A 72,089-nucleotide genomic window follows, 5' to 3' on the forward strand; every position below is an offset into this window, starting at 1 on the left:
TTTATTGTGCGACTTGAATAGCTAGCAGTTCCTGGAACCCTCTTCAGTATAGTTTCTGTTGAAATGTTTGCGTTCTAGTTTTCTTTTATGACGAATTAAATAGCACTGCATATAATTAAATGTGCCTGGTTCTGAGGAAATTGGTATGCAGCTATGGTGTGAGAAGACTGCGATGCTATGTAGTAAGGAGACAGCAATGAGAACGCTTGAAGCATACAGGTCAGAAGGTGACAGTAAACTGAGGCAGCATGACCCTTCAAATCAAAGGAATGCAGTCGTTCATAACGGAGGACGAGAATGCATGCCTTTCTGCGCTGAGGCCATAGTATTTTGCTCGATCTCTACCAGTAGCGGTGCCGGTCTCCCGCATCGTCCCCTACGTTCCTCGGAGTATGGGCCCTCATCATCTACCAGTAGCTCAAAGGCCTCTGGCTGGATCAGTTATACATAACCAGATCATTCTCCGTAATATTCTTCAAGTTACGATTGATGATCATCTCTCAGTACTTAGAAATGATTACCTTAGCCAGTTTTTAAATATTTATAGGTTCATCAAGAGTTTGTTAACAACTTTTAGGAAACAGATATTGCTGACATGTCCTCCTGCTCTTTCTCTGTCCATCCTCTTCTCCCCCTCTCTGTCCACATCCTCATCTCTCCTCTCTCTACCCATCTACTCCTCCTTTTCCCTCCATCCATTACCTCTTCCCACATATCTGTTTGCCGAAGTCCTCCTCCCTGATCTTCCTATCGGTCTCATCCTCCCCCCTCTCTCTCTCTGTATATGCCTTTCTACCCCATCCTCTCTCTATCCTCCCCCTAAGACACTTAGTGCCTAAAAGGCATGCCGATTTTAGCCACACAACAAACCTTTGAAGCATGGCAGCTTCACGTCAGTGGTAGGAAACTCTGTTTTGGCCAGACCGTATCTCTGCTTGTGTGGGATACAGGAGGCTCTGAACGCCTCCCCCCCCCCTCCCCCTCTCCTCTACAGATTCTAACAAGGCATGAAGAATGTGAGCAAACCTGGACCCAGTAGTTGCGACTAGATGCTGGACATGGGTAGATGCTGGACATGGGCAGATTATCCTGTTTCCATGTTAGGTATGTATAAGTATAGAAACTCTCCATGGAAAGGTCTCAGTGATGGTGGCAGATAAAACAGGCCACTACTATTCCCATGCAACATGCCTTTTGTTTCAGGAAGTCTCTATGGGAGGGGTTGAAGAAACACAATTTTGACCGGTCTCCAGTCCTAATTGAGATAGGAGGCTATAATCCCCACAGTGCTGACTCCTGAAGTTTGTGTGAAAAATTTTGTTGAAATCGATTCAGGGCTGTGGGAGGAGATCTCAGACTTACATAGATACACACAGGCTGTTTTATATCTTTCACCTCACACTCTTACTCCCTTCCACCTATGTTCCGAACCACACAACCTTTTCATGGGCTGACTGCCTCCATCCATACTCCACATGCTTCCTGAACATCACTCTCCTCCCTCCTCTCCCTTTGTATCTCCTCCTTTCTAATCTCTCTGTCAATCTCTTCCTGCAACTCTCTCTTCGTCTGTATCCCGCACTCCCTCTTTCAGTCTGTCTCCTCCACTGCACTCTCTCTCTCTTCTTCTCTTACTCCCCCCCCCCCCCCGCCCACCCTTCCTCCTATCAAACTCTCTCTGTCTTCTCCTGCTACCTCTCAGTCTGTCCATCTCTTCCTCCTTGTCATTCTCACTGTTTGTCTGTCTCATCCTGCGCCCCATTCTCTCATTGTCCATTTTCTACTCTCACATCTCTTTTCTGTTTATTTCCTCCCGGTCCACTACCCTGTGAATCTCATCCTGTCAACCTCTCCTTTCCTATCTCCGCCTGCCCCCACTCTCTGTCTCTCCATCCCACCTCTCCCAATTCAATACCTCCTGTCCCCACTCCCTATCCATCTAATCTTGCTCCCTCTCCCTATTATTTTCCTCTCCCTCCTAGCTCTTTACCCATATTCTCCTGCTCCTAGCTCTGTCAGCCTCATCCTCATCCTCATCCTCCTCCTCCTCCCCTTGCTCCTCCTATTCCCTCTCTACATATTTCTCCTCCATTCACTATCTCTTCCAGCCCCTCTGTCTGCACCTTGACTTTTCTCTCTAAAGCCATTCCTTCCCGCTCCCCTCCCCCTCTATCACTATCCACCTAATCTTTCCAGTTCTGTTCATTTGACCTCCCACTCTCACTGTCTGTTGACCACCTGTTCCCCCCTTCTCTTCCCATCTTTCCTCACCCCTCTCTACCCATCTCCTCCTTCTGTTTCTCCAAATCCATCCTCTTCTACTTATCTCAATGTCAATCGTTTCATCTATCCATCTCAACCTTCTCGACAACGATGCCCAACCACATGCACTGCCCCTGCAAAACAGGTTGATAAACGAGGTTTCTACTGCTGTAACAAAACAGCCCAGTTGTGCATCTCTGCATGTGCCTGTCTGTTGTGCTGTGCATTCTATTTGGTACAAACTGAAAAAAAACATCTTAGTTCATAACTCTGATTGTACTGCAGCTAGGAGGTTATCGATCCAACAGTGCTAATGCTCATGTGGTGTGTGGTTTGGTTAAAATCGATCCAGAGGTTAGCATACAAGGTGTCAGGGGTATAAGTGCAGATATTCTGATCATTCGTACCTTAATACAGGTATGTACCCACTTCAGTATGTTAGTTCTTTCCTTTCTTCATCTAACAGTTTTTACTCAAAAGCTTCACATAATTTGCTATGCATGTTTTTTGCGCGATTGTAACTGTGCCGATAAGTTGACTTTGGCTGATAGTATAAACTAACCATTTTGCGTCCATGTGTCCACATTTCAACACCTGACGTACTGCCGCGACGCGACGCGACGCGAAAGTAAGCGTTAATGGCTTGCTCCTGCCACATGTGTTTGGAGGTAAGAACCAAGCTAAAAACGTTTTACTCCAACAGCTGTAGTTATTGTTCTGCATATGAGGTAAATGCTGATGTAATGCTGTTCAGTACAGTGCCCTTAGTCAGCAATATAAGTGTGGGACTGGGATATGCTACTTCAGTTTACATCGAGTCATTTTAAGAAAGAGCTTGGCAATACCTGTCCACTGATCAGTATGTCGTTCATTCCCTCTGGCCTCAATACATGGCCAGATTTGGTTGGGAAGAGTGTCATAAAAACTTTCATTTCCCTCCCTGAGGGAAGCTGGTCCATAACGCATGTATCCATGATCTCCCTGATTGGACACAATCTGGTTCCATAGACATTCTAACTAGGACATATCTCGGTTTCGTCTTAGGCGTGAGAGCGTTTCAGCGTCGTGCACATGGCTCATACAGATACTTGTCACTTGTGGACCACCATCGTCATGTTGAAAAATGGCACCAGACAATTATAGCACGTGAGTTAACACATGAGGATGCAGGATGTCCACGACATACCGTTGTGGCATCAGAGTTATCTCAACCAATACCAGTTTTGACTTGAAGTAACTTTATGGCTTCTTACACTGTGGCGCTAAACTTAACACCGCTGTGCCCCTCCAAAACATTCGAAGAACGGAACCTCTCTCCAATCGCCGACATACTCACTGAGAATGGGCGTCTGACATACTAAACACAGTGCGACGCCATTCATCATCAGTCTTTGCCTCCCTGCCACGAAGCTGTTAACTGGCAGCCTACACCTGGACGGTAAGGCCTATTTCACGTGCTACTGGACCCCAGCTAGTGGCGCGGGATTATACAGAATGTGGCACGGGTCCACAGCATTTTCTCGAATGGCAAGCATAGATCTGAAGGGGTCTCGATCTGCTTGGTGCACAATATCGAGCGCGTCGACAACGAACTTGCCTGTCCGTAATTTTTCTTTCACTCTTATTTCCAGTCACTGTAACATCAGAATGCCCTACATAGCTGGATGTTGTAAGATTAGATCAAAGAGTCAAATGGAGACCTACAATAAGGCAAGACCCTTTTCAACGTCTGCCAGGCTGTGAAGACGCTGCATTGCACATGTGTGCTGCACCTCTGTGTCCTTCCCAGTGATAAATCAACATATGACGCCGTTCACTCCCTTCATGTGCATTAACAGGCCAGGTAACGACACCGAACCAGCCTGTTGCCCATTATACCGGTCAAGGACAATTACAACTCTAATCATTTACATACCCACAAATGATGTTTAAGTGTATGAAGCTACATTTACACGTATTCCAGCCGCTTCAGTTTTTTTTTTCAAGCAGTGTTTATGCACACTAAATTTGTGACACTCCGGGAGTGTTGAGAAATAACTGTCAAATTGGCATGATTGTAGAACTTGCTTGGATACACAACTGCATATCAGCACTACCACACGATGTAGGTAGCAGTATTGCGGTCTACATTCCATTTATGGAGAAGTACTGAGCAGCAGGTTCCTCATTCAGAAATCACATTTCAATTATGGTTGACTGTGAGTAGTTGTGAAAACTTCATCATTTCAGAAGTGTAAGGGTTCTGCGTACAGCGTCATGATCGGTGTACTCATGTGTAGACAGTCGCAAGAAAACGAACGTCGGCAGACTTTATTCGTCATTATCGAATGTGCCAAGGGTCCGGCATGATAGGATGGGCGTCGTTGAGTACACAACACGATTATTTTTCGACTGGTTTAATATTGGCTTCTATTATTTTTCCAGTCCTGTAACATTATGTCCACCTTCGTAAGTGTGCAGTCATCAAGGCAGGCTGGCATGCGGAGGATCTATGTTCGATTTCCGATACCGCCATTAATTTTTCCTTCGTGGTAGGACTGGAAATCAGTGGAATCAACCTCGTGGGGCCAATTGAGGAGCTATATGACTAACAAGTGGCGGCCGCAGGTCGCGAAAACTGACAACGGCCAGGAGAGCGGTGTGTTGACCCACGCTCCTCCATACTGCGTCCAGTGATACCACTGGAAGATTCCACTGCAACGAAACACGCCTTTGTTTTAAGGGTGTCTATCCCATATTCTATATCGTGTCCGTGACACTCTCTCCCCTATATCGCGATAATACAAAGCATGCTGCTCTTCTTTGAACATAGACATGATATGGTACAGGCTATGGGATAGACGCCATTAAAACAAAGGCGTTTCTCGTTGCAGCGGAATCTTCTCACGAAATTTCAATCACCATCTTTCTGCTCTTAATGCGAAAGTATTTTGTTGACGCCGAACTACATAGGGAGGAACGATAATCATAATGATATAATGGAAAGCAGAACTCTTACGGAAGATATAGGCGTTCGATTTTCCCACTCGGTGTTCGAGATTGGAGTGATAAAGCAAGACATGTTTCAGCACTTTTTGTACTATCTTCCGTGGGTTATTTTTTATTTTCTTACTTACATGATGCTATTGCACATTTATGTTGGTTGCTAGTCTGCTACCCTGTCGATCAACCCTCTGCCAGGCACTTAAGTATGATTAGCAGAGTATCCATGTGGATGTATATTTAGATAACATGGAAGTCGGTGGTACCGATGTACCCGTCGAGTTCTGTGGACGAAGTTACTTCCATGTTGTTATTTCATTTCACCGTAACAATTAAACCCAACACCTTCTACACTGAAGCGCCGAAAAAACTGGTGTAGGCATGCGTATTCAAATACAGAGTCATGTAAACAGGCGGAATACAGCGCTGCAGTCGGCAACGCCTATATAAGAGAACAAGTGTCAGGCGAAGTTGTTAGATCTGTTACTACTGCTACAAGGGCACGTTATCAAGATTTAAGCGAGTTTGAAAGTGATGTTACAGTCGGCGCACGAGCGATGGAACACAGCGTCTCTGAGGTAGCGATGAAGTGGGGATTTTCACATACGACCATTTCACGTGTGTACCGTGTAGATCAGGAATCGGGAAAAACATCAAAATTCGGACATCGCTGATGCTGAAAAAGATCCTGCAGGAGCGGGACTAATGACGACTGAAGAGAATAGTTCAACGTGACGGAAACGTAACTCTTCCGCAAATAGCTGCAGGTTTCAATGCTAGGCCATCAACAAGTGTCAGCGTGCCAATCATTATACGAAACATCATCAATGTGGGACTACTATTGTCCTTTACTGATCCTTAAGATGCCACGTTAACTTTTCCAACATGCCGTACCAGATGTGTCACAAACCTGCCCTTTTGCTTATCAATGTTTATAAAGAATAACTTACTCCATTTTAATCTTTCGTAAACAGTGATTTCATTTCGAAATGTAATACTAGGTATTACTGACTATAATTGCAGCATCGTGTTCGAAATATACGGAGAAAAATAATTTTACGTGACGTCACACTGCTTGCTAACGTTCGTAATTTTTGAAGATATTTTTATTTATACTGTCCAGACACATGTTTATAGCATGGTCAATGATACGATTCGCTGATGACATTGCTATCCTGAGTGAAAGTGAAGAAGAATTAAATGATCTGCTGAACGGAATGAACAGTCTAATGAGTTCACAGTATGGTTTGAGAGTAAATCGGAGAAAGACGAAGGTAATGAGAAGTAGTAGAAATGAGAACAGCGAGAAACTTAACATCAGGATTGATGGTCACGAAGTCAATGAAGTTAAGGAATTCTGCTACCTAGGCAGTAAAATAACCAATGACGGACGGAGCAAGGAGGACATCAAAAGCAGACTCGCTATGGCAAAAAAGGCATTTCTGGCCAAGAGAAGTCTACTAATATCAAATACCGGCCTTAATTTGAGGAAGAAATTTCTGAGGATGTACGTCTGGAGTACAGCATTGTTTGGTAGTGAAACATGGACTGTGGGAAACCCGGAACAGAAGGAATCGAAGCATTTGAGATGTGGTGCTATAGACGAATGTTGAAAATTAGGTGGACTGATAAGGTAACGAATGAGGAGGTTCTACGCAGAATCAGAGAGGAAAGGATTATGTGGAAAACACTGATAAGGAGAAGGGACAGGATGATAGGACATCTGATCAGACATGAGGGAATGACTTCCATGGTACTAGAGGGAGCTGTAGAGGGCAAAAACTGTAGAGGAAGACAGAGATTGGAAAACGTCAAGCAAATAATTGAGGACGTGGGTTGCAAGTGCTACTCTGAGATGAAGAGATTAGCACAGGAAAGGAATTCGTGGCGGGCCGCATCAAAGCAGTCAGTAGACTGATGACAAAAAAAAAGATAGTTTCCTTTAATATGCACTTCTCACGAGAAATGCATTGTATTTGGACACTGTATCTTTAATCCGCAAACAATCATATTTCGTATTGTGGAGGGTTATTGCTATTTGGTGCTGTTCATAATCCGGTTGTGAGCAGTTTGCTAAATGTGTTCTTTGCAATACTGTATTATCGCTCCGTTATATTCGAATCGGTAGGAAGCACGTATATGAGAATTTAACTTTGGAATACGCCTAATGTACGGTCACGTCACGATTGCCAACGCGACCGAAAAATCGGCCATTGTCATTACTTCAGTCCCGAATTCTTACAGTCAGAATGGTAAAGTACAGAACGTCTTCATCAGCAGTTTAAATGGATAGATTTTCTGAAAACACTTGCTGACTTTCTACATTACGCCCTCTACACGTACTTTCACTACTGAAGTTTAATGTCTGAGTCACGGACTGGTCAAAAGCTTATGTGGATACACTGAAATTCATTTAAATAACAAACCGATCCTGTCTATGAACCTGTGTGCTTTTCACGTAAGTAAAATTCATAAACATAGACTGACCCTTTGGCCAGGGTGTGTTTTTGTATTCGAAAAGTAGTTTACGCTCTGCTAGTGCGTATTCCGCCTACTCGGCACGATAAAAATTTGGATGATGAGCAAATCCCCTAGTGAAAACATCGTTGTAGAACAGCGAGATAGTGTAGATATTTTCTAATAATCCAGGCAGCCTTTTGACCATCAGATGCTACCGTATGTGGTAATCAATAATGAAAACGATGAAAAGTAGTATTACATTATTAGTAGTCCGTTCAACAATATAATTGTGCATTGGTGTATCGTAGTTAGTTCTCATAGAACAAATTAGAGGATGTTGCATTTAAATGGTGGTATTAAATCACATGGCAACGCTTACTAAGGTATTGGGATCCAATGGGATCTGAGCAGCATAATAGTAACATCGACACGGAGTTGAATGAAATAAAGTTAGATCAAGGAAGAAGGAGTCGTAAACGAACCGAAGAGTTAAATTGTTTCAAATTACATGGAGAAGGAACAACATTGTGTTAATCTAGGACCTCCAGGCACAATGACAACGTTCTGTCAGCCTTGGAAGATGTTGATCGCCCAGCCATGGACCACTATAAACTTCATTTAGCATTTCGCACCAGCGATTCTCCAATTTCTTGTTGGTGTAATTTCCTTTCAACAGAGCACTATGTCTCGAACGCGATTAAACTGTCAATTAGCGCTAGTTGCCCATTTCATGTTCAAATGGCTCTGAGCACTATGGGACTTATCTTCTGAAGTCATCATTCGCCTAGAACGTAGAACTACGTAAACATAACCAACCTAAAGACATCACACACATCCATGCACGAGGAAGGATTCGAACCTGTGACCGTAGCGGTCGCGCGCTTTCAAACTGTAACACTTAGAGCCGCTCAGCCACCCCGGCCGGCTCCAGTCTCGGAAAGACCCCTGTAATCATGAGGGAATTTCTGAAGAAGTCTTCAGTTCGTGTGCGCATTTATCCAAACCTTCCTCAAATTATTGTGCCTGGAAACTAATACTGGGACCTTACAAACGATCCCTGCCTTTGCGCAGTGTGACTGAGATGTTCTCTACTTTGGAATACTCTTTCAAACATCCTAACTACTTCGTATTTTTCTAGTGCAGAGGAAGTAGGTTGCGTTAACTCTTCCATCCTTTGCATCCTATTTTAGAAAATGACAATTTGTCTGATACAGACGCATGCAGTGAACCGTCTTGATGACAGTGTCATACTCGTAGTATGATTTCTTGTGTCTATGGAACAGTATTTCTTTTTGTATTCGTCGTGAGTGGTCTTATACGCGGTTTGCGCTTCCCTGGTTTTGCTATTAAAGTCTCATTATACGTATAGGCTCTACCGCAGGATAATTCACCAGGGTGTTTAATTGAAAATCTTCTCATAAATTGGCGTGATTTTACTTTAATGTCTTACATTACATCCACATTTTCGAAGGATGATTGTGATCTTGACTATTGAGTTACTTCCTTCAGAGGATTAATATGGCCGGTCGGGGTGGCCGAGAGGTTCTAGGTGCTACAGTCTGGAACCGCGCGACCGCTACGGTCGCAGGTTCGAATCCTACATGGTTTATTATAGTTTTAAAATCTTATGCCTTCCGAGCCCAGTCATCGGAAATACTAGGCTGTACATTTCCACTTTGTTGTCCCTAGCACCAGCCCTCAATGGTTAAAGCACCACCCTGGTATTCCATACACTACACCTTTATATACATAGGAAATGCTTGCCCATTATGTGCTAATAGTGTGAGAGCATATTCCCTGGGAGACAAAGTTACGGTTTTTTGGAAGTTAGACAAAACGGAAGGTGCTGACTTAAACTGTGTTATTAAACGGTAAACAGGAAACCACTTGCATAAAGTAACGAAAATTGACTTTCAGGTAGACGTCCAGAATGCATGTCACCAAACAACATGTCTTTAAGGCGGCTACAGTTCTTCAAGTATAAGAGCAATTCCTAATCACTTCTAACACTGGACTTGAAACACATATACATGACGTGCTTTGAAGCAGTATACAAAAAATGAAATAGATCCCTCTATTTAGAGAACACTGAACCTCACCGTTAACGCAGAAGTGGTGTTTTCTTCTTTTAAAGCGGAAGGGCGCTTTACTCGGAGATAGGCAACCCATAGCACTGTCGTGCTTGTTAATGAGAACTGATATCCTGGCTGATTGCTCGTCTGTATGACCGATTACTGACTTGGTAACCAACAGAAAACCACGATCACATTTTGATTCAAATGTGCATAAGTAATAATTTATTAACTAGTTGATAGTGAAGAGGACATCAAAAAACTAAACACGTTTCAAATATTAGCATTTTCTTTGCCCACATAGAGCACAGAGATCGCACTGGTACGTTGAAAAGTGGGTAATGCCACCAAAATTATCATTAGGTGTTACTGTGTCACTGATTACTGCATATCATGTGCTATTACGCTACAAGATAAATAAGAAGGTTTGCGCGTGTGTTTAATGAAAAGGTAAAGAAACAAATCGTTGGGTTTGAGTCGAAAACGTAACTTGTTACATCTATGGTAAAAGTACACAGAACTCATAAAACTGTGAAGATGTTATCGTCCATTGAAAGATGCCGAGGAAATTATCTAATGATGCCATACAATATAGCACTTCGGTGGTGTTCTCTCTTTCAGCGAAAAGTTAAATATTCGGATGGAAAATGTGGAATGAAATCAAATTATCCTACGGTATTATTAGCAGAGCCACTCTGGATGGAAAATGTGGAATGAAATCAAATTATCCTACGGTATTATTAGCAGAGCCACTCTGGATTTGTTTCATCATCTGACGCTAGTCTTTCAAACTGACGTCACTTCGGCGATTTGCACGTCTTTGTGATGAAACAATTAGGATAACACAAACGCACAATCCCCTAGCAAAGCAAATCTGCTATCCGGCCTGGAATGGAACTCAGGATCACGAGATCCAGAGGCAGTGATGCTAAACACTAAACAACGAGATGCGGGAACTGAAGCGTGAGATAGCCTGTTATCTAACGCTGAAAATGTATGAACTTCTGCTGGAGTGTTGCATACCCATAAGGTTCATCAATTTTGTATGACAGTAGCAAAAAAAAGGGGGAGTGCAAAGTGTACGAGATATTGCAGAGAGACTGGAATTCAAACAGAGGTAAAATAAAAAAGGGAAAATTGTAAATACCATTCCCTGCAGTGTTTTATGGACGCAAATACGTGCAATCCATTGTAAATCATGCATTATGATTCCGACTATCCCGAATATGAGGCAGTTAAATATTAGTTCACAAACTGACCTCAAAATTAAGAACATGTTCTGTTTTCTGAAAACTAATCTTCTACTACTTTGTAACCTTAGATTGAGAACCTGCATTAAATAAACGTCAGATTCTGAGAAGAGTTTTTTTCAGATCTGAGCAGACAATTGCGCATTGAACTTAATATATTTAGTGAATTTGATTTTCTCCTCAAAGTCAATGGTTACCAGAATTTTAAATCTCGTACCAATTGATTTTTGCAGTACTGATGGTCCGAGATTTCTTTAGGTTCAGGCAATACCTGCAAAATACCGTGTTTCCATACATCAAGTTTCCGTCTGAAACTGTTTCTTCTATTTTTTACGTATACGCTACCCAAATACCTCGAAAACTGATGTTGCAGTCATAGGGGCGTCGATCCATGTCACCTCTTTGTATAACTTTCATCAAAATCAGTTGAGATGTATTTGGTACTAAAATTCATCCCCAACGTAAGAACCAAGTAATGAAATTGGTTGGCTTTTTGAATTGCTTGGTCGATACTCAGAACGTCCTATTTGTGAGTGTAATAGTAATGCGTTTGTTCTTATTGATGTATCAAGGCAGTCCACTCTATTACGCACACTACCCGGTTCATGTGTTTCTATCTTCCAGTTTGGTAGCTACAATGAACACGATAAAAGAAATGGAGGCAAGTCAGAGTTTAAAATGTTTTGGACTCTGGGGCCATTAAACAAGACGGAGTGCAACACTGGAATGATAGGCGGATGAGAAATAAAATCCACTGTGTCCTTGTAAAGGAGCCATAACTTTATTCTCCCTAAGCGATTTATTGAACCTAGGCAAATACATATGTTGATGGATGGAGTAAGATTAAACTGCCGTTGTCCTGAATTGAGGTCCAGAGTCTTAACACTGGGGCACCCCGTTCAGTAAGGACCATAGAGACGCAAACCAAGATGTACTGTGGAACTGATAAAGATTAATTTACACAACTACTTAAAATGTGGAAATCAGTTTGTCTTGTATCCATGGCTACGACAGCCAAGTCCTCATAGTTAGTAACAGGGGAAGACATCGCGAGCATAAGAAGGGAAAAGATATGAGGCAATTATCCAGTACTGAGCACCAGAGCATTACAACTGGTTTATATAAAATTTCAGATGCTTCCAGACACGTAGATGTAAATACTTTCCACCGGTGGCGCCACAGATACGCCAGCCCGCTTAAGAAATAGCATGTAAGCCATAAATACCATTTCACAGCGAGAGCAAGAGAGGGATGACAGAGAGAGACTCTGGAAGTGGCACACATACGTCATGAAGAGCTGGTCGCAGGTCCAGGACATGAGTTTACAACAGACGCCTCTCCCACTACAGTCAGCTTCTGAAAAACAGTACATTGTTAAAGGCGAAGACTTCCGCCACAAGAAGTCATCCACATTCTGCCAACGGCCTTGTCAAAGAGGACGGAGGAGTGGACAGAGGTTCAGGGCATTCTCTTGTCCTTGCGGTTTGAAACTGCTCCTGAAGTCAGAAGATCTAGCAATGATCAATGGCATGGGGATGCAGAAGGCAATGGAAGCCACTGCATTAAATGCACTCAACATGTATCCACAGGACGTGTGACCTGCAATTGAAGAAAGTATCGTGATGATCTCTCCATTGGCAAAAGATTTCATAATAGAAGCCATTCGGATCTCCGGGAGGTGACTGCCAAAGGGGACGTAAAAACGAGAAACAGACTGAATAACCAACAGAAGGCCAACGTTCTACGAGACGGGGTGTAGAACGTCAGTAGCTTGAACATGGTATGGAAGCTAAAAAAATATGAAAGCGGAAACGCAAAGGCCCAATCTACACATAGTAGGGGTCGGTGAACTGAAATGGGAGGATGACAAGGACTTCTGGTCAGATGAGGACAGGATAACTTCAACAGCAGCTGAAAATGGTGTAACGGGAGTAAGATTCGTTGTGAATAGGAAGGTAGAGAAGAGAGTGTCTTACCGTGAACACTTCAGTGATACGGTTGTTCTTATCAGAACTGACAGCAAACCAACACCAACAACCATCGTTCAGGCATACATACCGACGTGGCAAGCTGAATATTAAAATATACAGAAAGAATATGAGGACATTGTAAAACTAAACAGTTCATAATTGAAGATGAAAATCTAATAGCCATGGGGGACTGAAATGCAGTTGTAGGGGAAGGAGTAGAAGGAAAAGTTAGAAGAGAATATTGGCTTGGAACAAGTACTGAGAGAGGAGAAAGACTAATTGAGTTTTGTAATAAATTTCAGCTCGTAATAGCGAATACTCTGTTCAGAAATCACAAGAGGAGGAGGTATATTAGGAAAACGTCTGGTGATACTGGAAGATTTCTGTTAGATTACATCATGGCCAGAGATTCTGCAATCAGATACTGGATTGTAAGGCGTACCCAGGAGCAGATATAGGCTCAGATCAATGAAGAGTAGGCTGAAGTTCTAGAGATTAGTCAGCAAAAGTCAATAAGCAAAGAATTGGGATACGGAAGTACTAAAGAATGACGAGATGCGCTTGAGGTTCTCTAAGGCCGTAGATACAGCAATAATAAATACCTCAATAGGCAGTACAGTTGAAGAGGAAAAGAGGAATGGCCATTTTTAAAGGGCAATCACAGATGTTGGAAAGAAAAACATAGGCATAAAGAAGGTAACTGCAAATAAACCATGGGTAACAGAAGTAATAATTCAGTCGATCGATGAAGGATGGAGGACAAAAATGTTTAGGGAAATTCAGGAATACAGAAATGCAAGTCACTGAGGAATGAAATAAATAGGTACTACAGGAAATGTAAGACGAAAATGCTGCTTGATAAATGTGAAGAAATCGAAAAAGAAATGATCATCGGAAGGACTTAGCACATAGGAAAGTCAAAATAACCTTTTTTGAAATTAAAAGCAAGTATGGTGGTATTAAGAGTGCAACGGGAATCTCACTGTTAAATGTAGAGTAGATAGCGGATAGGTGGAAACAGTACACTGAAGGCCTTTATGAAGGGGAAGATTTGTCTGATGTGATAGAAGAAGAAGAAGCAGGAGTCGATTTAGAAGAGTTTGGTGATCCAGTATTGGAATCAGAATTTAAAACATCTTTGGAGGACTTAAGATCGAGTAAGGCAGAAGGGATAAATAACATTCCATCAGAGTTACTAAAATCAATAGGAGTAGTGACAACAAAATCACTATTCACGTTGGTGTGTAAAGTACATACCGTCAGACATTGGGAAAAACATCATCCACAAAATTCCGATGACTGCAAGAGCTGACAAGTGCAATAGTAATCGCATAATCGCACAATAAGCGTAACAGCTAATGCTTGCAAGTTGCTGACAAGAATAATATACAGGAAGGTGGAACACAAAATTGATAATGTGTTAGTTGGCGATCAGGCTGATTCCGGGAAGCTACAGGCATTAGAGGTGCAATTCTGACTTGGGGTTGATGGTGGAAGTAAAACTAAAGTAATATTAAGACACATTCATAAGAACTGTTGACCTGGAAAAAGCGTTCGACAATATCAAATGGTGCAAGATGTTCGAAATCCCTAGAAAAATAAGGGTAAGCTATACGGAGAGACGGGTAACGTATGGTACGTACGAGTACAATAGCGAAGAAAGAATAATACGAGATGACGACGAAAACCGAACACCTGGGATTAAAAGGGTGTAAGACAGGGATATAGTCATTCACCCCTACTGTTCAATCTGTACTTCGAAGAAGCAATGATGTAGATAAAAGAGAGGTTCAAGTGTGGGTTTAAAATTCAAGGTGAAAGGATATCAATGATACGATCCGCTGACGACATTGCCATCTTGAGTGAAAGTAGAGAAGAAGTAAATGATATGCTGAATCGAATGAATAGTCTAATGAGTACAGAACATGGATTGAGAGTAAATCGAAGAGAACCGAAAGTAACGAAAAATAGTAGAAATGTTAACAGCGAAAACTTACCGTCAGGATTGATGGTCACGAAGCCGATGAAGTTCTGGAATTCTGCTACCTACCTAGCAAAATATCCGATGACGGACGGCGCAGGGAGGACATCAAAAGCAGACTAGCACTGGCGAAAAGGGGATTCCTGGCCAGGAGAAATCTACTAGTTCCAAACGTACGCCTTGATTTGAGGAAGAAATTTGTAAGAATGTACGTCTGGAGCACAGCATTGTACGGTAGTGAAACATGGATTGTAGGAAAATAGGAGAATCGAAGCTTTTGTGGTGTAGTGCTACAGACGAATGTTGAAAATTAGGTGGACTGATAAGGTAAGCAATAAGGAGGTTCTGCGCAGAATCGGAGAGGATAGGAATATGTGGGGAAACCCTAACAAGAGGAAGGGATAGGATTAAAGAACATCTGTTAAGACAGCAGCGATTTACTTCTGTGGTACTGGAGGGAGCTGTAGAGGGCAAATACCGTCAAAGATGACAGAGATTGGAATACATCCAGCAAATAACTGAGGACGTGGGTTGCAAGTGCTACTCTGAGGTGAAGAGTTTGGCACAGGAGAGGAATTCATGGCCGGTCGCAACAGACCATTTACAAGACTAATGACTCAAAAAAATTTGAGTCAATGAGATGGCGAGGCCCCTTAAACAACACACCAAGTCGGGCCCTGATGAGGACGAAGGGGGTTTCATTATAATGCGGATGCAGGCGCTCCATAGGGAGAGTAACGGCAGTTAGAGCAGACAGGTGCAGAGAACAGATCGGACAGGCTGGTCTTAGTGAGACTGGAAAGAGAGCGTTACTGGCAGATGCGGAAGTTATTAGTCGAGCAGGGCTGAGCAGAGCTACCAGTAGCAGTTAGCAACAGCAGATGGAGTCTTAGGCTGCGTTCACACTGCCGGCCGGGCCGGGCCGGGCTGACGCGTACTGGCTCGGCTCGTGCCTAGCCAGCTCAGGCCGACGTGTAGGGCATTCACACTGCGCGCCGCGCCGAGCCGGGTCGGCGGAATGGGGGAAAATCCACTTCTCCGATTTTCATGTTCTAAAAATTCTTAGAGGTATATAAGACTGCGCCACATCGTTTTATGAACTCATTTTTTCCTTAAAAGCGTTACTTACGTCGTGAAAAAAGAAAAAGTCTACTTTTCGTTTCGCGTGATTTCTTAGTTTCGTAACGCTTCCCAGCCGATTTTGAAGAAATTATGCGGCTAAAAAATCTGATTTTTGTACACGTGCTAGTGTAACATCTTAGCTTCGTATTGAATCATTTATCTTTTCATATTTCTTAACAGTCATTGTTAAATGATGCTATTTGTCAACGTTGTGCACTTGATTTACAAATCTTGTAGTGAAAAAGTTATATAGCGGGTAGCTTACTGTTAGATCCGTTTTAGACCATACATTGTTGCGAATGAAATGTAGCTAAAAGTACCAAAAAGTTTTTGAAATGATAATGACACTGATATCTGTCTCTGGTCACAAGTAATGCGAGATATTCAGTGGCGTCAGTGCCGCGTCCGCAAGCCACGGAGTTCGAGCGGTTACAGCTTGGTTTAATGTAGTCATATAATGCAGGACAGAAAAAAACTAATTACTAGTGATCAGTGGTGTAAAACTAATCACAAAAACAAACTGTAGATTTGTGATACGTTTACTGCAGAAACTGAAGCGCAATTCTGTAGTCTCGTTGTCTACTTTGACAGAAAAAAAAATAATGGAGAGTTAATGAAACTACTGTAGATCGACACAGATGTGCGTTTCATTGTTCTTCATTATTTTTTTTCCTTCCTTGGCGGGCTGCGCTGCACCGTCAAGGTAATCCCTACTCTTTGGCTAAATGGCTGCTAGTTGCCGAAGGCCAAATAAATAAATTAAAAAAATCCCCACCCTTCGACAGCTGACAAGCAAGTCACTAGAAAACGCAGCTGCAGTCAACAGTTGCTCGCCTTTGGCTAGTCTGTGCTGTCGTGTAGAACAATGTCTTCACTCTGTTATTGGTATTGTTTTGACTCTGCAGTAACTCGTCGAGTTTTGAAGTACAGAAGAACTAGGAGGTTATGGATTCATCCCATAAATAGCGACAGACATTTAGGAGAGTTTTTTTCTTTACATAAAGAACTTAAAAACTATCCTGAAAAATTTTATTCATATTACAGAATGAATCATAATACATTTCAGTATGTGCTGCAGAACATTCAAGACAAAATTTCGAAACAGAACACAAATTTTCGCAGAAGTATAACAGCAGAAGAAAAATTGTGTATAACGATAAGGTAAGATTCGTTAGTACACACTTTTTGGTTTGCAGTAGAACTTTGTGCAGCATTCACTACCTCCAATTAATTGTAGTCATGCTTTTGTATTTTAAATTTCACAAACGCTTACCTCTGAGGGGAAGAGAGTTTATGGGACTCCTGAGAATCATCAGTAAGTAATTAGCTTCGTCATTTTGGGTAATGTCTTGCTGTGCCTTCAACGAAGAATCGCAGATACACTCCTTCAGAATTTTCCAACTTTTTCTTCGTTTTTCTTCATGATGCAGCGCTTGGCAGTGGTGATGGTTCATCATGTGGAGCCACTGATGACCTCACAGAATTCTTTTCATTACCTTGTAAGATAGACAGACTGATATGCCCTTTGACTCAGTGGTTCTATTTCCACTGGTAAGGAACTGTGCATAGCTCTTGGAACTTAGGAAAATCATATGACAGAACAAAGCCCGAGTGGAATTGCATTTTAATATACTATTCCCTGGATCACATGACCTTATTTTGCCAAGTTATACAAGTTATTCTCTGTAACTGTCTCTCAGGTCTTTGCATTTCGATTTCATTATTTTAATTGAAAGAATATAGAAGGATGCAAGAAAATGTCTCTTTAATTATTTATTGTTGTATAACTATGAAATGACATGGACTAAGTAAATATCTAATGTGCAAACAAAACTAAAAACTTCGCCCGACACCACACTTGAGTAACACATTTTACGATTTTTTTTCTCAGGTATCTGTCCACTGGCATCTCCTTTCATGCACTAGCATCGTCATTCCGATTAGGAGTGTCCACCGTATCAGTGTTGGTGAAAGACGTTTGTATGGCCATATGGGAGTCACTTGCTCCCATTCATTTACCAACGCCAACTGTTTCTCGATTTAAAGAAATTGCCAGTGAAATGCATACGAGATGGGGATTTCCAAACTGTGTTGGATGTATAGACGGGAAGCACATACGTGTCCAATGTCCTAAACTTTCTGGCAGCATGTTTTACAATTACAAACAGTATTATTCGATTGTACTCCAAGCAGTTGCTGATGCAAATTACAAATTTATAGCTGTGGATGTTGGTGCCTACGGTAAACAGTCTGATGCAGGCGTGTTTAAAGAAAGTATGTTATATAAGAAACTTACAAATGGGGAGCTGTTATTACCGCCACCAACAAGACTTGAAGGAATGTGTCAGGAACTACCGTACGTCATTTTGGGAGATGAAGCTTACCCCTTATTAGAGAATTTGATGAGACCTTTTCCTCGCAGAAATTTGGACAACGAGAAGATTCTATACAATGATATGCATTCCAGAGCAAGAAACGTTGTTGAATGTGCATTTGGTATAATGACCAATAAATGGAGACTACTGAGGAAGGAAATTGAAACATCCGTTGACGTAGCTGATCACATAGTCAAGTGCATTTGTCTACTTCATAATATTGTCATTGACAGAGAAGGATGCAATGTTGAAGCTGAAAAGTTTTGTAACAATGCTGATATGCAGACAGCTGGTGCCACATTCAACAGAAATTCCACATTACGTTCGAAAACTGTCAGGAACACTTTTGTTGAATATTTCGTTAAAAATGCAACTTAAAATAATTAAAAAACCTCTCAAATAAATTTTGGAATTGAAAGTACTTTGCTATTTACTGTATTTTTTTGTATCTCATTTCACTGTAAATAAAACAAATAAAATTATAAAGGAAATAATTTATATTTGTGCGTACTATCTGAAACACACTCCTTGGTTACTTCGTTCCATAATCTGGAAACTGCATCATTACTGTCATACTAGCCGAAATTCTGATACCAAATTGATGGACACAAGTTAATGTCATGTATATGTTATTCTGCATCCATTAAAGTAAGAACATCGCAAAAAGATGTCACAGACAACTGGTTATAGTAACGTGCCACAACATGACTTTACAATGCATTGTCAACTGTTAGGGACACATTTCCGTCCCTCAGTGACACTCATATCTGCCTCCGTTTACAAGTAAATGCGAACTATTCAGTGGCGGCAATGCCGCGAACGCTGGCAAGCTATTGTTGTAAATGCATGTAGATTAAATAAATGAAATAAAAGTAATTTCGCATGTATCATTATAATAAACGTAATTTTTCCTCACTGATTGTGAAATGTGAGGTAACATCTTAAAATAAAAGACGTGTGCAGTCACACTTGTGAAGAAAGCAGAAGGGAGACGTGTGATGCGTGTACTGCAGAAGCTGTAGTGCTGCGCCACAGGCTCGCGCCTGCGGTCGGCTCGCGCCGGCAATATTAAACACTCTGAATGTCGTCGGCTCGGCTCCGGGAGGCTCACGCCGTGTCGGCGCGGCCCGGCCGCCAGTGTGAACACCGCAATTCAAAACCATGTGTTAGATATCGAAGCGGGCGGCGGCCCGGCCAGGCTCGGCTCGGCCCGGCCGGCAGTGTGAACGCAGCCTTAGCTGGGTAGCCGAAGACTCCTGCGTGTCATGTCATAGGTGTATACCCAGTTAGTACAGACAGGTTCTTTTAATAGACGAAAAAGTGCTAGTTAGTCACCGTCTTTGTGAGAAGGTATGGTATTTTGTGTATACAGCTCGTTTAGAGCAAATGGATACTATTGTGGAGGTACTTTCTAAATAAAATCCAAGCCGTAAAACACTCAAAGCATTCGTCATTCAGCAGTAATTCCAATCATTATGTTTTCCGATGGGGTAATTTTAACAATACAGTCAGGTGAATACACTCTCTCTTACTTAGGCCAACGGACTATTTCCCTTGCTACCCAAATCCTGTCATCCAATCCCAAGCAATAGCCTCGTTTGGGATGCTCGAATATGTTGATTGCCGGCCGGTGTGGACGAGCGGTTCTAGGCGCTTCAGTTTGGAACCGCGCGACCGCTACGGTCGCAGGTTCGAATGCTGCCTAGGGCACGGATGTGTGTGATGTCCTTAGGTTAGTTGGGTTTCAGTAATTCTAAGTTCTAGGGGACTGATGACCTCCGATGTTAAGTCCCATAGTGCTCAGAGCCATTTGAACCAATATGTTGATTCCCGGAACAGCAATATTAGTCGAAAATTAAACTCTGTATCTCTAATTCTTTGAACATCCACACTAGAATAACTTCATCTGACTATATCAACATGTTTGTGAGACTGTTTCAAACGTAATGAAGGCCGTAAATCAACAGCGCATTAGCAGTAGGGTGTGCTTTTGGCATCCGCCGTGGCTGCCCATTTCTTACGAAGGTTACACACCCTGCAGCACACGTGGCGGTACTAACGCCACTGAGAGAGTCCAAATTCCAGACTCCAGCGTCACACACAAATTGAAGAGAAAAAGAATTTCTGGACTTGCGTACCAGCGTCCTGCCATGAACGGTGGCTGTCGTAATAACTCTCGGTGTGTGTCATAAAAGTTTTATGTGGCGCGACTCTGCGGCGTACTGGGGGAGCTTCCAGAATCCGGGAGAATATTCTGGTCCACCCGGGAAGTACAGAGCGGAAACGTAAAGAGAATAATAAGGTGGGACACTTTATTCCGTATAAATGTCTCATCAGCTGTGGCTCATATTTTTGTTTGACAATCATTTAAGCAAGTATATCTGTTTTGTCTGTGGTGAACATTTATTTTGATAGCAGGGACAAAATAAAGCAATTTTCCGTGTCAGTTTGACAACCACAACGGTTTTCGATAGGTGTTAGGCACATCTTTAAATTGGTTCGGTTATGCATGTATCACCAGTACTTCATGCATTTATATTTCAGCGGAAACCAGTACCACAATGCATGTTGTGTTACACCCATCGAAAATTTGAGAGATTTTTGTTGAATGGTGAAATCTATGCTCGTTTATTTGTATCTTTGGACGGTTAGACACTGCTTCTTTTCTAGTTACACTACCTCTGTACTAATTCCCTTTTACTGTCCCATTCCGTAGTGAAACTGTCTGTGCGTGACAAGTGCTTATAATTGACAGCTTACTGGACAGTCGACTCAGATTCATTCTTGATCTGACATTGTCATGAAGCAGCACCTCACATTCCTGTCAAAGTAGGTTAACTCAAAAGTGAATCTACTCCACAAAATAACAGGAAGCAATTAGTGAGTAAATGCATATAAGCTACCCCATGCTTCAATTTCTGCTACTGCATATTATGCCCCTGCATTAAGACACAGCGATGAATCACTCTGTTTTCGATGGGGATCTGATAGACATTTTTGGTTTTGGTGAATGCCTAAGGCGGTACCTCTCATCACTTGCAATGGCAACAGTGGAGTACAGAGGAGGTGGTGTTACGGAAGGCCGGCCGAAGTGGCCGAGCGGTTCTAGGAGCTACAGGCTGAGGTTAGCCGGCCGCGGTGGTCTCGCGGTTCTAGGCGCGCAGTCCGGAACCGTGCGACTGCTACGGTCGCAGATTCGAATCCTGCCTCGGGCATGGATGTGTGTGATGTCCTTAGGTTAGTTAGGTTTAAGTAGTTCTAAGTTCTAGGGGACTGATGACCAAAGCAGTTGAGTCCCATAGTGCTCAGAGCCATTTGAACCATTTTTTTTTTTTTTTCATGAGGTTAGCTTGTTATTGAGGAGCCTCCATAACGGCACGAGGCACATCTGTCTGTGTCACTGTTCCAGAGTAACTAAACTGGTGTATTCAGGTGTCTCGTTGTCGACCGTTGTGCAGCAGTTTTGTCCAGGAGTGTCGAATCCTTTATATGGTCATTGATCATTAGCATTTGAAGTTCCATGTGTAGATTCGTTATTTGGGTCAATCATGAAGCACCCAGAAAGAACAATATGCATCTATTTTGAATAATGTGAAGTGGTTTAAGGTTAGTGGGGTTAGTGATTGCTAATTTGGAGCAACCATGCAGTAATACAGGTAGGGCTGTTGCTTTCTATAAATGAAGTTTTTTACTACCATTCATCTGTCCACTGGCCATTGTGGGGTTAGAGGTGGAACAGAACTTGGAGGAGTGGTATTCCCGTTGCATGAAAGAGCAGTGAACCCCAAATATTTCATCCTGTAGGGCCATGCTAGTTCAAGGTTCTGGAGGCCAAGTTTATCTCTCAGCTTGGAATGCTGGTGAGTGAACATGATAGCTGTAGGCTTGTCCACATTGAGGCATACATGATTTGCTGCAGCCCATTGCTCCTTTATTGTTAGATGACGTTGTAATATTCTGATGGCCGTAGTGATCCTCCTGCCACTAATAAACAGGGCACTAACGTTCGCAATATGGACAAGGATAACTTGAGGCAGCATCGGTTGCTCGTTGATGTAGATGATGAAGAGACTCGGCAACAAGACTGATCGTTGCAGGAGACATTCTGTCAGTTCGCTGGTACCTGACTGCTGTCTGTCAAGTTTTACCATGATCTGTTGATTCTGGAGAAAGCTCCTAACCAATATACAATAGCTCAGTATTTGTTAGAGATCTTGAAGCTTCAGCAGCAGCTTATCCCTCCAAATTCTGTCATAAGCCTTTTCTATGTCCAAGAGTATGGCAGCTGTATATTTGGAGACATATTTTAGGCTATGTATTCAGTGACTCGTAGAAGTGGGTGTTCACCCGACAGCAAACGCTGAAAAGCAAAGTGGTCAATGATGAAAGGTCTCAGACGGTTTACTATTAGTCTCTCCAGAATTTTCGATAATGTAGACAAGAGATTGATCGGTCTGTAGCTGGCAGAGTAGCACAGATAGTTCTCTGGTTTAGGGAGCGGGACGAGAGAGCTATCTTCCATGGATCTGGGAAATATCCGATCCTCAGGAAATTGTTGTCTATCCTCGTAAGTGACAACAGGGGTTTTCGTGGTATATGCTTAGGATGTACATTGGTAATACTGTCTGGTCCAGGGGCAGAGTGATTTCCCCGTCTCTAATAATCTTCGAAAATCTGTAGATGTTGTTAGTGGCAGGTCACTACTACGTTCTTCTCTCATTTCCCGAGAGCTACGGCGAATCTTCTCGGCATCTGCGTCGTTCTCCAGAACTTCAATTGTATTTTGGTCTTAATAAGTAGAAGAAAAATTTCTGCGTTCCCCAACGACTCATATATAAGACATGTCGGTCTCTGGAGTCGCCATGTAGACTATTTCGGAATATGGAGGTTTCGGACTCAGAACCGCTGATCGCGTAATTGAAGCACTAGGGAGGCCATTTTGTCTTCCCAGATTTCCTCCCTGTGTCCTGCCGCCTTTCTTGGAGCACCCTCGAGAGCCTCTTAGTCTGTCTACAGTCTTCTGAACAGCGGAAACGTTGCTAGCATCACCTCGCACTGCTTATGAATGCTTTGAGCTCCTGCAGTAGTGAGGAATAGGTGTTAAGATACGGTTTATGGCGCTATACCATGATTGAAGCGCGTTGAAAAGCTCATTTGAATTTACTGGTAAGAACGGAGAGAGACTAATCAATCCAAACTGCAGCCGACGCACCTTCTGTAGGGCTGAAATTGTTATTGAGCCACTGCTAGAACTGTTCCCAGTTGATAGTCGTTGTTGATGGCTTAGGTAGGTGTGCAAGAGCCTCTGATATAACTCCAAGTACAGAGTAATGGTCCTTTGTGAGATCGTTTAGAGTTTGTAACTGAAGGTCCAGCCTTACGTTCTTTAGCAATGCGATGTACAAGACGGCTGGGCCGTGAGTAGGCTTTGACGGCCAAAAGTCATTGCCTCCAGTTGTTCCTGCAGTTGGCGCAGGCGGCGCCTATGGATTGTTGCGCTGCGTATTGGCATTTAGGTCACCGCGCAACAGCACCCTGCAGTAATGGGCGGAAATCGCTTGGAAGTTCTCCTTCTCAAATGGTGCCTGCGGACTCAGGTAGGTCGCCACCAGAGTAATAACACTGTGGGAAGACGAGATGGTGAACGCGTCAATAATGACGGTAGGGCGACTGAGGTATTAGCGGCACATTTGTTGATGAAAATTGCATTGCCGCCCACACGACCATTTGCGCTGTCCATTCTATGGTCTACCACGACCTTCAGTTTAAAATTTTCGGTCGGACGAAGGTGTGTTTCAGTAATAATAAGAAAATCTCTCGTGTCGAACAATGAAGTCTTCTAATTACTGTTTCTTTTTGAGTAGCCCATTCTCATCAAATAGGCAGAGTACGAAATCCTTAAATCTGACAGGTCTATGGCCCATGGCTAGAGGAAAAAATAGAGATGACGCTCCCGAACAGACCATCAACTTCAGTGGGGCGTTTGGCGCGTCCTTAAACTCTCGTAAAGTGTCACTGATGATCGATATCCCTCAGCTGTAAGGTAGCGATGAAGTCCTTGAAGCTACTGAAATTACCCTGAGTTCGGATAAAGCTAACGAAGCTTGTTCTGTTGATATGGGAGTCGGTGGTTTTTCGTCTCTAGCTGGTTTGGCAGGCGTCGAAGTGGAGCCGGCTTCCCCAACGATGGAAACTCGTTCGAGGGTTTCAGTGGTTCTGCAGCTTTGAATGTTCGTTGTTCTCTTGCTTTCAGAGCTTTGCCTTGTGCAGCATAGGTCCCAAGGGCCTGATGGAAAGTAATACATCCTCCAAAGTTTTCCGGGTGGTCGACACCGCAGCTTGTGCTCTTTTCTTTCTGAGTGAGAGGTTTCTCACAGTTCTGTGTGTAGCGCATTCTACCACACCTAATGCATGTGGCAGGCAAGGCGCAGTAATTGGTAGTGTGAAAGAACATCAGGCACCGTTACCATTGTGGCGAGCCCTCTCTTGCTCGTTGCGTTACGACTTTGGTCCTGGTGTCCAAAAGATGCATAACTCGTAAACAGAGACGCTAATAGGCCCTGCTGGGAGAAAGACGCATTACATAATAGGCTGTGCCACTTGTCGATAGGTTTTGTTATCGCTGCATTTGAAAAAAAAATGTTCAAATGTGTGCGAAATCTTATGGGGCTTAACTGCTAATGTCATCAGTCCCTAAGCTTACACGATACTTAACTTAAATTATCCTAAGGACAAACACACACACCCATGCCCGAGGGAGGACTCGAGCCTCCGCCGGGACCAGCTGCGCTGCATTTGAACTGCTGTACGTTCTCCTGTGGGAAACACCTGGGGTGCAGTTTCTCTTCCACCTTAGTGGTGTGATTTCTACGGATAATGACTTGATGTCCAGTTTGAGCGCTTTCTCGACTGTCGGCTGGTGCATAAAGAAGGGGAACGTGGCCTGTTGGAAGAAGTGCAGCTGTTACCGTCAGTCAGTCAAAGACTCAAACCAATATTTTACCGCGTCACTTTTCAATATTGCTTTTATGCGGCCGGTTACGTGTTTCTTAAGTTCCACATGCAGTGACAAATATTTTCAGGTATACTGATTTGTAATAGGCAGGATCTTCACTGACGGAAGATTAGGAGAGTGTGGTGAGCCCAGTTGAGCTGTCTGAGAAGCGTCTTCTGTTGCAGATTGGGTCGTCACCTCCATCTACTCGCTCTCTACAGGTAGAGGTTCGAATTTGTTGGATATTAGTAGTGGTAGTTGTCTCCTGGAGGTGTCATCGGACTGTGTTAACTTTTTTCCCTTCAAGTTCATTTTCGGCGGACAGTTTGAAATTGTTGGTCCTCATTGTTCTCAGTGGACTGAAAGGTTCCTGCATAGGTCGCTGGTACCGGACCGCACCTGCTGTCGTCTTCATTGTCGAGATAGGTCTCCTTCATGGCATGCCTGGCAGCCATGTCCCGTGCTTGTTGGTCTCTTCTCTTCCTATCTTCATCGGTGACTTTTTTTTTATATGGACCGACCGGATGAGGTCTAATGTTGATGGAGGATGGTTTGTAATCAGCGTGTTACTGTGGTCCTACGTGAAGAACAGTGTCGCGTCCATGATCTGGACCTCTGCCTTGGAGGACGAGGGCTGATCACCCTCGGATGGGGACCTGGCCCTCCGTTGTCTAATCTTCTAGCCACGCTTACGTGTATCGAGTGTGTTGCCTGGTTCCTACTGGCATAGCTATGTCGGTCTTAAGCGGGGTGGGCGATGGAGCATGCCTCACCGGACAGCGATCTGGCGACTCCTGCGCGGCCAAGATGGCTTCCTCGGCCGTACTCGTCTGTGCCCGCTCCATTCTTTCAGAGGAGGTCTGAATGACTTGCGAGAAGTGACATCGATTGCTGCCATCTGACTGTCAAATTTGAACACTAAGCTGTAAATGCATTGTGTACGTATGTCGGTGTGTGTTCCGTAATGTCATACGATACCATTAATAATTTTATGAGTACTCGTAAAATGTTACTTCAGTACCACATTATGAAAAACCTGTGATACCCATTCCACGTCTTCGTAAAATAGAGCTCATGGCATTGGAAAAAGAAGACTTGTACAGAGAACAAGTTACGCAGAAACACTGTATTCACCTGAGGAGGTCAGTGGAAACCAGTGTGTTGTTCCACTAGTATTTTATTTTATTTTTATTTTTTATTTTCCTTGGCATAAATACTTTTCAGAGATATTTCATTGCAACCAAAGATTTATCGAACGTGAGCATCCCCCTTATTATTTTCATGTTAACATTTACAGCTATGCGCTGTTCTATTGAAGGGGAGTTTTCTTCATAAATGGTCATGAAAGTGACCGCACTAAAAATTCAACCTCCTTTAATAAGTCATAACATTAATTATAGAGAGAATGTGTCAGGTTGCAGCAAACAGTGCCTATCTACGACCATATTGCGGCTTTCGAATCGTTTGTAGATCACTGCACTGTACTTTTACAATTTATACTGAATGGTAAACCACTCCATTATGTAACGTGGAATGGGGCATGTCATGCATTTTATGGTGTATTTGAAAATTTAGCCTCCTTCCTGTTATTCTGGATTAGAATTTTGCATACATTGTTCGATGACGTGTCTCCCTTTCTATCCACTCTCTTCCACAGCGATATAAACACAAGATTACACTACACAAACACCTATGACCACCAACTACACTATACAGTTAAACATCTGACGCTTCAAAATTGATTGGACGAAGGTAACGGAAAACAGTTTTAACGAAGACAGGCATGTTTAGCTCCCGATTACAGCTATACATTCATTGATGTAATTAGGAATGACTGTTTTCACTTTATTTCAGTTCGATGGAATTTTAATGGCTGTTCTCTGTCGTTTTCCATCATTAATATTATTTTCTTATCACTCAGATTAATTAATATCGTGACACACTATAAGATGGATTCAGCTAGTACTCAGATTAAGAAGTTCACCAGCAAACTCTGAGCATCGTACTGCAGATGTGACTCTGTCATTTCACCTGGGGTGTCACATGTGAGATATCCGTAAATTAATATTAATAGTGTATTTTAATTTTATATCTAATAATACACCGACTTCACAGGGTGGATGTTGATTATATAAAATTCGGTTGACTCTTCCCCACGTTGTGTTCTCCTTTCTTCTCCCCATATTGTTCTTGATAGGAAACCTAAATTTGTATGTTATTCTTCTTATGATTCTTTCTGTTATTTTAGTCTTCGATGTTGTTTGTTTCTGATTTTTTTTTTGTTTCTATAATGTGTGGTAATCACAAATGTTGGACTCTCAGACGTAAGTACAAAGAAAGTAACGCCGAGAAAACAGTGAGTAACAGAAGAAATACTTCAGTTGACTGAGGAAAGGGGGGAAGTTCAAAAATGATTAGGGAGAGACCGGAAAACATCGATATAAACCACTTAGGAACGAAATAAGTAGGAAGTGCAGGCAGCCAAGGTGACATGGCTGCAGGAAAAAAAAAATGTGAAGAAATCGAGAAGGGAATGACCATCGGAAGAACTGACTCAGCGTATAAAAAAGTCTAAATAACCTTAGATGAAATTGAAAGAAAAGATGGTAACACTAAGGGTGCCATTGGAATTCCATAGCTAAACGCAGAGGAGAGAGCGATTATGTAGAAGAATACGTTGACAGCCTCTATGGACGGGGAACTTGTCTGATGACTGGACTGAAGAAGAGAACAGGGTCGATACGGAAGACACAGGGGATGCTGTAATAGAGTCAGAATTTAAATGAGTCCTGGCAACCTCGAGATGAAATCCAAGAGAACAGACAGGTAATATTCCAACGGAATTTAAAAAATCTTCGAATGAAACGTAACCAAAAGACTACTTAAGTTGGCTTGTAGAAAATATAAGACTGGCAACGTACCATCAAACTTTCGGAAAAATATCAGCCATCCAATTCCGAAGATAGCAAGGGTAGAAAGAAGCGAAAATTATGGCACAATCAGCTTAACATTTCATGCATCCAATTTGCTGATACGAATAATATACAGAAGAATGGAAAAGAAAACTGAGGATGTGTTAGATGGCGATCAGTTTGGCTTAGGAAAAGTGAAGTAACCACAGGGGCAGTTCTCACTCTGCTGTTGATAATGGAAGCAAGAATGAAGAAAAATCGAGATGCTGTCATAGGACTAGTCGATATAGAAAAAGAGTTCGAGAATATGAAATGGTGCAAGATCTTCGAAATTCTGAGAAACACAGGAGTAAGCTACAGGAAGAGACTGGTGATATACAACATGCACAACCACCAAGAGGAAACGATAAGACTCGTAGATCAACACCATAGATCTCGAATCAAAAAGGATATAGCACAAGGACGCAGTCTTTTGCTCCTACAGGCTATACCTACACATCGAAGAAGCACTGAAGAATGTAACAGGATCGTAAAAGATTGTGATTTAATTAATGGTAGAGAATTTAAATGATAAGACACGCTGATGACATTGCAATCCTCTGTGAAACAGAAGAAGAAATAGCGGATCTGTTGAATGAAACGAATAGTCCAATGACGACATGGTATGAGTGGAGAGTAAAAAGGGAAAACGCAAAGGTAATGAGAAGTAGCAGAAATACGAATAGCGAAAACTTTACACCAAAATTGGTGGTCATGAAGTAGACGAAGTTAAGGAATTCTGCTACGTTGGAAGCAAAATAACCCGTCACGGGCGAAGGAAGGAGGACATAAAATGCAGTCTAGCACAGGCAAAGGTGGGATTTCCGGCAAACAGAATGGTACTGATATCGAACACTGGCCTTAATCTGGGGGAAGAAATTTCTGAGTATGTACGTTTGGAGCACATCGTTGTATGGTAGTGAATCGTGGACAATGGGAAAACAAGACCGGAAGAGAATCGAAGCGTTTGGGATGTGGTGCTACGGTAGAACTTTGAAGAACATATGGACTGATAAGATAAGGAATGAGGAGGTTCTATGTAGAATCAGCGAAAAAAGGGAGATACGGAAAACAATGACAAGAGCAAGAGACATGATGATAGCACATATGTTAAGGCATCAGGGGATAACCTTAATGGTACTAAAGGGAACTGAGAGTAAGAACCGTAAGGGAAGAAAGAGATTGGAATACATCCAGCACATAACTGAATATGCGAGGTGCGAGTGCTACTCTGAATTGAAGGGGGTTTCACGTGTGAAGAATTCGTGGCGGGCCGCTAACAGTCAGGGGACTGATGACTCAAAAAGTATGGCATTGTTCACTTCTTTGTCAGTCTTTTCTGATAAGACTAGCCTTCCCTTTGCCATTACTTATGATCTTAACTATATATTACGGTAGACTCATCATTTTTCATTTTCCAACCATCTGTAGTCTGCCTTGTACCAGTTACTTCAGCTGAATCCATTTTTAAGTCTGCATGTTCTGTCCAACTTAGATCACCGTTAAGCATTCAAACTCTATTTAACATTCAGGTCCTATCTACGTTGTATTGTACTTCAGTTTTGTGTTTCTAGAGATGCAATACTTTTTGTTAAAAATTTTACTTAGTAGTATTTTCATCTTGGTAATCTCACTTGGAGAGGCTAAAACACGATATATTCAGCACAAAGTTTTTAGCATAAAATAAGATTTTTATGTTTCACTTTTATTGCAGACAGCTGAAGCGCTATCGTGGAAGTTTTATTCAGTATTAATTTTTTTAGTCTTTGGAACTACAATTAGAAAATAATTTTGTTTACGATAGATCTTGTTGAACTACGGTTTTAGTATTCAATTAATGATTGTTGACGCTGTACGCAGACAGTCACAAATACTTATAAGCATTTGTGGTTATTATTGCTCTCCATGAATAATTCTTGATGTACGAGGGTTGGACATTTAATTGTGGCAACTACTTATTTACAACTCGTACAAAATAGATACGTGTTTCAAAGTTTTACTGACCTTCAAAGTAGTCACCAGCATTGTGTATAACCCGTTGCCAGCGATGTGGAAGCCGTAGGATACTCTTAGCAGTGCCAGTTGTGTTGACAGTTCGAGCGGCGCGGTCTATTGGTCGACGAATTTGTAGCAGTTCTGAAGCGAATGCTTGTAGTGTTTCCTTTAGTTAAGAAATCGAGTTGACCTCATGAGGGCTTACGTCAGGGTAGCGCAGTAGGTGGCATAGCACTTAGCAGCCACATAAGTGAAACAGATCAGTAACAGCTAGCACTTTACGTGCTTGAGCATTGTCCTGCAAAATGATGGTCAGGTCCTGCAAAATGTGTCATCACTTCTGTCTCTAAGTTGGTCGTACATTGTGTTCCAAAAATGAACAGCATAGAGACAGAAGTGATAACTCTTTCTGCAGGAACTGACCATCATTTTGTAGGGCAGTGTTCAAGCAGGTATAGTGCAAGCTCTTACTGATTTGTTTGACTCATGGGGCCGTTAAGTGCTATGGCACCTACTGCACTCCCCTGACGTAAGCCCTCATGAGGTCAACTCGATTTCTTAACTAAAGGAAACACTACAAGCAATCGCTTCAGAAATGCTACAAATTCGTCGGCCAATAGACCGCGCCGCTCGAACTGTCAACACAGCTGGGACTGCTAAGAGTATCCTACGACTTCCACATCGCTGGCCACGGGTTTATACACAAGGCTGGTGACTACTTTGAAGGTCAGTAAAACTTTGAAACACGTATCTATTTTGTAAGACCTGTAAATAAATAGTTGCCACTACTAATGTTCCAACCCTCGTAATTAAAGCGAAATACGTTTTTTTTTATAATCGTACGTTCTGTCAAATAATAATGTACGGTAAGATTTCGTGATTCCACCTCAATTTACTGATAAAGGCAGACCACTCACTAGCACTCCAACATCTGCATCAATCGGACGCCTTGATTTCACTGGCATCGATGATTCTCCACTCGGTCCCGACTCAACCTCATACGATTTTCTTCTGTTTACAAAACTTGAAGAACACCATGAAAATGTTTCAAATAGCTCTAAGCACTATGAGACCTAACAGCTGATGTCTTCAGTCCCCTAGACTTAGAACTACCTAAATCTAACTAACCGAAAGACACCATACACATCCATGCTCGTGGCAGGATTCGAACCTGTGACCGTAGCAGCAGCTTGGTTCCGGACTGAAGCGCCTACAATCGCTCGGCCACAGCAGTCGGCGAAGAAAACTATCAAGGACATCACTTTCATATTGATTCAAGCAGAGGTGATGTTGTGGTTTGGACAACAAAGTCTAACATTCATCAGTATCGTCAGCAACAAACTTTTCTCTCGTTGAGAGAAATGTTGTCGTCGCCAGGGTGACTGTTGAGAAATCAGTATGTAGGCGCGAAGAATAAAAATGTGGATTTTTAATACCATTTGCTTTACTTAAAAAAAAACTTTAAAAGTTTTCACATAAAAATTCGGAGGTTTTACTTTTCAGCACTCCCTCGTAGTTTAAAATTCTTGCGTCTGCCCCACCTCCTGTTCAATCTATTACGCTTTCGGTCCTTATTAACAGTGGACTGCAGCTTGCTTTTTCAGGTATCCGCCAGAGGAAAAAAAAAAAAAAAAAAACCTGCCGATGAATCAGTAATCGGGAAGGGATTCGGTAAAGGAATGGCTATTCAGCCTTGCTGCCGTTCGGTAATGGATCTTTTCTGTTGTCGCCTTTTAGCAGCAGAGAGCGCTTTACAAAGCGGGATCTTTGAAAATACTGGTCACGTAGCTCCTTGGCTCTGGAGCAACTTCGGATGCTTCTAGAAGTAGTAAACGTCCATTAGTAAACCTCTGCCAGTCACTGACACACAGGAAACATGAACAGAACGGCTCTTATAATTTGCTCCTAATGAATTTTACCTCAGGTCGACGTCCTTATTGCAGTGTAAAATGTTGTCTATTCCTCATTACTTTTGATAAATCACCATGATTTCTGTTGACTCACTTGAAAGTGAGCCTTCACAATGGGTCGTCATCAGTTTTTACATTGAAGCCAAACGATAATTAAATTTCATTGAACCACGTTTCCGTCATTTTTGCTAAGTTTCTATGAAATGCAATGGACGAAGACATCTTTTCATGTAAGAACAAAAGAGTGACCCTCTGTGTCGTATGACCTTGTTTCATTAAACATGATGCGTTTTATTACTTGATTATTTGCCATAGGCAGATACACTGCACTTTACAACGTAGATACAAATAATTTTATATAGTCGTTTACAGCAAATATGTAAAATTGTGTCATGGACTATCGATATAATAACTATATTTCAAAATAAAAGCTCAGGAAGAGGAAGGGAACAAGAGAATCAAAAAGTAAAGGAGCGGAAGAAAGATGAAGCAGCATTATGTAACGTTCTTGGAATCTTTCATTCCGGTGCAAAGAACCGAGTGAGCACTAAAGACCAGCATACAGTTAATTCACGAAATTAAGGACGTAGAAATACACACCTTCTCTAATATTATTTGACAGTACTATGTTACATTGTTAGTAACACAGGAATAGGATTTCATGTAATCGTTTGCGTTGTGAGAAGGGACCAAATCTAATCAAGAAAGTACATATTCAGTTTCTTCTGTGTGTTGTCGATACTATATTTTCTAACTGATAGCTTGTGACTACTAAGGAGATTTTGGATCTAATTTAGTGTGCAGTGTGTTTTAACAGGACGGCGTTAATTTATCGTACGATTGAGTGGCAGTCATATATCTAACGAAGGAATTGAGAAGATCCAACGAAGAATGATCTGATTCGTCTTGGAATTGTTCAATTGGCCTTGGCAGATGCAACAGGAGAAGTGTTTGGCATTGCAGAGATGTTTACTGTTGAAATTTCGAGAGTTTATGTCCGAAGAAGAGTCGTTCAACATAATTCTCTCCCCAAGTATCATTCATGAATGGAATGGGGCAAGGGGCTGAAGGTAGTGCTAACAGAAGTACCCTCCACCACACACTGTAAAGCGGCGTGATAAGTATGGATGTAGATGCAGGAGTTTTGAATGAAGTTAATAAGCCGATAATATTCATTATTTGGACGTTATTGTAGGATGTCACAATAGATGTTCATTAATATTACGTGAACGGTTTTTCAGGTCCGCTATAATTGGTTCCTATATGATAAAAAATGTATTAGATGTCAAAATTGGTTTTCTGGTAAAGCTTCCTATGTTCTCACTTTGTAGAGTTCGTCGGCGCGGCAAATTCGGTTAAAAAAATGGTTCAAATGGCTCTGAGCACTATGGGACTTAACATCTGAGGTCATCAGTCCCCTAGAAATTAGAACTACTTAAACCTAACTAACCTAAGGACATCACACATATCCATGCCCGAGGCAGGATTCGAACCTGCGACCGCAGCGGTCGCGCGGTTCCAGACTGAAGCGCCTAGAACCGCTCGGCCACGCTAATTCGGCTTCGTTCTCACGAAGCTTGGGTGTCTGACCGTCAGAACGATCTCAGGTTCTTAGCTCAGTCATCCGACTGCGTTAATCACTCTTGATAGTGCATTGTATCTGCCGGTCGAATTAATGTACTTTATGTCCCGTCTGAAATAATGAGGAAGAAAGCTGTAGAAGCAAGCCGTGGTGGCCGAGCGGTTCTAGGAGCAACAGTCTGGACCTGCGCGACCGCTACGGTCGCAGGTTCGTATCCTGCCTCGGGCATGGGTGTGTGTGATGTCCTTAGGTTAGTTAGCTTTAAGTAATTCTAAGTTCTAGGGGACTGATGACCTCAGAATTTAAGTCCCATAGAGCTCAGAGCCATTTGAACCATTTGAATCAAAGCTGTAGAAAGTTATCCACGGGATCAGTGTGTGGACATCGCCGAAATGCTAAACCAATGTTCCTCAACGACCGTGTCGCGTCACATTGGTGTTCACATCATACACTTATGGGTGTCGCGAGATTTTTATGTTCGGGCTTAAAGGTAAGAAGTATCTGTTATTGCATGCCTTATGTTCATGTTCATATGTTTCTATTCAACGGTCCTGCGTAATAAATTTGTAAAATTGTTGTCTCACGTTCGAACCAGGACTTGAAAGTACGTTTTTATTTTATGTTTTCTTGCATCTGGAAAAAAGCACATGTAGGGCTGTTTTTAGAGATTAAATTGTACTTTGGTGTACGCCCAAAAGGAAAAAGGCTGAGAAACGCGGCGCTAAACAACACATAGAGAAGAGACAGTGAAAAGTGCGCTGGAGGTCTCCAAAGACGGACATTCGACTATGAGTGCCTAATTTATAGTTGAGCAAGGAACTTGGAACTTTTCTGAGCTGTATCACGTGTAACTGATCCGGTGGTATTATCAGAGACTTTCTGGCATCCGCAAAGATGTTCGAATGTATCGCCTTGGCACATACACTCCTGGAAATTGAAATAAGAACACCGTGAATTCATTGTCCCAGAAAGGGGAAACTTTATTGACACATTCCTTGGGTCAGATACATCACATGATCACACTGACAGAACCACAGGCACATAGACACAGGCAACAGAGCATGCACAATGTCGGCACTAGTACAGTGTATATCCACCTTTCGCAGCAATGCAGGCTGCTATTCTCCCATGGAGACGATCGTAGAGATGCTGGATGTAGTCCTGTGGAACGGCTTGCCATGCCATTTCCACCTGGCGCCTCAGTTGGACCAGCGTTCGTGCTGGACGCGCAGACCGCGTGAGACGACGCTTCATCCAGTCCCAAACATGCTCAATGGGGGACAGATCCGGAGATCTTGCTGGCCAGGGTAGTTGACTTACACCTTCTAGAGCACGTTGGGTGGCACGGGATACATGCGGACGTGCATTGTCCTGTTGGAACAGCAAGTTCCCCTGCCGGTCTAGGAATGGTAGAACGATGGGTTCGATGACGGTTTGGATGTACCGTGCACTATTCAGTGTCCCCTCGACGATCACCAGTGGTGTACGGCCAGTGTAGGAGATCGCTCCCCACACCATGATGCCGGGTGTTGGCTCTGTGTGCCTCGGTCGTATGCAGTCCTGATTGTGGCACTCACCTGCACGGCGCCAAACACGCATACGACCATCATTGGCACCAAGGCAGAAGCGACTCTCATCGCTGAAGACGACACGTCTCCATTCGTCCCTCCATTCACGCCTGTTGCGACACCACTGGAGGCGGGCTGCACGATGTTGGGGCGTGAGCGGAAGACGGCATAACGGTGTGCGGGACCGTAACCCAGCTTCATGGAGACGGTTGCGAATGGTCCTCGCCGATACCCCAGGAGCAACAGTGTCCCTAATTTGCTGGGAAGTGGTCCCCTACGGCACTGCGTAGGATCCTACGGTCTTGGCGTGCATCCGTGCGTCGCTGCGGTCCGGTCCCAGGTCGACGGGCACGTGCACCTTCCGCCGACCACTGGCGACAACATCGATGTACTGTGGAGACCTCACGCCCCACGTGTTGAGCAATTCGGCGGTACGTCCACCCGGCCTCCCACATGCCTACTATACGCCCTCGCTCAAAGTCCGTCAACTGCACATACGGTTCACGTCCACGCTGTCGCGGCATGCTACCAGTGTTACAGACTGCGATGGAGCTCCGTATGCCACGGCAAACTGGCTGACACTGACGGCGGCGGTGCACAAATGCTGCGCAGCTAGCGCCATTCGACGGCCAACACCGCGGTTCCTGGTGTGTCCGCTGTGCCGTGCGTGTGATCATTGCTTGTACAGCCCTCTCCCAGTGTCCGGAGCAAGTATGGTGGGTCTGACACAACGGTGTCAATGTGTTCTTTTTTCCATTTCCAGGAGTGTATATTCCACGAGTAAAATTAGAGGAGGCAGGATAAATTCTCGAAACGCGTTGTGCTACACATCAAAACATAAGTAACTCATGCAGTTTTTCTTATTTAAATCAATAATAGTCTGCAGTGTTTACGGTACTCGACAGACACAGCTAACACTTTCTACAGTACTAGAGCTTCCATACGTTACAACATGAACAGACCTAGGACTACTCAAATACTCACAGAAAAGCGTTGATTCCCTGTACACAGGCCAATAGAAATCTTTGTTAACCGAAACTACAGTCATTTATTTATTTATTTATTGTTCCGTGGGACCAAAATAAGGAGAAGTCTCCATGGCCATGGAACGAGTCAATACATGAAATTATAACACGATATTAGAAACAGATAAAATGAAATATCAAAAAACATATTCAGGTGATAAGTCGTAAATTTAAATAAAGAAAATCAACAATGTAACACTGGAATTTGCTTCATTTTTTAGCTCTTCCAGGAGCTCCTCGACAGAATAGAAGGAGTGAGCCATGAGGAAACTCTTCAGTTTAGACTTAAAAGAGTTTGGGCTGCTGCTAAGATTTTTGAGTTCTTGTGGTAGCTTATTGAAAATGGATGCAGCAGAATACTGCATTCCTTTCTGCACAAGAGTCAAGGAAGTGCATTCCACATGCAGATTGGATTTCTGCCTAGTATTAACTGAGTGAAAGCTGCTAACTCTTGGGAATAGGCTAATATTGCTAACAACAAACGACATTAAAGAAAATATATACTGTGAGGGCAATGTCAGAATTCCCAGACTACTGAACAGGGGTCGACAAGAGGTTCTTGAACTTACACCACATACAGATCGAACAGCCCGTTTTTGAGCCAAAAATACCCTTTTTGAATCAGAAGAATTACCCCAAAAAATAATACCATACGACATAAGCGTATGAAAATATGCGAAGTAGACTAGTTTTCGTGTTGAAGTGTCACTTATTTCAGATACTGTTCTGATGGTAAATAAAGCAGCATTTAGTTTCTGAACAAGATCCTGGACATGGGCTTTCCACAACAGCTTACTATCTATCCGAACGCCTAGGAACTTGAACTGTTGCGTCTCTGTCTGATCAAAATATCGGTTCTTGTTGAATTGTGAGTTAGAAACTGCAAACACTGAGTCTTACTGTGATTTAGCATCAAATTATTTTCCACAAGCCACGAACTTATTTCATGAACTACATTATTTGATACTGTTGCAATATTACACACAAGATCCTTCACTATCAAGCTGGTGTCATCAGCAAACAGAAATATTTTTGAATCACCTGTAATACTAGAAGGCATATCATTTATATAAATAAGAACCAGCAGTGGCCCCAGCACCGACCCTTGGGGAACGCCCCACTTAACAGTGCCCCATTGGGACTGAACATCACTACCACTCTCAATATTGCGGAGAATTACCTTCTGCTTTCTGTTCTTAAAGAGGCGAACCAATTGTAAGCTACTCCCCTTACTCCATAATATTCCAACTTCTACAGTAATATTTTGTGGTCAACACAGTCAAAAGCCTTCGTTAAATCAAAGAAAACACCTAGCGTACGCAACCTTTTATTTAATCCGTCCACAACCTCACAGGGAAAAGAGAATATAGCATTTTCAGTTGTTAAACCATTTCTAAAACCAAACTGAACATTTGACAGCTAATTATGTGAATTTAAATGCTCCAGTAACCTTGTATACACAACCTTCTCGATAACTTTAGCAAAGCAAATTCGAATGAACATGCGTGTCATGAGGAGTTTCAACTGACTCGATGACGACCAATTCACAGGTTGTCCCCTGTCTGTCAGCAGTCACTGCTGCTGTTCTATATTAGCGCTGGCACAAAATAACGCGGTAAGGGCGTAGAAACACTTTCTCATCGTTAGCGCTAGGTAAGTGATATTTTTTATAAAAATTAATATTAATAATTTATTTGGTACCGGATGATCAATAAACACGAATAAATATTTGATTGATACGGTTTAGGTCTGAAGTTTCCTTACGACTTTATCCCTATTGTTATACACGCTGATCTGTGACCCTCGAGAGCTTTCATGGGGGGATAAATAAAAGTAACTTCGTGCACACACAATACCTCTCTCGCAGTAGCAGCGTTCATTAATATACACACGTCATAGACTCTAAACCAGGGCAAATGAAACACTGAAAAAAGAAAAACTTACGTTTCTACCTTTGTTTTACTATCGTTAAATCAACCTTTGTTTTACTATCGTTAAACCGATGGCGTAGTTTAAATATGTTTCAAAGCCCAGGTGAGTCAAACATCCTGTCTATGATATTCTGTGACGTCAGTTCAGGAGTGGTCAGTTTAGGAGTAGCAGACAGAATTCGTACCACTCTCTCTAGATCATCGAGACGACTGACATTTAAATAACGAATTTAAAAAGGCGTTAGGACATAGATTGTCACCAGCGATATAATTTTGTCGATACGACTCACCATGTTAATCAGAGACATAATTTCGTAACAGAATTCCAAATATCAAAATTAAACTCATCGAAACTGATGCTACACGATAATCATCGCATTGTCCAGAATGGGTGGGTATCTATGCTGTATGTCGCTTGCTGACCGGCACATATCTGGTGTTCCCGTTGCTACCTCGTTACTAATAAGCATTGCATTGCAGTCTTCATGCAAAATATGCACAAGAAAAGTTATTCGTAACGAGGCACTAGTGATTATCTGCACCGTCATTAATTTTTGCCGGAAGAGGGAAACAGGAAAACGAAAGTTCATAAAAAACTGTGTTTGAGAACATTTTAGAAGCCTCTAGTGATTACAATCGTTCAATAAAGTGAATAAACTAGAAGGGGTAAAACATAGCTAGAAATACACACTACGTCCAAAATAAATAAAAATAAGGTGCATCATGAAGTAATTACCCAAACTGGACGGAAATCGGTTCCGTAGATGAGAGCTGCATCAAACCAGTCTCAGGACTGAAGACCACAACAACAACAACAGATGTGAAGTACATCAACAGACAAACAAATGAATACAATTTCACAAAAAGTGGATGATTTTTCGGAGAGAAGGAGTCTGATGAATTGAGCAAGTCAATAACGTGCTGGTATACTTTCGGTCATTATGTAAACAGTTATTAGGCGTGCTGTTGACTGACAGAGTTGTCGGATCGCCTCTTGAAAGATATGGTGCCAAATTCTTTCCCCTAGAACTTAGAACTACTTAAACCTAAGGACATCACACACATCCATGCCCGAGGCAGGATTCGAACCTGGGACCGTAGCGGTCGCTCAGTTCCAGACTGAAGTGCCTAGAACCGCTCGGCCACACCGGCCGACCGTTCATCAGGAATGTATCACGGGTGATGCTGTTGTATACGAGAAGTAGTACTGACTCTAGAAAACTGTAGCGGAATGCCGGAAAATCATCAGAGGATCAACATTAGTTTCAGGCAGTGGCAACAAACCCTCATCACAAACAAATGCAACGTATGGCGAATACGTAGACAGATAGACTCTTTCTGTGTTTTCAAAATTGCATAAAAGTAATTGGAAGCAGTTTCTTCCATAATATATGTAGGTGTATCCGATCTGAAGTAGAACGATCACACCAAATTAATTGCGAGTAGTGCGGATGCCAGACTGTGTTTCATTGGAAGGATTCTCAAGAAATGGAAATCATCAGCAAAGGAAATAGTTTACGAAACGCTCGTTCGACCAGTGCGTTATAGATGGAACTACAGAGTGAATAAGGTCCAAATAACAGAAGCATGTTCCGTTGCAGGTTCACTTAGTAAGCACGAAAGAGTTATGGAGATGCTCAGCCAACATCTGTGGCAAATGCTGCAAGAGAGGCTTTTAGCAACACGATGTGGTGTACAGCTAAGGTTCCGAAAGCGTGCGTTCCCAGAAGAGTAAACGAATATATTGTTTCCTCCTAAGCATGTCCCGCGAAAAGGCCATTCAGATCAAATTAGAGGGCTTCGAACCCACAGAGGCTTACCAGCAATCGTTCTTCCCGCGAACCACACGGGTCTGGAACAGGGAAAGTGGGAAGTGACACTTATACAAAAATCATCCACCACCACACACCATCAGCTGGACTGCAGTGTATACTGTAGATATAGAGGCATATAGACAGTCACTTTTGGCTCGTTCTGTTTGCCAGTGGAACAGGGAAGAAAATGACTGTTAGTAGTACGAGGTACCCACCACCGTGCGCAATAAGGTAGCTTGCGGAGTATAGTCGTACGTGTTGATATAGATGAAATAATTACCAGTGTTATTTACGACCAAGAACCTTGCCACGACGAGGAAGTGGCTACACACACCGAACGTCATGGCAGAGAACGTCCAAGGAGGGATCTTTTCATTGAATTGAGCAAGCTATAAAACGTTTAGAAAAAGAAGAAGGAATTCATGCTTTTTATTTGCTGCTCTTAAAATGATTGCAAAATCCAGCGCCAAACTAAAACGTTTGTTAGCTCTGAATCAAAAGTAAATCATTTCTGAAATTGTTGGTCTATTTCGAAGGTTGTTTTGAAATTTTCATACTACACTACAGGCCATTACAATTGCTATACCATTAAGATGACGTGCTACGGACGCGAAATTTAACTTACACGAAGACGATGGTGTGATATGCAAATGATTAGCTTTTCAGAGCATTCACACAAGATTGGCACCGGTGGCTGATGTGAGGAAAGTTTCCGACCGATTTCTCAAACACAAACAGCAGTTGACCGGCGTTGCCTGGGGAAACGTTGTTGTGGTGCCTCGTGTAAGGAGGAGAAATGCGTACCACCACGTTTCCGACATTGATAAAGGTCGGATAGTAGCCTATCGCGATTGCAGTTTATCGTATCGCGACATCACTGCTCGCATTGGTCGAGATCCAATGACTGTTAGCAAAATATGGAATTGGTCGGTTCTGGAGTGTAATACGGGACCCCGTGCTGGATCCCAACGGCCTCGTATCACTAGCAGTCGAGATGACAGGCATCTTATCCGCATGGCGGTAACGGATGGCGCAGCTACGTCTCGATCCCTAAGTCAACACATGGGGACGTTTGCAAGCTAACAACCATCTGCACGAACAGTTCGACAACGTTTGCAGCATCATGGACTATCAGCTCCGAGATCATGGCTGCGGTTACCCCTGACACTGCGTCACAGACAGGAGCACCTGCGATGGTGTACTCAACGACCAACCTGGGTACACAAAGGGCAAAACGTCATTTTTTCGGATGAATCCACGTTCTGTTTACAGCATCATGATGGTCGCATCCGTCTTTGGCGACATCGCGGTGAACGCACATTGGAAGCATATATTCGTCGTCGCCATACTGGTGTATCACCCGGCGTGATGATATGGGGTGCCATTGGTTACACGTCACGGTCACCTCTTGTTCGCAGTGACGGCACTTTGAACAGTGGACGCTACATTTCAGATGTGTTACGACCCGTGGCTCTACCCTTCATTCGATCTCTGCGAAACCCTACATTTCAGCAGGATAATGCACGACCGCATGTTGCAGGTCTTGTACGGGCCTTTGTGGATACAGAAAATGTTCGACTGCTACCCTGGCCAGCACATTCTCCAGATCTCTCACCAACTGAAAGCGTCTGGTCAATGGTGGCCGAGAAACTGACTCGTCACAGTACGCCTATCACTACTGTTGATGAACTGTGGTATCATGTTGAAGCTGCACGAGCAGCTGTACATGTTCACGACATCCAAGCTCTGTTTGACTCAATGCCCAGGCATATCAAGGCCGTTATTACGGCCAGAAGTGATAATCCTGGGTACTGATTTCTCAGGATCTATGCACCCAATTTGCATGAAAAAGTAATCACATGTCAGTTCTAGTATAATATATTTGTTTAATGAACACCCGTTTATAATCTGCATTTCTTCTTGGTGTAGCAATTTTAATGGCCAGTAGTGTATGTTATGTAGTCAGTTCCGTCTATTATTCATAAAATCTGCGAAAGAAAAGAATTGGAAACAGTTTTGTGTTGCTTTGAGTTTTTACATCTTGATGTTCCTATGGACGCTTGCAGAGTACATTTTCGTAATTGATCACATCGGATGAGTTGGTGTTCTGGTGTATATGCAGAGGATCTTACAGCCTGGACCTGTCTGCTTCGACTGTGCCATCTTTTGGTGAACCAGAACGGCGCCACGGCTCTCGTTTACCTCTTTTTGCCACTGGCGGTGATCCCACGTCCTCCCAGCCCCCTCTCCACCCCTATCCAAACTGCGCCACTTAGCTGGCGGCGGGGCTTTCAATTAATCGAATCGGGGCCCGGATCAAGTAGTTCGAGATAAATGAGCTGTGAAAGTCCTCAATAAGCAATAAAGTTACCGGCAGAGCTGTCGGATGGGTTCTTACACCACCGATCACACAGTGACGACTCTGTTTTACGAGGCAATCCTTTTGGACTAATATTTCGCCAGCGATATACTCCTCACTTTTACGTCGATGAATTACATTCTTGTTTTAGTGTTTGTGAAACGACTCTAAAGTAACTTGGAGACTCTGAGAATACTGAATAACGGGTATTCAACTGTAGTTCATCTACTTCATCGCCTTTATTAACCATCTTGAAAACCGAGTATGCTGTCACTTCTGTACTATCTTGATGGTCTCCACCTTGGTTTCCTTCTTCTTTGGTCATTGACATTTATCTTCAAATAAAATGTCAGTATCGTTTAGACCCTATTACTCGATTTTCGTCTATAACCGAATATATCCGGTCAAACCATACTATTAATAATATTTTTTTTTGAGCACTAATTCTCGTCTTCATTTTGCTATAGTTTCCTAAGAAGTGATATCAGATATTCCCTAATGAAATAATTTACTACCGACCTTACTCCATGCATGAATGAAGGTACTTAGAATCAATAGTCGAAGTACATTAGAATATCTGTAAGACTGCTGAAATTCTACAAGTATTAAGAGAGCTAGGAAAGTGGTAAGGGTATAGCTATCAGATTTTTAAGCAGCTTACCGAGAAACGGAGTGTTACTTAGTTGCAATTACGTGGAAAACACGAGAAAGTAAAAAGCAAAACTTAAACATGAACAATTCCTACTAAAATTAAAAATTGAAATATTACCGACACACAAAAAAATTATCTATCAAGAATTGGAATCAAATAGACGTTTGAAACACTAAATACTAGAAAATTTATATCTTAAATAAATAATTATATACTGTCTTTGATTACTGTATATTGCTTTTTATCCAAAATAAATAACAAACGACACTCTTCGTAATTCACATTAATTTCGTAATTTTTGGTATTTTATTACAGTACTATATGGGCATTTTGGTGCTGTTTCGTCGTAACATCAAGCACAATTACTCGACACTTTACTTGCAAAATGCGCGTGCCACCATCTCTGAAAAGCAAAATTGAGGCACCTTTTATCTACGACAGCGTGTCCAAAAAAGCTGACTGGACAAGAAAAGCAAGCCAGGAAGTCTCACTATTGCTTCACAGTGCGGAACTTTGTTTTGGTTTTCAGACTAATGTGTTCATCGGAGGAAAACGCTAGCCGGCCGGGGCCAGTGTGCAAAGATGTTCTCAGACAGTGTCTAGGTCTGCACATGATCCCGATCTGTGGTCCCAGTGTCAGCCTCTTACTTCGAGATGAAGACCGTTGAGAGCACACGATGATGCAACCGGTCAGCTACTCTTGGCTTAGACTCCAGAAGCTAGAGGCCTCCTCCTGAGCAGAAGATTATATGTGGACTACCCAGCGTCTCCATTCTTCTGAGGCACCTACTGAATTAGTATCTCCTTAGGGTGTCCACCTTGTTGGTGGAACTTGTATTCGAGTCCAGATTGGTAGCTGCTGGCTATCCTGTTGCTACAGTCCGTTATTTGTGGATCGCCTTGTCGCTGACCACCGCCCAAAGCGGTCACACGTCTTATATGTCAATCCTGATGGGGGCAACGATGTGAGAGGCGTCTTTCCCTTCGCTACAATCCACATCTCGAGGCGGCCCAGCAGCTTCGAGGTGGCCGCTATTCATGGTTCGCAGCGCGCGGTCCCTGTCAGCTACTGCCATCTCGCTGACGTCACTGGTGACGCTGCCGAAGCAAGCTGCTGCACAGGCAATCCTGCTGATGGTGGATCGCTGAGTTCTGCGTCCCACTACGTTATCCTGGGGCCAACGGCCTGCACTCCACCGGCGACAACACATCACTGCGTTAGGTGAATAAAAGAACAATTCATTCATGGAAATCTTACAAATGGGCCGCCGGTCTTTTCCAGTCACCACCATTACACAGATCCCACGCCCAAACGAATGAGCACTGCTTCTTCCTGACCTTTATTCAGCCTTCTTCACTGCTAGGTCATCGTCAGTCCCAACATTTTTTAACAGCTGCAGGAAGCCTTACTTACTGGGAGGTCTGTAGGACATCAGATTACTGATTTAAATTTGCCGGATGGTCTTTGTTCAGTAGTAACCTCGGGCATCGAGAACTAGTGGGCTAGTGGGGGCTGTGGACAGATAATCCATAGCGCAACCACGTGCTAGGATTCTGTGTTTTCTGTCTTCTTAGTTATGTTTCTTTCTGAAATTTCCTCTGTACAGCAAACTGGTGCTTAACATTCGAATGAACTTTCACTCCTTATGTTAATTTCAAAGTAAATGCGTATACATTTTACAGTCTGTAATCTAGTAAAGGAGGACATACGTCGTCGTGACAGAACTGGGCACACAAAAGTTCGTCTGTTTCCGTTGGATCCCGAGATATGTCAGGTAGTAAAGTCACAAATTTTTCAGCAAAACAGATGCATAGGCATGTTTCTTATCGGAAGATAAACTACTGCCCGTCGCTCGAGGCGGGAGTCCAATGTGGAGGCTGACCGTCTGGCATCCCTATACATCCTGCGAGCGTACAGGCGGCTGTTCCTTCCCCATGGTCCATGCAGGCACACGTGAGCAGGATCTTGCTAGTTATCGGAAGTTCCAACATTAGGTGCGTTATGGAACCCGCTACAAGGGTAGGGATCGAGGCTGGAAAGGGAGTCAATGTTCATTCAGTATGTATGCCAGGGAGCCTCATCCGTGATTCAAGGCAGCCTTGCCTCTGGCTATCGTGTGTGTAGGCTCCGGTAGTTTCTTAAGTTGTGGTCGCGTCGTTACGGATGACGCCTGTCGCATGGGTTCTGAGGTCACCCTCGGTTAATACAGGCTGCTGGCGGAAGTGGTGAGGGCTGTTGGCACGGGGTGCAAACACAGCTTGGAATTTGCAGCATTGTTCCCAGAGTTGATCGGCGTCCTTTCGTTTGGGACCAGGTGGAGGATCTGAACCAAAGGCTTCATCAGCTGAAAAAAACACAGGTGACTTTTGTATATAAGAAGGTTTCGTGCCACCAGTAGTGGCACAAGTACCTGCTTCCACGTACCTTAAAAGTAGACTGCAGAGTGTGGATGTTTTATAGCAACAGTTTTTCCTTCAAAACCAGGACACAAATATTTTGAGCTATCACTTTACATTTCATGAAGACTCGTATTAACTCTGCAGGTTTCTTGAAAATTTTAGTAAAAATGCTTTGTTTATAATGAAAAAAATTGTCCTCAGTTCTGTCCAACTTGAAAGATACCACTGTTTACCATTTGTAAAAATGTGGCAGACGCGCATGACGATATTACTATTAGGGAGTGTTTTGAGATATGAAAAGACCTAACAGAGAAGTTTCTCAAGTGGTTAATGATCGATGGGAAGCAGCGTCGGTTGCTGTAGAATAAAGATTTCCTCAGCTCATAACAAGTTGTGGAAACGAAAGCTGCTAGTTCCTAATGTAAATGCTGTATTTACTGTTTTTAGGTCTGTTTCCCACATTCACAGTTAAACAAAGTATGTACACTGATGAGTCATAACATTATGACCACCTGTTAAATAGCTTGTCTGTCCGTCTTTGGGACGAAATACATGACTAATTCTTCGTATCGGGAATCCGACAGTTCGTTGATAGGTTTGTGGAGGTATGTGGCATTACATGTCTACGCACAGGTCATGGAAATAGCGTAAGTAACGAGCCGCTGATTTGCGTGCGCGGTGATGGCCCCCGATAGCGACGCATAAGGGTGCCATAGGATTTCCATCAGGCGAATCTGGTCTCCGAGATATCAATTCGAATTCGCTATTATGCTCCTAAAACCACTGTAGCGTCATTCTGGCTATGAGAAACGTACAATTATACTGATGAAAGATGACATCACCGTCGGGGAAGACATCGAGCATGAAGGGATGTAGGTGGTTTACAGCTGTCTGCTTCTCTTGGAGTGGTGCCGTCGGCCGCATGCAAGCGCAAGAGAATGTCTTCCATAGCATAATACTACTCCCACCAGTCTGCGTCCCTGGCGCGCTGCACTTTTCGAACCGCCGTTCACCTCGATGACGGCGTTTGTGGAGACGACCAGCGACTTAGGTAGCAATAATGCGGTTCACCCGAGGACAACAGTAGAGTCCCGATGGTCCCAGACCCATTACAATCTTAACTGACGATGTCGTTGGATCAGTATGTGAATGCGGAGGGGTGGTGTGCTACGGGCCTCAACGTTCAACACAGTACGAGGAACGGAGTGCTTCCAAACACATATGGGTATCTTAGTTTCCATGTCCATTTACCATTTCTGAAGAGACTCTCGACAGTAGGACGTGAAGATTCACCATCATCACCGTTTTCGAGATACTCGTTCACAGGCTCTGCGTAATAATAATCCGTCGTTTTCCAAAGTCACTTATCTCAGTGGATCTTCCCATTTTTAGCCCATATCTTTTCTAGAGTGGTACCCCATCCGTGTCTGTCCCACTTACATATTTCTGTTACGGTGTCACGTGCCCGCAACGCCACCAACGTGGCATCCAACGTTGCGGTGGTTAATGGTCATTATGTTTTTGCTCTTCAGTGTGGGGTCTTTACCGTTTTCTGCAACTATAGGAAATGCCTGATTTAGAACATACGGTTTTCGTTTTCTTTAAGAACGTCTTGTCACTGTAAAAAAAAGTGGTTTTCCTTACAAATCTGTTTGTAAATGTCGTAAACATTTCTCTATTTTACGTTACTACTCTTAAAATGTATACATTACAAGTATTGGGATTTTTTTGATTCCTGCTTCAGTCCTAATGTAGCCGGGTGCGATCGTCCTTTTTTTGTGGATGCGGAAGTTTGTGTGTGTGAGAGAGAGAGAAAGAGAGAGAGAGATAGACAGAGAGAGAGAGAGAGAGAGAGAGAGAGAGAGAGAGAGAGAGAAAGAGAGATTTCCTAACTTTTATTACAGTCGCAAAAGATGCTATATAACATCTATATCTTTACCAATGGATATCGGTCGCAAAATCTGAATGGAGCACTCCCGTGTGCTACTCTGCTGAGAATGTATACCGTTTCTCTCTCAAGTGCCTGATCATCTCTTAAATCGAGCCGGTTTACCGACAACCGTCTCAGTCGGTTACTGATAAGTGTATGTTCAGACGGCAGTGGCAGTGGATTACGGACGAATGTAGATGTTGCCCGGAAGGCAATTCACTGCGGAAACAATCAGCGTCTCCTCTATCACATTTTGTCGATCACTATTTTATGTCTCCACTTTGCGTCGGGTAACGCATAGGAATTAATCGGTGGTAGACACGTATTGCCTATAACATGAGATGATTTTGTGATTAAGGTCCAGGACTGTCATTCAAAATTACCGGGCTTCATATTTTCGTCCCATTATAGTTATTTAGGTTTCCCGTCTGTTAATAATGTTATTCGGTGGAAATTCTAGCACTGCTGCCTTCAGTATCTGTATCCCATGCTTGCTCCATCATTATTATTCAAGCCAGGCTGTGATACCCGTAATTCTTAATAACCTCAAAGTCGATGGTATATTCAGCTGTAACGTCATTTTCATCATGATTTTATAATAAATCATTAGTTACCTTGAGTTTTCTATGTTAGACCACTTTTCAGATTTTTGCCATCCTTGTTTTGTGGCGTTGTTGCTCTGCCAGTATGCTTACATCTTTATTTTCATGTACCCAGTTTAGTCTTGAACTTACATCCTCCTGAATGTACTGCTCGCTTTTAAGTTGCTAAAACTGCTATAGGTATGAAATGTTGCAATGGTAAGAGTTGTATTTAAGTAAAAGTTCTTAACCGACGTGCAAGCAGCAGTAGGTGATAGTATTTATAATTTTGTGAGCAGATCAAATCTGAGTAACAGAAGCCACCGGTGTAGATAGGATGTAATGAGGATGGCGCTAGTGACAATCATTTTGCAATATGTTTGCTATGTCTCAGTTTTAATTCGAAGACGCTCCGTAGTGCCACAGTTCAAGGTGAATGATACAGCCCATGCAAACATTTGCGTGAAGCGTTTTACTCAAAGCATCGCTACAAAGCGGTTATGAAGATTAATCTCTAATTTGGATGAACAGCTCCTCAAACCACATAAAACGATTTCCGAGAAGTTCCTTAATTACGACCATGCTCTATTTTTACACTATAATTCTCAAAGTGATCTTCATTTGATTGCTACAAGTACTGAAAACTGAACAACAGGATCATTTCCATCATGGTAATTGACAGCAATACACATGAGCACCTGGCACTACCCTGAATTCTCAAACTCAGACGACATGTAGAATTCTTTAGCATTGTCCCATGCCTAAAGTGTAGCAGAAAGTTTATTTCGGTGTTATTCTCGTAGTATTGTAATTTTCTAAAACGTAAGTGTATTTCTTGTTATAATGCGCATATTCTGTCGATCACCGAATACTTCGATAGATATTCCCTTTTCACTCTGACATAAATGAAAAGCCCAAAATTAGAACACATTGTATTACAATGAGAAATTCAATCCATATCCCTTATCGGAAAGAAGCTCATGTCAAGTTATTTTCGTTTCAGTCGATAGTGCATGATCAACATGACGCAATAACAGATGTAAATTTACTTTGTTTTGGTATATACCTAAGATTAGTCGCAATACTGTATTTCTTAGCTTTAACGAGTCATCAGCATGCTGATAGCTTCTGTGTAGAATGTGAAAATGTCCGGCTGATCTTGGCTGTAGATCCAACATTCCAGCGTCAAATAACACAGGAATCCCTTATCGACCATGCTGATGATAAGTGCAGGACCAAAAGAACCTACATCATACGCCCTGACAGGATCGTAAATGACAACTGCTTGTACGTGTACGAGTAGCTAATACTGTAGAATGAGAGAAGTTTACAGTGTTTTACTGTAGTAATTAAGTTTTGCAGGCGCAGGCCAAGACCAGGAAGTCTCTGTGAAGTGGGAAGTCATTTCGACCTATTTTATTTACTTGACCTTGTGACCTCATATTTGCACCTTTCTCGCTCTCTATCGAACAACCTTCATGAAATTTACTTCTTGGATGAAAATGCGCTCCGAACATGGCTCGACGAGTTCTAAGCCTTTCTAGGGTCGTGGAGTCAAACACTCACCCTAACGTTAGTGAAAGAAATATATTATTGATGACTGAAGTCTCTGTTATGTTTTTCTGTTGTGTTTATTAGACTTATGGAAAAACACTACGAACTTAGCACCAACCCAATTGTAATCGAACAACAGTGAATGCCACTTTCGGCTCAATGTCTTTGATTTATGATTTCGTTGCTGATGTTGCGTTGAACAATTCTCCACGTTCCTCAGTGTCCTGATGAGTTGGGACCCCAGTATGATGAAACAGCATAGTCGATAGGCACCCGCGATCGGTATATGATATCAAATAAATGCCATGCTGCGTGTAAATTTCCTTTCCAAACGCTCGCCGTTGTGGCCGAGCGGTTCTAGGCGCTTCAGAGCGGAGCCGCGCTGCTGCTATGGTCGCAGGTTCGAATCCTGCCTCGGCCGTGGATGTGTGTGATGTCCTTAGGTTAGTTAGGTGTAAGTAGTTCTAAGTGTAGGGGACTGAGGACCTCAGATGTTAAGTCCAATAGTGTTTGAATACTGTTTTCATCTAACTTGTTAATACATGCTATATGTATTTTCTCTACAGATGATGTTCCTCAAACATTTATTTGCTTCCTTGGTTATCATTAGTTATACATTCAATACGTACATTACCCCCATAAACATATGTTCCAATTTTTTAAAATAACTACTGCAGTACACTTGAATGTTATGACGTTAAGGATCAATTTGCGTCTTTTGGTTATAAGTACAAAGCAGACATTATTAACAAAGTAGTAACTTATGCTTATAGGGTTCATGTACGTCTTGAACGTTTAACCAAACATAATCAAGAAACTAAGAAATTTTTTGAAGAAAAAGGATTGGAGAGAAAGTAAGTACAGTGTGTAGTGATAAGTTAGATGGGTTGAGTATTCAAGGGTTTGATTCTACTGGTCTTCCATGGAGAACGTATGCAGGAAAAAGTAGATGTAAGTTTGTTACGTATTCTTAACCTGAGACGTCATGTGATATTAAGGAAGCCAACGATGTCACTTTTGCTTCGTAATCGAGTGTATATGAATTTTTATAAAGGTTAAAGCAATATCGCTTGCCGGATATAGATTTTACTTACAGCCTATGACAGCTCTACAATTTCTTTATTCGAATTGGGGTCACATCTGGTGCTCTCATTAAGATCTTCGATTGGTTTTATTGGTGCCTAACGGTACCAGAATGAACGAATTAGATCCTACTTTTTAGGGAAGCGAGATAAATACACCTGCTGCTGTAGTAGCATCGCAGGAGCTCTGGTATTATAACCCGAACTGTGATGATATGACGAAGCAGTTAATAGTAGTGTACAGAAGCTATTGGTTTATGCCTAACGGTGTTAGATGTTCTCACTCTTATCATGATTATAGCAAGATAGATGTACACCTTGTGGTATAAATACTAGAACCTCATTAGTGTAAAAAAATCCTTCCTCAGACACACAGCTGTAGGCGATCCTAGAAGATGACCTCATGCTTAAGGAGGCTCCCTACTCAGGGTGAAACATGTAGGCTTCGTACAGGAACAAAACAAAAAAGCAGCTGGCTGTCTGTAAATGGGAAGTAGATTGGTGTGTACGTCAGAAGTTTGATTCTGTAAAGAGAGCACACGAGATAATGTCGTTCGCAGAATGACGCACGCCGTGTCTAGGTCTAACCTGATGTGGTGGGATACAGAGGTGGCTACAGGCTTACATCGCAATATGAACAGAGAGTCATGGGCCGAGTGCTGACGACGTTACCCACATGCACGAAAAGGACCGTTCACATCTTTCATCAAATATCTGCTTTACCACATTCAGTTTAATGCGTTGGCGTGGACCTCTGCGCTCGTGACTGCTGTTGTCACTGCACTTTCTTCCCCTGATATGGAATAAATGTTCAGCTTATTTCACTGTTGCTCCCTAGATAGCTGTCCACGTGTCCACATCAATCTACAGTTATGGTGGGTGGATGGAGCTGAGACTGAGAGCGACGCCGTCGGTCGTAAGCTGACTTGGCAGGCGGAATATAAAGTAGGCTCTAAATGGCAGGCAGCGGCCCTGCCCGGACGCACAGTGCGTCGCCGGCACCAGGTGGGTTGGGACTCATTGTCATTCAGAGCGCCGGCGGGCAGCATGCGTGGGCGGGCGGCGGCCAGACAGAGTTACGACCGAGGCCGGCGGCCGGACGCCCCCGCATTCATCGCAGGCCCATGGGCCGTGCCGTGCCGGGGCGACCCCCAGTCATTTGGCTGTCCCGTGGTCAAAGGGCGCGCTGATTGCCTCCAGCAACGGGGCGCCCTCTGTTACACCGTCCGAGAAACGCGTGCCATTGTGAGCACCACATAAGGCTTTGCAGTGCTATAAACGGACTCTGTAGGAGGAAATGTTTTGCACAATATCTGCCCTCTACAACAACTTCACTCTGGAAGACCAGTATTCTCAAAGACTGGAGAAAAAGCAGTATATTACTGACATACACGAAACTAGCAATAAGGAAATACGATAAAAAGAAGATAAAAAAATCATGTGTAATATTTTTGCCATAAGTTCAGAGTGTATGTATTGCTGTTAAAACAGTTTCTCATATTGCAGCAATTCAACATACAGGGTGAACCCCGAAATCTAACTACATCTTAGAGAATGTTCAAGGAAATCGTTTCAGTATTTCAGTTTTGGCTCATTACAAACTAATAATCTCTAATACATACATAAAGCAGATTTTATGTATGTGTGTCTGGGATCACCTAGAAAACTTCTGGACTGATTTCCTATAAATTCGACAGAGAAACAGGAGGCCTTCCAATCATCAGCACTGTGGGGTTTGTAACCTAGTTCCAGTGGGAGCAGAGATATGAGCAAAATGGGATTTTCTACAACCCTTTAATTATAGGCTGCCCTGCACAACAGGTGTGTTGCGCAGGAACAGTATTGGTCTGCCAAAACGACTTGCTTTGCAGGTTAGCCTATATATCAGGGACAAGATATGGTTTCTCTGGGTTCTGAAATGTAGCTTGCTCTTTATGACAGGCATGCAGGAGTATTGGAAGTTCCGTTACAGAGCAGTGGGTTGTATCTATAAGATTTTAAGATAAACTTCAACAAAAGGAAAACAAAGATGAAGAATGTTGTCAAATTAAATCTGACAATACTGAGGAATTTACATCAGAAAACGAGATGCTAAAAGTAGTAGATGTGTGTTCCAAATTTGGGTAGCAAGATAACTAACAATACCTAAAGTAGAAAGGATACAAAATGTCATCTGGTAATTACTAGAAAAGGATTTGTGGAAAAGAGAAATCTGTTAACATCAATTCATGAGTGTACTTGTGGTGTTATATGCCACTACCTGTGTGGACAATGCATGACTTAATAATCTGCTGGCTTGGCTTCTCTGTTATCGGAAGGACTCAGGCATTTAGAGTCGCCTTAAAGGCCACACACTTAACAAAGATATGGTCCTTAAACCCTTGATAGTAAATTAGTTAAAAATTAAAAAATAAATCAGAAAGTGACTATTAATCCCACAGGATTAATAATGCAGTCGAAACCAGACATTTTTAGTTTAAATTAAATGAATGTTTATCAACTAAAGTTCACACACATGAGAATGGAGATCTTCCATGAACAACAAATTCAAGTGATAAAAAGTTGTTAAACAATATTTAATTATACAAGTTGATCCATTGATAGGGACTGTGCCAAATATCTCACGAAATTAGCATCAAACGAAAAAATAAGATGAAGATATCTGTTCGAGGTTGATGGGGAAAACAGATCGCGCTATGGATGCTCCACGAGATGGCGCTGCCATAGGTCCAATTGATAGAAACTGCTTTTTTTTTTAAATAGGTAGGCCCATTTTTTTATTACTTACTCATATAGTACGTAAATAAAGTTGAATGTTTGATTTGCAACATTTGTATCGCTTTGTGATGGATGGCGCTGTAATATTGCAACACTTATCTTATGCCTCACCCATTCAGATAAATAGTTGGTAACAATGTGGTGTTTTAAGTTTAAACACAAAAAGTAGTTACGTTTGGACTTTTTTCCTGTTGGTCCAATGTGATAGATTTACTTTCGTGACCTTGTCATAAATTAATGGGAACGCATGCTGTTACTGTGTGAGCCACCGTAATAACCTCATTATCGTAAGAAATTCTCAAAATGATATCCTTCAACTTCAGTGTATTTGGAAAACGCGTAACGAATTCCTCTCAACAACGAGTAGGTCGCCTTCAGTAATTGTCGCACATGCATTGACAATGTGCTGACGCATGTCTTCAGGCGTTGCTGATGGATCACAATGACAAATGTCTTTCAATTTTCCCCAAAGAAAGAGGTCCGGAGACGTGAGGTCCGGTTAACGTGCAGACCGTTGTATGGTGCTTCTGCGAACAATCCACCTGTCATTAAATATTCTATTTAATACCGCTTCAACTGCACGCGTGCTGTGTGCCGGAAATGCATCATGTTGAAAGTACATCGCCATTCTGTCATGAAGTGAAACATCTTGTAGTAGAATCGGTAAAACATTAACTAAGATATCGGCATACATTGCACCATTTAGATTGGCATCGATAAAATAAGGGCCAGTTAGATGTCCTCCCATAATTCCAACCCATACATTAACCTGCCAGGGTCGCTGATGTTCCACTTGTCGCAGCCTTCGTGGATTTTCCGTTGCCCAGTAGTGCACATTACGCCGATTTATGTTACCTCTGTGAATGACGCTTCGACAGTATATAGAACTCTTGATAAAACCTGTTATCGTCTCGTAATTTATTTGGTGCACAGCGGCAAAAATTTACACGACGTTTAAAATCATCGCTGTGTAATTCTTGATGCATAGAAATATGGTAAGAGTGAAATGTATAATGATGTATGATTCTCAAACCCGACGTTTTTGAAATTCCCGATTACCGCTCAATTTTTCTGCTACTGATGTGCGGATTAGCCCCAACTGCCGCTAAAACAGGTTTCTTTAAAAACATTAGCTATCCAACGAAACGTCCAGATACTTAGATGCTGTCTGTCAGTATAACGATCAACATACATCGCACAACCTTGTTGGGCATTTTGAACACAACAGCCATAAATAAACACCAAATCTACTTTTCCTGCGACTATTAAACGTTCCATTTTAGCAAGATTGTGTCTTCCGCGTAATTATTATGACTGGACAAATTTATTAGCATACCTAATTTAAGTAATGAATTGTACAGTGCTATCGACTGCGTTACTACATTTGTGAGAATGTTACAGCGTCATCCATCACAAAGGGAAACAAATGTTCCATATCAAACAATCCTATTTATTTACGTACTATACGAATATGTAATAAAACTGGAGGTACCTTTTTAAAAAATGCAGTTTTATCGATCTTACCTCACCTATGGCAGCGCCATTTAGTGGGCCGTCCATAGCGCCATCTGTTTTCCCCCGTCACGTCGAACGGATTTGTTCTTCTTATTATTTGTTTGATGCTAATTTCATGAGATATTTGGCCCTGTCACTATACTGGACTACCCTCATAGTGCAAGCAGAGCCTTGAACACATGAACATGTGAAATCAAAACTCATTTAACTCCACAGTAATTCACGAAAATCAGCTCTGAATACTCAAAGTGCAGTTTCCCATTAACAACTGTAAAAGTGAACTTAAGTTCTTTATTCCATATAACCAATGTGAAAAACATGCTACACTAAATGGTTATAGTTTGCAACTACCTCAAATCCTGTAATCCAAATTAATGTCTGGGTATTCACGCAAATAGCACTGAAGAATATCGTCAGATAACCTACGCGCTTTCAAAAGTTAGTCTCTGGAACTTGCGTTTACAAATTATATTCAAAATACATTACAATGCTGAAGTATTCAATAAAAAATGTAATTCTAAATGTCAGGAAACCTTTTTTGAAAGTATTTGAATGGAATGTAGTCTTGTATGGAAGGAAAACATAGTCGATAAGCGGCTGAGAAAAAGGCATAGTAGAAGATTTAGAAGTGTGGTACTACAGAAGGACACTTAAGTTGTCATGGGTAGGTGGAATAATTAATGAGTACATATGAACTGAATAGGGGAAAACGGAAGCTTATGGCACAACCTGTGAATAAGAAGGATCAGCTGTTAGTATACATCCTTATTAAATCGTCAGTTTTGTAACGGAGGGAAGAGTTACGAGTCAAGGTTATAGAGTGTGACCAACCCTCTAATATAGTAGGTCGTAAGTATTTTCAAATGGAAGTAGACTACAGTAGTTATGAAGAGATGTAGAAACTTGCAAGGCCAAATATCATGGAGAGTTTCATAAAACCCGTCTTTGGAGTGAAGACCTCAGTAACATCACGTCAGCTATCTCTGATAACGTAATATATCTCATGATAGTGTACAAGATTTTGAAGCCGGCCACATGTTCATAAACATAACGTGTGGTTGAAGCAGCCATTTTGCTTGTATGCAAACAATATTGTGATGCCTACATCCCAATGATAATGTTATTATTTCAGCTGTTTTTCTCCGTTTCTGTTAAATGCTTTCACAACAGAGGAAACGTCTGCAATGTGCAATCACCGAAACGTACAATACAAATCACAACAACGTTCGCATGAATAAGATCCGCTATGTGGGTTGCCGTCGCTGCAAGAACACCTCCGCATCGTATCGTTGTGCCGCTCTCCCACTGAATTCATTGAATCTATACATCAGCTAAACAGACATATCTTCATCAGTAAAACTACTCACACTGCAGTGTACCGCAGTTAAGGAGTAACTAACACCACAGGGAAAACAAACCCAAGACAGAACTGGCCGTTACTGGTTGCTAGCTTGAGGGTGAAAAATAAAATTGGCAGTATCGTTGTTAATGACAATAAATGGAACAAATTTCTTTCCAGACATACACACAATGCATAAGCAGACATTTTACCGCTACTCATATAGTTTCAATGCAATACAGGTACAAAGACAAATGGAGGTACTGCATTTAATCTGTAACGAGTCACTTCAGGCCACAGATGACTTGCAAAATTACTAGCTGAGTACCCAGCATTGTCTGGATATTTATTTATTCCATTACGCTATTAGACCATCTCCTACTTTTACATCTCACTCTTCACATATTCCTGCACCTCTTCTCTGTCCATCTCCTATACTGCATCTATCTGTCTGCCTCGTTCATCCCCTAGTTTCTGTCCATCTGCTAGACCTCCCTTTCTCTATCAATCTGCTTCTCCCTTTCTGTCTATCTGCCCTTTCCCCTTTTGACCATCTCCTCCTCCCCCTCTAATTCTACCTTCTCTTCCCCCTCTCTTTGTCAGTCTCCTCCTCTCCCATCTCCCTGTCCATCCCCTCCTCACCCCTCTCTCTGTCCACCTCATCCCCTCTCGCCCTGTTCATCTCCTCCTCTTTGATTTCTACGTCTATCACGTCCTCTTCCCTCTCTCCGTCTATTTCCCTCTCCTCTGTGTCGTCTCTCTTGAACTATGTGGCGTACAATGGTATAATTCTGGGTGTACATCCAGTGAACATGTGGCTACTGTCTGTGAAATCTGTTGTTGATATAGTTAGTAGTAAAGAAGTAATAAATTACAACGTCGTGCATGATGCAATTTTCACACAGTTCAGTGTGTATGACCTCATATCTCCTGAACTTTGTGTCATACAATGGTGTATTTTTCTAGGTACATTCAGCAGAATATGTGGATACTGTCTGCGAAATTCGTTGCGAGAGAGTTAATAGCACATAAGTAGTAAATTAACACGTTATACATGATGCTGCAGTTTTTAACGCATCTTAGTACTTGACCTCATACCTTCTAAGCTGTGTGTCTTATGATGATAAATTTTTGTAGGTACATTCAGTGACGTATGATAATATTGTCTGCGACATATATAGCGAATAGTGTTAGTAATAAATAAGTAATAAAATAAAACAGAATGCATCATGCCGCAACTTTTTATGCATTTCAGTATTTGACGTCATATCTCCGAACTATGAGTCGTACAATAATATATATTTGTAGGTACATTCAGCTGTAGATTTTGATACTGCCTACGAAAAGTCTTGGAAACAATTGGTTCAAATGACTCTGAGCACTATGGGACTTAACTTCTGAGGTCATCAGTTCCCTAGAACTTAGAACTACTTAAACCTAACCAACCTAAGGACTTCACATTCATCCATGCCCGAGGCAGGATTCGAACCTGCGACCGTAGCGGTCACGCGGTTCCAGACTGTAGCGCCCAGAACCACTCGGCCACTCCGGCCGGCTCTTTTGGGAACAGAGTTAGCAGCAATGAAGTTAAAAACTGAAAAGTCTTGGATGATGCGTCTGTTCATTTATCTCAGTGTTTATGACGTCATATCTCCTGAAATCGGTGTTGACAATGATGTAATTTTGCTGGTACATTCAGCGGTTCATGTGAACATTGTATTCAAACTATGTAGCGAATACTCGTACAATTATTTCTAAAGAATTAATAATTTAAAATGCCATGCTCCAAGCGGCGGTTTTAATGCATGTACATTGAAAATGTAGTAAGAGATAATATTTCTTTCATAATTTTTCTAGGGGTCATTAAAGGCAAGAAGTCTTGTAAAGGTTCGAGATTATGTGTGAAAGTTTGTTCTAAGTCTCAAAATTCTCATTCTCTAACACTGGGTAGGTGGCTAAACTATGGGAATTCGCGTATCGTGAGGGACACTGCTTTTCCATCCCCCCCTCCCCTTTTGATTGATGGGTGGCTCTTAGCACGATATTGACTCTTTCCAGACAGTACTTGATGTGTGTACCAAGTTTGGTTGAAATTGGTCCAGTGATTTAGGTGGAGATGTGGAACATACATTCCTGGAAATGGAAAAAAGAACACATTGACACCGGTGTGTCAGACCCACCATACTTGCTCCGGACACTGCGAGAGGGCCGAATTGCTCAACACGTGGGGCGTGAGGTCTCCACAGTACATCGATGTTGTCGCCAGTGGTCGGCGGAAGGTGCACGTGCCCGTCGACCTGGGACCGGACCGCAGCGACGCACGGATGCACGCCAAGACCGTAGGATCCTACGCAGTGCCGTAGGGGACCGCACCGCCACTTCCCAGCAAATTAGGGATACTGTTGCTCCTGGGGTATCGGCGAGGACCATTCGCAACCGTCTCCATGAAGCTGGGTTACGGTCCCGCACACCGTTAGGCCGTCTTCCGCTCACGCCCCAACATCGTGCAGCCCGCCTCCAGTGGTGTCGCGACAGGCGTGAATGGAGGGACGAATGGAGACGTGTCGTCTTCAGCGATGAGAGTCGCTTCTGCCTTGGTGCCAATGATGGTCGTATGCGTGTTTGGCGCCGTGCAGGTGAGCGCCACAATCAGGACTGCATACGACCGAGGCACACAGGGCCAACATCCGGCATCATGGTGTGGGGAGCGATCTCCTACACTGGCCGTACACCACTGGTGATCGTCGAGGGGACACTGAATAGTGCACGGTACATCCAAACCGTCATCGAACCCATCGTTCTACCATTCCTAGACCGGCAAGGGAACCTGCTGTTCCAACAGGACAATGCATGTCCGCATGTATCCCGTGCCACCCAACGTGCTCTAGAAGGTGTAAGTCAACCACCCTGGCCAGCAAGATCTCCGGATCTATCCCCCATTGAGCATGTTTGGGACTGGATGAAGCGTCGTCTCACGCGGTCTGCACGTCCAGCACGAACGCTGGTCCAACTGAGGCGCCAGGTGGAAATGGCATGGCAAGCCGTTCCACAGGACTACATCCAGCATCTCTACGATCGTCTCCATGGGAGAATAGCAGCCTGCATTGCTGCGAAAGGTAGATATACACTGTACTAGTGCCGACATTGTGCATGCTCTGTTGCCTGTGTCTATGTGCCTGTGGTTCTGTCAGTGTGATCATGTGATGTATCTGACCCCAGGAATGTGTCAATAAAGTTTCCCCTTCCTGGGACAATGAATTCACGGTGTTCTTATTTCAATTTCCAGGAGTGTAAATACATACATACATCTTCATAATTTGTATGGATTCAGAAAACATCCCTGAACAACATATTAAATTTTGTCAGTGGAGTTGGCGACTGTCCTCTAGAGCACCGTAACATAGATACAGTGCGTTTCAGAGAAGATGTTTTTCTGTGTATCTTACGAAAAGATAGGTGAGTGGGGTATTTGTCTAGACAGGCAGAGATAAGATACGTTACCCTTTCTGCAGAGTTATGAACATAGTTTATTCAGATATTTACCAGGGAATTACAGCAAAGAATCATAATGTTTTTGCATTGAACATTACCTTTCTAAGGTATGTTCGGTCCGCAGGACATTTCCTTACTCCGCCGTATACATGGCAGTTCTAAATGTGTTAGTTAGCCGCAATATTACTGCACATGAGAGTGAGGGCGCTTCGGTCGGCTTATCATGAGTTCTTAGAGTGATATGTCAACAAGACACGCTGAGCCACTTTATAGAATATGCACAATGTCCTGAAAGCATTCTTACGGTGTTGCGTGTTCGTTACTCACCACTGTATTTGGTTACTGTAACGTCACCGCTTGTTTCCGATAACGGCCACGGGAGGCTCAGTACAATAATGGCGTGGTCGGGTAGTATAAGCAAATGAGGTTCGGTCTGCAACAGATATTGATGTAAAAAAAAACATGATACACACATAAAACAAATACACAATCCCCGGACTTCAAATAGTGCATCGAGGAAGTTTGTTGCTCCACCACAACAGCAACATTACATTGCATGAAGTTTGCATTCTGGTAAATGGGAATTAGTTTGAACCTTAACTTAAATAAACATCCCGCAGCAGAAGATCTATCTGAACACAGCGAATTATATTCAGCATGTAGCATCAGCGCTATCTCCTGTACTAAAGCTGACAAATGATTCAAACTGATTTAGTGGTTTAAATACGTCGGCAGTTTTACACAAAAAAATGTTATATTTAAAAAGTATATAACTCGCTGGTGTAACTCACATGGAAAAAACTGAAGAAACTATGTTCCCAACTCTGTTTCTTAAGTTTATCTATCTAAATACATGCGTGGGATAAAAATTAGTGGCAACAGCGCCGTAACATGAAGGATGTGCGTCACATGGCGTGCCCGCTATCTGCACCTGATACAAGGAGGTCAGTTGACCTAGTGCAATGAGGCGCAACAGTTGTGTTTGAGTCAGTTGCTGTGTGTACTGTCGGAAAATGCGGGAGCTCCGTTAGAGTACCGTAACAGTATCTTTGGGAAACACGGAAAACGTACGTGTATCGAAACTGAGGTGGCACGTGGTCGGAGCGCACAACAATGTTTCGCTCTGGCGCTGCATCCCATAATCCTTCACGACACTGAACAATGCCACACGATGAACCCCGTCCAGGGGCTCCTGTGTACCGCGGTTGGTGGATGGGGGGGTGGGGGGGGGGGTGGGGGGAGAGATACCGGAATATTCACGGTATTCAACTGACGAGTCTGGGCGATTATGAGCTGATCGGCAAACTGAAGGAACCTCTTCGTGGGACACGCTACAACACAACCAAAGACGTCATCTTAGCCATGGAGCAGTCCATGCAAGACATCGACAGAGATGGAAGCGCTTACGGTATAAGACGCCTTCCGTCTCTGTGGGGTTGTTGTTGTTGTTGTTGTTATGGTCTTCAGTCCTGAGACTGGTTTGATGCAGCTCTCCATGCAAATCTATCCTGTGCAAGCTCCTTCATCTCCCAGTACCTACTACAACCTACATCCTTCTGAATCTGCTTAGTGCATTCATCTCTTGGTCTCCCTCTACGATTTTTACCGTCCACACTGCCCTCCAATGCTAAAATTGTCATCCCTTGATGCCTCAGGATATGTCCTACCAACCGATCCCTTCTTCTAGGCAAGTTGTGCCACAAACTTCTCTTCTCCCCAATCCTATTCAATACCTAATCTTCAACATTCTTCTGTAGCATCACATTTCAAAAGCTTCTATTCTCTTCTTGTCCAAACTATTTATTGTCCATGTTTCACTTCCATACATGGCTACACTCCATACAAATACTTTCAGAAACGACTTCCTGACACTTAAATCTATACTCGATGTTAACAAATTTCTCTTCTTCAGAAACGCTTTCCTTGCCATTGCCAGTCTACATTTTATATCCTCTCTACTTCGACCATGATCAGTTATTTTGCTCCCCAAATAGCAAAACTCCTTTACTGCTTTAAGTGTCTCATTTCCTAATCTAATTCCCTCAGCATCACCCGACTTAATTCGACTAAATTTATATTTATAATAACGACGTCCTCCTGAGTAGTCCCCACCCGGAGATCCGAATGGGGGACTATTTTAATTCCGGAATATTTTACCCAAGAGGACGCCATCATCATTTAACCATACAGTAAAGCTGCATGCCCTCGAGAAAAATTACGGCTGTAGTTTCCCTTGCTTTCAGCCGTTCGCAGTACCTCAAATGCAAGGCCGTTTTGGTTAATGCTACAAGGCCAGATCAGTCAATCATCCAGACTGTTGCCCCTGCAACTACTGAAAAGGCTGCTGCCCCTCTTCAGGAACCACACGTTTGTCTGGCCTCTCAACAGATACCCCTCCGTTGTGGTTGCACCTACGGTACGGCTATCTGTATCGTTGAGGCACGCAAGCCTCCCCACCAACGGCAAGGTCCATGCGGGGAGGGGGGGGGGGGGGGAGGGAGCTCTGTGGGGCACGGCGATTAAAATGCGGGGCGACTATATTGAAGGCATCTAATACCGTGAACGTCTCTCAGTAACGTCTGGTATGAACTGTGAACGTATTGCCACTACTTTTCACCCAGCTCGTGTAATTATTCCTTTCACTTATTATTTTGTACGTTACGAACCTTATAAACACCTGATCTGAAAAGTCCAAGGTATTCCCTGCCAAGAGGAAGACAGATTACAAACGGCGCGCCGTTAAAATCAGCATGAAATGTGTCCTAACATTTGTGTCGTAAAATTGGATCTTGAACCGTTTCTCTAGTTGTGATTGCCGAGCATACATTCTGTGCGATAATGTACCTTTTACTGATTTCACAGAGTCACAATAAGAGTCTTACCTCTCTTGAATGGTTATGATGGAAGCAACGGCAAACACATGTACACAGCTGTATTTGTTTGGATGGCACTACGGAAGCAGCTACTAAAGAAACACTATTATTTGGCTTTATATGTCTTAGACGTACTGGAAAATAAATAAGAAAGATTAGGATTTAACGTCCTGCGAATGTAGAGACCATTAGTGACGAAGCATAGACACGTATCGGAGAAAATGGGGAAGGAAATCAAATGGTTCAAATGGCTCTAAGCACTATGTGACTTAACATCTGAGGTCATTAGTCCCCTAGACTTAGAACTACTTAAACCTAACTAACCTAAGGACATCACATACATCCATGCCCGAGGCAGGATTCGAACTTGCGACCGTAGCAGCAGCGCGGTTCCGGACTGAAGCGCCTAGAACCGCTTGGCCACAGCGGTCGGCGGAAGGAAATCAGGCATGTCTTTCAAGGAAAGCAACACAGCATTTTTCAGAAAGGGTTTGCAGAATTCACTGAAAACGCACACCTGGATAGTGGCTTTTCATTTTGAACTGCTGTCTTTTTGGATACCAATCCTTTGTCTTATCAATGCGCAAATTAAGAAAATTTTTACCACGTGAGTTTCACTTAGTTGATAAAGTTGTTACAGTATAGTGACATATCACTTTGTAATATTAATTAGTTTTCACAGCTGTACCATCTTAACTTTGCTGGAGTAAGATTCTTGAATTTCTCTTCCCTAAAGCAGGCCGGGGCGGATGTGTTGACCGGCCGCTGTGGCCGAGCGGTTCTAGGCGCTGCAGTCCGGAACCGCTTTCCTGCTACGCTCGCAGGTTCGAATACTGTCTCGGACATAGATGTGTATGATGTCCTTAGGTTAGTTAGGTTTAAGCAGTTCTAAGTCTAGGGGACTGATGACGTTAGATGTTATGTCCCATAGTTCTTTGAGCCATTTGAGCAATTTTGCGGATGTGTTGCCAGAGGACTGGGTTGCCTTGGTGCTTTGAATACGGGATGGTTTGTAACACCCTTTGGGCTGTTGGTTCCCAGAACTGATCTGCTGGAAGCTGGGTTGGTTCCGTTGTCCGCATGTTGGCACGGAACTTTGAAGTTGGATCTTAGCGACGGGAGATCCCCTGAGTACTAATAGCATGATGAATCTGTAGGCTGATGTAAACCTGCGAAACCACCATTTGCCATCTCCAGTGTGACAAAATGTCTGTTTTGGGATGTTGGCAGTCAATCATATAAGTTTTCAGGATAGGAACTGTGACGCGAATGTCCAAGCCAACGAGAGATGACACATGAATTGCAGTGTACCAACCACTATTTATTTAACTGATGTTCACTGAGCGACAATGGAGATGTTTCAGCAGACAGCTCCTATGTTTTGATGTATTCAGGAATATTCTTGCTCATCACCTCGGCGAAAGTCGTGAATCCATTTCTCCACGTCGTCGTTTTCTGGGAGCAGAGAGGGACGGAGAGAAGACGGAGATGGTCTGGAGATGTGTGCCTCCGAGGCCACATGGGGCGAGCTCCCGGTGGCAGGTGGCATTGTTTGTAGAGTCCTCAGTATCATATTTAGCATTAGCACTACCTCACTTCTGCACAGCTCACAAACTGCGAGGTGTATTCCACAACTTACGTTCCTCAGTCAGTGAGTTAATCTACTAGGATTTCGGATCCGTTTTCAACTTGCGTTTGCCAGCTGCACAGATTTTCACATACATCACAGTTTTTGAACTTCAAGTACGCTACCATCTTCGTCATAACTAATTGCACTAATATTCACTTTTTTGTTCAAACAAATAATTGTAAATCATTTAATTATGCTACGAACTTGGGAAAATAAACTCATACGGTAAAGGACATAATTGTATTTTCTTTTGTCCTCCAACAGGCGAGGTAAGGCGACATTGATTAAAAAATATTACATACGACGGATTTCTTCTTAATAACTAAATTGTGCTGTCACTGTGGCGGCGTTCCATAGTAAAACAGGAGCCCCAACTTGGAACATTTTATGTGTGCTGTACAACATTTGCTTTATTATCATCAACACTAAAGATTAATAAAAATTGCTCACTTTATATTTACCGAAGTGTTGAGATCACAGCGATTTTGATTCATTGTGATTACCAATATGTTGGTATAATTTCATACAAAGCGCACACTAAGTTATATACCTTTCTGTGTTGAGTACGTAAGTGTGGTAGGTAGTTTGTACACCCCATTGCCGAGTCCCAGCACGTCACAAGGACACACCAACAGTAAGCTTACACATCCCAAAGTATTGTCGCTAATCAGTTTATACGAATGTAGCCTACATAATTCGCTTCTATACTTTCATCATACTGATGTGAATGGAACTCTGTTAATAACGAGAGCTAAAACTAGTCGTAATCAAAACATACTAACGGAGGAATAAATGTCGGAACTGACATCTACAAAAGTTCGCATTAGTAAGCAAAATTGTTTTTTTAATATATAGTAACCAAAACAAAAAATATTGTCTGTGCACTACGTTCATAGCGTCACCACTGCTGATTCATTGCCATTAAAGTGAAACCATCTTCAAGCTATCTTACTCTTTTCCTTATTAACAGTTTTTCCCATATTACGAGGGGTAAGGGTGGAGATGGAGGTGTGGGTCGGAATGTGTCCATCATTTTGCACACTGTCTACATGAATTTAAGATTCCACTTATTTTTCTGCATCTAGAAGCCAAACCCTAACATGAGTGAGAATACCGTAAACACGATTTATCTGAAAATTGGATAGATTTTGTTGTGCAAATTTAGTGGGTAAATTGTTTGTTGGCTTTCGAGAGAAAGATGAGAAGAAGTCCGACAATTTGGTAAACAAACTTCAGCCCTTTTACCAGACTGACAGTCAGTTTTCCGATGATGTTGTAAGCATCATTTTCCTTTCTAGTATTCTAGCACGTAACGCTTTGTTCCAAACGAGCAGTTTACCTGAATCAAAAACTAGTTAGAAAATTTATAGCTTTTTTCAATTAATGGTCTAGTATTTCACTCGTGAACTACTCGTTTCGATGTATCGTGTTCTAGTACCAACACTCATCCAGATGACAGCATTTATTCCACAAGAGGTCGAAATTGTGGCAGTCGCCTCGATTATATAAAAAATAAACAACTGGCCTCAACACATGGATATTAGTCTGAGACACACCCACGCGTTGCGTCCCAACTCGGCTCTTCAGAGGTGTCAGATTATCTGAAGCCTCAGTTAGCACCATCATATGCATGGAGGTTTCTTCGCAGCAATGCCGTTGGAAAGAGGTGTGGTGATGAATTTCCTTGTTAAAGGTGCTGATCGCATGCAGGATGATGGAGAATAAAAAGATGCGCATTGTTTGACAGTATATTCATGTGCCGTTCGCTGAAGAGAGACAATGAGAGACATTTCTTAGGTCCATCATGTTTCTCATGAAAACATTTCCAACACCTTATCCACGAACAGTGCTCTATCAGCAAGAGTGATGAGCCGTACCGCGTCTTTTTTCGATCTACTCGTGCCCTGGGACTGAATCAACAACTACTATTCGCCATAATGTGTCGCTTTTGGTGTTCTCTTGTTACCTAAATGTCACATTAAAATTGCAGCTAATGACATTATTGATAAATAACCCCTAATATACAGTCAAATTACGTATAAAACTTGTAGTATCAAATCGAAGGACAAAGACTCTATGTTATTCCGAGGCTTTCCTTGCTGATCATCGTCAGCAGCAAGCAACCATCTTATGTCTCTTTCCTATCATTCCTTATTATTCTTCTAAATTAGTAAAATTTTCATTTAACTCGCACATTATCCTTTAAATAATTTAAATTTATTTTTAACTCAGTGATTATCGTTTTGTTTTTGTTTTATCCTCCCACATCGATGTATTTGTTATACTTTCTATATTAAGCTGTATTCATCATTTAAAACAAATCTCTTTCCTCTGACAATGTGTTTTGAATTTTGAGTGTCGTATTGTGAGCGCGCTTGGCATAGCTCAGCAGTACTTAGTTGGAAGTAGGAGTCGATCATTACCATCGGTCGTCTGCGCCCTTTAAATGCGGACGCGTGGGACGTGCGTGCTGTACGTAATACATCCAGTCCAACTATTCGCACTGCGTTTTCATGGCCTCAGAGTTTCAGAGTGAGACGTTGAATGTCGTCAGTGGCGTGTGGTATCTCACTAAAACAGAGTGTAGATAAACTGTTTCGAAACGAGTAATACCTCCAGAAATAAATCTGTTAAGCGCCTTTAAGTCTTATCAGCAGAAACTCTCATGGTCATCTTCCTCACGCTACTAGCAAATGAAAACATATAACTTAATAGTTGAAGGTGAAGATGAGTAGTACTGCAGTGTTGTTAATTACTAGAAGTATAGTGTATTGTAAAAACATTATGTTCCTTGGTTGGTACATCGGAGTAGTGACTGATTTTTAGAATTACATGCAGTAAATCGCACTAGAGAACGCCAGAGGCAGTTTTTGATATTTTCTACTGTTTCCGTTGTTGTGAGACTTGTGTTTGTGTTTCGTGCAGCTTTCTTAAATTTCACGAGCTCTACTTTATTGAAGTGGCATACACTAATCAGTTAGAACATTATGATCACCGCCCTGCTATCGAAATAAACCCCTCCAGGTGGTAGCAGCGTGTCCTGACGAGGAATGACTGCATGTCAGACACACGCATGGTGCATGAAGTATCAGTGAGCGTGCTGTCCGTGTGTAGAACAGGAAGGCTCGCTATTTACCTGAGTTTAACCAAAAAAAATGGTTGGCTCTGAGCACTATGGAACTTAACTGCTGTGGTCATCAGTCCCCTAGAACTTAGAACTACTTAAACCTAACTAACCTAAGGACATCACACACATCCATGCCCGGGGCAGGATTCGAACCTTCGACCGTAGCGGTCGCGCTGTTCCAGACTGTAGCGCCTAGAACCGTTCGGTCACTCCGGCCGGCTGAGTTTAACCGAGGGTAGACAGTGCTAGCCCGGAGGCTCAGCACGAGCATTTCGGAAACAGTGCTACTTGTCGGGTGTTCGTGGAGTGCTGTGGCGAGTGTCTTCATCATGTGGCGAAACCAAGGTGGAACAACGATCAGACGTCCCGGGATTGGGCAGCCACCCCTCATTAACAATGTCGTGCGTCGTAGCCTGGGCAGAGCTAACATCAGACAGGGCAGAATAAAAATGTGTGTGACACACAGTGCACCGAACATTCCTAATGATGGGACTTCAACATTCGACGACTCTTGCATGTGACAATGTTAACACCACGCCATCGGCGTTTACAACAGAAAAGAGAACACGTGACTGGCGGTACTAGACGGCGCAGTGGCAAAGCGTTGCAGGATCTGATGAATTCCGATACCTTCTTCATCATGCCGACGGGAGGGCGCGAAATCGTCGTCTTCCGTTGAACAGCTCCTTGACACCTGTACTGCGGAACGGAGACAAGCTGGTGGCGTCTCCATTGTGCTCTGGGGAATATTCACGTGGGCATCCAAGGGTCCCGTGGAGCTGGTGCAAGGCACCCTGACGGCCAAAGAGTGGCGTACACTGGTTGCAGTCCACGTACACCTCTTCATGACGATCATGTTTCCCGACAGAAGTAGTATTTTTCAACAAGATACTGCGCTGTGTCACAAGGCCAGGAGTATGATGGAGTGGTTCGAGGAACACAGCAACGAGTTCCCAGCGATATGATGGCCCGCCAATCCGTCAGATTGAACTCGATGGAACACTTGTCTGATGTTTTTGAACGTACGGTCAGAGCTCATCGTCGAAATTTACAATTAATTAGGTGATTTGGGTGTGCAGGTATGGTGCCAACTGCCTCCAGCGACCTACTGAGGCCCCATTGCTTCCACGTCACGACGTGTCGCCACTGTTATCCTTGCCGAAGGTGGATTTAACGGCTATTAGGTAGGTGGTCATAATGCCTTGGCTGATTAGCATACATTACGTTAAAGCCATTTGCAGACTACTGATAATCTTTCACCCACAGAGTTCAACGGTGAGTAAAATTCTGTATATTTTAGTATTAAATACAGTCGTCTGCGGTGCACCATTGTATACTTTGAAACAGAGGTTCTTCTTTCAGTTGGAACACGCTATATTTGGAAATTAACGAAGTCTCTTTACTGTCTTACCAATTTTCCCTGTCTACATAAAGAAAATATGTGTTACTCTCCGATACCTTCTATTTCAGGACGTATTTTACTTGTAAGTGGCTACTGATAACACCACTTCTGAATTTCATTTAACTTACTGATTATTGGGATGTGGTATAATAATAACGTACACTTACAAGGGAAGGCCACGACGTTTGGAACGCGGATTTGCTTCAAACTTCGTACACTCGTAGTACTCCATTAGGACAACAAAATGTGTAAGCAGTAGCGCGTACTTCTAAAGCGTTATTGAGAAAATCGCAAGGTAATTTCGGTCGCCAAATATATACCTGTGCGTCGCCATTTTTACAATGAAGCGGCAGCAGCCGATTCATTAGCGTTCAAGTCCCATAATGGCGGGATCGACCGATCGAGTCCCGTTCGTCGGTTTTTTTTTTATTTTCAACACAGTCATTTTCTTTACCATTTATATTACAATTGATATAATGAGAAAAATACGAGTAATCGAATGAAATTTTATTAAATTTACAGTGTTATTTGGCAGTCTACAAATTTTTACTATCGCAAATAATATAATATCCATAAATACCGACCAGTAAACGACCAAACGCATAAAGTGATACTGAAAATGTATGCTTGTCCGTGATTTGAGATATCCCTTATACCTGGAAGGAGCCCCAAACGACTTGCTACCTCAAAGTTTTGACCGGCACATACGGCTTTCGAAAGATGTACAATTAATCGTCACTTTCGACATTACGAGTACAAATTGTAGGACGTTATTTTTCGTAAAAACATGGAATACATAATGTTAAATGGCACCAGCTGCATTAAATAAACGTTATGTTTCCACATACGCAAGGTCTTTTGAGGTTTTCCGTGAAAAAAGAAAAACCTCGTTAACATTTTCAAAAACGTCTCTTTCAGCTGATAATTTGGAAGCAAACCATGCATAGCGCAGTATTTCCTGCGCTGATAATTGGTCATGCAGTATCGAGTGTATTTTAATAGCGTCTTCACGAGAAGCAATTTCTCGTTCCCTTTCGATTAAATACGAACAATTTTGAAGACACGGACAAGCATACATTTTCAGTATCACTTTATGCCTTTGGTCGCTTACTAGTCGATAGTTATGAACATTATACACTCCTGGAAATTGAAATAAGAACACCGTGAATTCATTGTCCCAGGAAGGGGAAACTGTATTGACACATTCCTGGGGTCAGATACATCACATGATCACACTGACAGAACCACATGCACATAGACACAGGCAACAGAGCATGCACAATGTCGGCACTAGTACAGTGTATATCCACCTTTCGCAGCAATGCAGGCTGCTATTCTCCCATGGAGACGATCGTAGAGATGCTGGATGTAGTCCTGTGGAACGGCTTGCCATGCCATTTCCACCTGGCGCCTCAGTTGGACCAGCCTTCGTGCTGGACGTGCAGACCGCGTGAGACGACGCTTCATCCAGTCCCAAACATGCTCAATGGGGGACAGATCCGGAGATCTTGCTGGCCAGGGTAGTTGGCTTACACCTTCTAGAGCACGTTGGGTGGCACGGGATACATGCGGACGTGCATTGTCCTGTTGGAACAGCAAGTTCCCTTGCCGGTCTAGGAATGGTAGAACGATGGGTTCGATGACGGTTTGGATGTACCGTGCACTATTCAGTGTCCCCTCGGCGATGACCAGTGGTGTACGGCCAGTGTAGGAGATCGTTCCCCACACCATGATGCCGGGTGTTGGCCCTGTGTGCCTCGGTCGTATGCAGTCCTGATTGTGGCGCTCACCTGCACGGCGCCAAACACGCATACGACCATCATTGGCACCAAGACAGAAGCGACTCTCATCGCTGAAGACGACACGTCTCCATTCGTCCCTCCATTCACGCCTGTCGCGACACCACTGGAGGCGGGCTGCACGATGTTGGGGCGTGAGCGGAAGACGGCCTAACGATGTGCGGGACCGTAGCCCAGCTTCATGGAAACGGTTGCGAATGGTCCTCGCCTATACCCCAGGAGCAACAGTGTCCCTAATTTGCTGGGAAGTGGCGGTGCGGTTCTCCTACGGCACTGCGTAGGATCCTACGGTCTTGGCGTGCATCGCTGCGGTCCGGTCCCAGGTCGACGGGCACGTGCACCTTCCGCCGACCACTGGCGACAACATCGATGTACTGTGGAGACCTCACGCCCCACGTGTTGAGCAATTCGGCGGTACGTCCACCCGGCCTCCCGCATGCCCACTATACGCCCTCGCTCAAAGTCCGTCAACTGCACATACGGTTCACGTCCACGCTGTCGCGGCATGCTACCAGTGTTAAAGACTGCGATGGAGCTCTGTATGCCACGGCAAACTGGCTGACACTGACGGCAGCGGTGCACAAATGCTGCGCAGCTAGCGCCATTCGACGGCCAACACCGCGGTTCCTGGTGTGTCCGCTGTGCCGTGCGTGTGATCATTGCTTGTACAGCCCTCTCGCAGTGTCCGGAGCAAGTATGGTGGGTCTGACACACCGGTGTCAATGTGTTCTTTTTTCCATTTCCAGGAGTGTATTATTTGTGAAAATAAAAATTTGTAGACTGCCAAATAACATTCTAAAATTAATAAAAGTTCATCCGATTACACGTATTTTTCTCATTATATCAACTGCAATATAAATAGTAAAGAACGGGACGCGGTCGAGCGATTACGGAGCTTGAATGCTAACCACTCGGTAGCCGACGTTTGATGGTAAAAATGGCCACGCACAGGTATATAGTTGACGACCGAAATTATCTTGCAATTTTCTCAATAACGCTTGAGAAGTACGCGCTACTGCTTACACATTTTGTTGTCCTCATGGAGTACTACGAGTGTACGAAGTTTACAGTAAATCCGCGTTGCAACGGTTGTGTCCTCCCGTTGTTAGTCAAATAAAATATGAACAAATTTTTCTCAATTGCAGCACTTCTAAGTTTGAGTAGAATATACGTTTCTAGGTGTATGACCACGATATAACTTGTAACAGTTCATCACGTTTAGAAACGCCTTATTTCATTCCGAAATTTTTTTATAATTTCAGAAGAAGTCTGCAACACACATGAAGTTTATTAAAAAAAATCCAACTTGTATTACAGAGCTGCCTATGGGCG

The sequence above is a fragment of the Schistocerca piceifrons genome, chromosome 5, assembly GCF_021461385.2.
Source record: "Schistocerca piceifrons isolate TAMUIC-IGC-003096 chromosome 5, iqSchPice1.1, whole genome shotgun sequence".
NCBI classification, from domain to species: Eukaryota; Metazoa; Arthropoda; class Insecta; order Orthoptera; family Acrididae; genus Schistocerca; species Schistocerca piceifrons.